The sequence below is a fragment of the Seriola lalandi genome, unplaced genomic scaffold (genome assembly GCF_002814215.2).
Source record: "Seriola lalandi dorsalis isolate HSWRI2012SDOR001 ecotype SW California unplaced genomic scaffold, Sedor1 jcf7180002052929, whole genome shotgun sequence".
In the NCBI taxonomy this organism is placed as follows: domain Eukaryota; kingdom Metazoa; phylum Chordata; class Actinopteri; order Carangiformes; family Carangidae; genus Seriola; species Seriola lalandi.
Window position 1 is genome coordinate 442,830 of NW_019523482.1, and position 70,393 is coordinate 513,222.

The 70,393-nt window shown below is 39.2% G+C and overlaps 4 protein-coding genes and 1 long non-coding RNA gene across 6 annotated transcripts in view; 4 read left to right on the forward strand and 1 right to left on the reverse strand.

Moving 5' to 3' along the window:
- Window positions 1-6,361: 6,361 nt before the first annotated feature.
- LOC147819482 (uncharacterized) lies at window positions 6,362-28,304 on the forward strand. The gene is made up of 2 exons (XR_015436887.1): window positions 6,362-7,031; window positions 27,536-28,304. It is a non-coding gene; the product is annotated as an uncharacterized LOC147819482 (long non-coding RNA).
- A 2,971-nt stretch (window positions 28,305-31,275) lies between these two features.
- On the reverse strand, window positions 31,276-33,660 carry trim13 (tripartite motif containing 13). 2 transcript variants are annotated; one of them, XM_023400710.2, is made up of 2 exons: window positions 33,457-33,660; window positions 31,276-32,806 (listed from the first exon to the last, which is right to left on the reverse strand). In XM_023400710.2, exons 1-2 carry the CDS (start codon window positions 33,487-33,489, stop codon window positions 31,604-31,606), a joined length of 1,236 nt encoding a protein of 411 aa, XP_023256478.1. In that variant the 5' UTR covers window positions 33,490-33,660; the 3' UTR covers window positions 31,276-31,603. The 2 variants fall into 2 exon arrangements, with proteins under 2 accessions (XP_023256478.1, XP_023256479.1); XM_023400711.2 differs by lacking the exon at window positions 33,457-33,660 and adding an exon at window positions 32,905-33,435.
- A 507-nt stretch (window positions 33,661-34,167) lies between these two features.
- Window positions 34,168-41,797, forward strand: spryd7b (SPRY domain containing 7b). Its single transcript, XM_023400712.2, has 5 exons — window positions 34,168-34,539; window positions 35,728-35,844; window positions 36,283-36,449; window positions 38,252-38,354; window positions 40,557-41,797. Exons 1-5 carry the CDS (start codon window positions 34,434-34,436, stop codon window positions 40,652-40,654), a joined length of 591 nt encoding a protein of 196 aa, XP_023256480.1. The 5' UTR covers window positions 34,168-34,433; the 3' UTR covers window positions 40,655-41,797.
- Window positions 41,798-42,059: 262 nt separating this feature from the next.
- kpna3 (karyopherin alpha 3 (importin alpha 4)) lies at window positions 42,060-60,385 on the forward strand. The gene is made up of 17 exons (XM_023400709.2): window positions 42,060-42,208; window positions 44,916-44,960; window positions 49,047-49,136; window positions 51,389-51,418; window positions 52,028-52,080; window positions 52,170-52,265; window positions 53,699-53,784; window positions 54,498-54,584; window positions 54,685-54,854; window positions 55,174-55,218; window positions 55,373-55,504; window positions 55,632-55,760; window positions 56,143-56,247; window positions 56,544-56,615; window positions 56,905-57,067; window positions 57,358-57,452; window positions 57,541-60,385. The coding sequence occupies exons 1-17, from the start codon at window positions 42,140-42,142 to the stop codon at window positions 57,637-57,639; spliced, it is 1,566 nt and encodes a 521-aa protein (XP_023256477.1). The 5' UTR covers window positions 42,060-42,139; the 3' UTR covers window positions 57,640-60,385.
- A 2,173-nt stretch (window positions 60,386-62,558) lies between these two features.
- The window catches only part of LOC111650800 (RCC1 and BTB domain-containing protein 1-like), a 12,090-nt gene continuing 4,255 nt past the window's right edge, over window positions 62,559-70,393 (forward strand). Inside the window, exons 1-11 of the mRNA XM_023400715.2 lie at window positions 62,559-62,697; window positions 64,262-64,507; window positions 66,028-66,178; window positions 66,261-66,427; window positions 66,829-66,987; window positions 67,085-67,192; window positions 68,095-68,237; window positions 68,327-68,517; window positions 69,553-69,679; window positions 69,783-69,934; window positions 70,042-70,172. Coding sequence (XP_023256483.1) covers window positions 64,382-64,507; window positions 66,028-66,178; window positions 66,261-66,427; window positions 66,829-66,987; window positions 67,085-67,192; window positions 68,095-68,237; window positions 68,327-68,517; window positions 69,553-69,679; window positions 69,783-69,934; window positions 70,042-70,172 — 1,455 coding nt within the window. The 5' untranslated portion in view covers window positions 62,559-62,697; window positions 64,262-64,381. The remainder of the gene's footprint in view (window positions 62,698-64,261; window positions 64,508-66,027; window positions 66,179-66,260; window positions 66,428-66,828; window positions 66,988-67,084; window positions 67,193-68,094; window positions 68,238-68,326; window positions 68,518-69,552; window positions 69,680-69,782; window positions 69,935-70,041; window positions 70,173-70,393) is intronic.

A 70,393-nucleotide genomic window follows, 5' to 3' on the forward strand; every position in this document is an offset into this window, starting at 1 on the left:
ATTTGATAGCATGGTTATGATTATGACCACTTTTCTTTGTAGCAGGGTCATATCTTTTTAACACTTTGATTAACTGCCAGTAACACTCTGTTTGCTTTTAAGACAGTGAATTGATATATGAAAGCTGGTGTTTCTAATGCATGATGATTCAATCTTCCTTATCGCTCACTGCTGTCAGTGGCAAACTGACTCAACTGTATAAATAGAGAGGCATGTAGTGTGGGACAGAGAGGAGCAGGGATGAGCGATAGGAAGGGAATGAGGGAGGGCTCGTCGTGATGTGAGGGTGTGAGTCCACAAAATGGAGGAAAAATTTGGTCAGGGATAATCAAACAAAATAACCAGAAAAGAAGAAGCAGACAAATGTTCTTTTTGCCCTGACCAGCATCTATTCTTGGCAGGGTTATTACTCACAGCCATCAGATTTAGTGGCCCTGCACTTCTTCAGAGCCTCATCAGATTCGCTCCTTATAACTTAAAACGCTGGCTTCAGTGCAGTTACTCGTGTTCAGCAAAGTTAGCAAGAAAGATACACTTTAAACAGAAAAGAGGAAGCAGACCATTTTAGTGATTATTTCCCCTTTAAGTTCCTTCTGTTCGTGTAGTGTTTTGTTGAAATGTCTGCTTGCATGCTGTCCCATCCTTGACTTTAAAAAGCACAGCACATGTCAGGCAGACATGATTAACACAATAAATTGATCATTCACAACCACAGACCTGCATTTACTCACATACTGTACGTGCTGTGAGAACAACATTCTGATTGTGGGGTCAAAGAGGTCATCAAAATGTAAATGTTTACTTAAATCACGGGGAATTTCACTACCTACCGCTCCCCACACTCTGCCTATTTTTGGTCTTATTTGGCGTATCTGTACCCAGTCCAATCACCATCCACTGTTTCTTACCTTCTGTCTTTTCGCTGGAGTATCGGTATGGCAACATTGGCACAGGCACACTCCTACTCTCTTCCGATCTTAGTCATAGGCCTCACTCATGAGGCACCAGCTGAAGCCCTCCAACAGTTGATATGTTTGGTCACTTCCGTGTGTTCTCTCTCTGCGCCTTTATCACTCTTATACACACACACACACACACACACACACACGCCAATGGCACCTGTGTCCAGCTCTCAAATGAGAATAAAAAATGAAACAGGATTCAATTTAAAGCAGTCTCCTTGTTTTATCCGGTTTAGGTAAGTTAGTTTTTGCATGTGTCCATATAATGCTGAGCCTTTGTAGGTCAACAGAAAGGGAACATATATACCGTTGCAATTAGCCATTGTATTCAGGTTTTCAGGTTTGGCTAAGGCCTCTAAGTTACCTGTTGATTCCCATTGTGCTGACAGGCTGAGCAGAGTAGGAGAAGGAACTTATCATGGGAACACTTGTTGTCTCTATGGACACCAGCCCATAAGCACTGTGAATATAGGCCACCTTTTGTGCTTGCAATAGTTTGCATTGAGTGTCGACCTGCAGTGTGTGACTTCCTGTTAGCTTGTTTCAGGTTATGCTATCTTCATTACATAACCATAGACCATACAAAAGATAAGAGACAGATGTTGGTAATTTTGCAATGTATGTTACAGTAATTGATTCTTAACACTTCATCTGTGCTTGGATTAAAGCTCGGTCTGTGTTGCAGTTATACATTTCTGAATCATACTGTACATCGTCATCAGGAGAACTGAGCTTTGTTTTCGCAGCTCTACATAGGTTGCATGTAAGCTTTGCTATTAATATTTTACTGGTGCTTTTAAGGTACAGTGACATCCAAGCCTCAGGGAAGGGAAAGGAATAATGTGGTGACTAATAACGGCTTCAATGGGCATATGGGTACATGAGTATTGTTTTAAGACAAACTTTAAAAGCGGTGCCCTTACTGTAAGAGTGCAGATTCTGCAAAGCCTCAGGAGAGTGACCGCTTTCAAATCACTTCTCTTTCACCATAAAGTATCTTAAAGTCTTGTTTTATGGCCTGTCATGTCACTGTTTGTGTTCATGACTGTCCTGTTCTTTTCTTCATGTAATGCACTTTCCTTGTTCAGCAAAACACTTCAGAAAAATACTAATTCAGTCCAGTTTGTCATACTATCTTTACTGAAGCTGTGCCGTTAAATACACCCTACAGCTTTATATTGTGGCAAACACTGTAATTGACTGAGTGCTTTTGCACACTGAATATCTCCGAGTGTATGTTGTGACAGAGACATAGATGGAAAAAAGAATAAAGAGACCTTTGAACCTAGGCAGGCAACTTGCCATTAAAAAGTATAATTGGAGGGGTCCAGGGAAGGGCTCAACATGCTCTCAACCCACTCCCCACTAAATGGCCAACGGTTTATTTAAGGGGACAAATAGGTCAAACAGTCTCCAATTATCCCTCAATCGAAGGCAAGGATTTTCTTCTCCTGCTTTTTTTTTTTCTCCTTTTCTTTCCTGTGTGTGAGAGAGCAGCATCGTTCCAACTCACCAACCAGCGGTCTCTGTTGACCTAGTTCTGCTCTGGACACAGGGTGCTTTAGTAGGGACAGGCCTCACCCACTGTCTCCTCTGGGCCTGTAGACAGACAGTCCAGGACGTAAACATATTCACTCAGAGTAAAGCTTTACGCTCTCACATCCATAACCCCTCTGACATTTTATCCATCAGGTTAATTGAGTGAACATCATTGATCTTGGATGGCGTCCCCAGTTGACAAGGATGCCATTGTCAGAGTGACAGTGATTATGTTTGCATGCTGGCAGTGCATTTTCAGTCTATATAGCATGAGTGAAAAGTGAGACTGTCCTGTGCAACTGTCAAGATCTTACTGTAGATGTCTAATTTAGTTTAGAAGGAATTCACAGTGACTGAAGCCACCAGATGCAGGTTTACTTTGACTCAGCTGCTGACTACATTTGAGCCCAGGCTAATATTGAACACGTGTTCAATAGCAGATTGTTTAAGAGAAATGTTTTTACTCATGACATTTCCACCGGGTACCATACTAATAACCTAAAAACCTCTTTACAGTCTGACAGGGGAGATGATTTGTTACCAGTATGTCATGTGCGGCTAGAGACACACACACACACACACACACACACACACACACACACACACACACACAGAGAGAGAGAGAGAGAGAGAGACAGTTGCTGAGTTTCTCGTTTTGAGTAATATAGATTCCTCCCACTCAATATGACCTTTCAGTTGCTTCTCATATTCTAAATATCTTAGTTAAACATTTGCGCAAACGCTCTCCTTTTTACGCTCTTGGGTCATGTTTGCGTTTTGAAAATGTTTCTGATACATAATCAATTAAAAAGTTAAAAGAGGAACATTTTGTAATCGGCTGTGACAAAGCGCAGAGGAGGGACGATCTAAATCTTGTAGCTTTATCTTCGGTTGCTTTTCCTCTTTTTTGTAAGACTCTCCAAACTGTGCGTAAAACATTTGACATCTGAGTTGTCTCTTTTATTAATCCTTTCAAATTCAAACTTCAATTCACATAATTTGCATGAAAGGGTATTAACTATTGGTTGCAATATGATATGTCATAACTTTGGCTTGAAAGCCCCGTGAGAAGGGAGAGGTCAGCGCTGGTCAACTAGAGAAAGTTTAACGATGTCCTTTATGCGCATCGCTCTTAATTTTTCAAAAAAGTCAGCATTTAGGTGTTAAACCAGAACAAAGGAAAGACGGGGAACCTACATAAACTCTCTGAAACAATATGTGAGTTTGTTTTAAGGTAAAAAAAAAAGGACCTGGTTGATTGACATATTTTAAAGTGGAAATTATAAAACCTCTCCACGACTATTTTAGACGACTCTCGTCGCAGTCTTGTTCTTCATCGATGACCTTTAAGGGGAACCGCAGCCCATCAGATGATTTTACTACTGTTTCTTCTTTGCATTCTGACTGTGCATCAGCCCACACATCGGGCAAATATTCAAATACTGCTGCATAACTGTGAGGCTGACACTCCCAAAAAACACGCTCACACGCAGTTAGGCATCTTAACAGTTCCTTTTCTTCAGCCCTGTCAGTTGGTCACTGTCATTTACACACACAACAGTACACACAACTGAAGGTGTGTTATCAGTCAATACGTGTCAGTAATAAGGAAATTGTATTATGTGCGTATTTAGAGCTTTATTCTGTTTTTTTCAGCTCTCAAAGCCTCAAGTTTTAACCTCATTTCGTTTTTTTTTTTTGTTTAAAAAAAAGTCCTGTCGAACTCAACAAATAGAAGATGTTAAAAATCTGCTCATGACAATTAAATATTTGCAGTTTTACCAGAGTTTAGCGAAATCGAATGGTGACTATTTAACTGGCTATAATCAAGCCCCATTTTCAGTAAAAGGTTTTGTTTTCCCCAAAGAGAAAAAGACTCACACCATGTTTTTCCTGTAATTTAGTCAAACCGGACACAATTTCACTACTTCATCCAGTAACTTCAGTATTTAAATGTCCTCATGCACATGAAGCTGCATATATTTCAATGCAATTTTCGAATACAATTCTCATCAGAGTGCAAATGAGCTCTGTCAACACTCGTGAAGTCCAAAAACCATTTTATTTTTCATCGTATGTTTTGTTTTATTGTTTTATCCCTTTACAGCACAAACAGTGAAGACGTTTGTATCCCACTCCTTATAACAGATGACCTGTGGCACACAGCCGTACAGTGGCTGCTGTGCACCTGCTGTTGTGGGGACAAAGTGTGAAACCAGCATAAATCAAAGCTTTTTTCTCAACGTTTTAAAGTTGGTGTTAAAAAAAATAAGCTCACCTGGTCATTTAAGACGTGGTGGCGCAGCGCTGGTTGGACAGTAAGGACCGTGTCAGTGGACTGGCTCCTCAGTAGGCTACTGGGGAAAGAGTAACCTTTTGTCTGCTTATGATAACAAGCAGCATTCTTCTGGTCTTGTCCTATCAAACATACAGGCTCATGCAGCGTTGACGGCTGCTTTAATCCTCCCCTTCGTACACTTTAAAAAAAAAAAAAAAAAAAAAAAAAGTGAGTGCACAGTTGGTGGGCAAAAGTGCAGACTCTGCAAAGGTAGCTTAATATTTCTATGCCTCAAACAGGATATTTATTAAAATCAAACTCCTATATGCTTCCAGAACTCTACAAAAGTCTCTTACACGGTGACAAATCAGAACTTCTCAGGCTTGTACATCGCCCTTTTACGCATATTCTGTTTTATAATGCTTGTCTGTATATGCCACACTTATTATACACTCTCAGACTTCGAGGTTGTTGGCTTATTGTGGAGTTCCTAATGCAAAAAATCCTTCACAGGCCTTGTTTTTTTTAAGTCAGTAAATTTAACATAGCTTGAAAGGAGTTTGTAAAGCCAGGATGCAGCCTACAGTAGGCCTGAAACTGCAGGCCTGCATGCACAAGGAATCTTTGTTATGAGCTGTAAACGCTCACAGTTAATTTGTTGTGATTAAGCTGCCACACACATCATATGTGGATTTTTCTCTTCCCTTATTCGTCTACAACCTTTGAAATTGGCATCCTTGTCAATGAAATGTGCAGCCTTTTATTTCCATCGCACCAAACATTTTTGTCACAACCTCTCGCGCTGTCAGGTCAAAATATTTTCAAGGACATTTAGGAGCTGAAGGCACTGGCTGCTTTTCATTTGATATAGGACTGATCTGAGCGGGCTCTGTTAAGCGTATACGCTGCTAGCCGTCAGGCTGGATGGAGAGAAGAAGAAGGGCGTCTTGATGGTGACTTCACTGACACCAACAACTTCCTGACGCAACGCTGCTGTAACAGCGGCGGGGAAACAGGGAGCTCACCTTTTTATCCGATGAACCTACATGATCCTATTTCTGCATAGTAAGCCGCCTCAGCTCCCCCTCCCCTCGGTTCCAAGAACAGCGACGGGCTCGTTATATTAAAGGGTCTGTTCGTGTCTCAATTTTTACAAGATGAGGGAAAAAGCCTCTTTTGTTACACTATACTTGTTGCATTGCTCTGTGGTCCTCGTTTTTGTCGTTAGAAAGCAGGAAATCAAATTACCTGTCCTGTAAGTTGTGTCCAAATTGTCTCTCCATCTTTGTGTTTGATAAAAACCTGCTTCCGCTCTCAGAAAGTGAACTTTTCTGCCTCATATAATCTGTGACAGAGAGCGAGTAACCTGTCGAGAGAAGGAATGGGTAAATGGGATAATTACTCAACTTCAGTCCGGCACTCAGGCTGAGGGAAAGGTGAATTCATGTGAGAGCAAGAGTTTTTTTGAGTGGAAGGAAATCTGAAGTCTCTATAGGCCTACTCCCTGCTGGGGAAGCGGCAGTAACGCGTTACTGAGCGTGTCGTTACCGCCCTGTTACTGTCCGGGAACTAGCAGAGGTTGAAGTGGAGAGGCGTATAGGCTGCATGCGTTCTCGTTTTGAAGACTCCAGCTCGGTGAAGTAACAGAGTGAAAGCCTGTGAGCGCCATTGAAAGCAAGAGAGGAAGCGTGTCTGCGGTTCGGAATCTGTAGTTCTGTATAGAAATCCAAGTTACCGAGCCGGGCTATGCAAATGTCCCCGCTCCTCTACGCGCGCACGGGGCGCACCGATGTGTAGTAGCCTGATCTTGGATAGCCTATCGGACCCGGGCACCGTGTGCTGTGCTAGTGTATTTCACTTTGAAGGGATGCTGGTCGTCCCAGACACGTGAGCTGAGCTGATGAGACGACTTTATCGCGGATTTAGATGAGGGGTTCTCTGTGCGTTAATGGCCAGGCGTGCGAACTAGGCTATGGTGCGCTCAGATGTTTTTTTCTTCTTCTTTCTCTCTCTCGGTCGCTCTCTGTATCCACCGCTCCGCCTCCCCCTTTTCGCAACATTGACGCAACCAAAAATACTGGAACAAAAGAAACAACTTCCTTGAAGCTTTGCTGAAACTGCACTTAGTCGGAGAATGGAAGCTTGTTGTCAACTTGCCTTGGATGGAAATGTCGAGGTGAGGGTGTCACCAGTGGCCGGCTGGCAGCGAGGGAGATGCAGTCGATCACTCCGAAACGCATCCAGGCGATCGAGTAAGTGCCATTAAACATTCAGTGGAGTAATTTCAACTTTTGGTGTGTGACCTCTCGACTACTTGAGTTTGCCGTACGGTGTCAGTCACTGGAAAAATAAAGTCGTTTTGGTCGATTCTCTGCGACACTGAGCACAAAGTAAAGCCCCTTTAAGGTAATGCTGTCGAATTGACGAGGTAGAATATAAGTTATAGACCTATATATCATAATCACAGTGGGAGATGTCGATGTGCATGTTGTTGTCAATTTGACAAGTTTGTACTCTTTTTTGACAATTTGACATTTAGGGGCCATTGACAACGAGGCTTTAACTATTCTTCTGTCAACCTAAAAGACTGGGGCTGTAGGTTTAGTCCTAATCTATTGTGAACAAGAAACCAGTTTGTATGAGGTGGATGTGAACAATCACTATTCGAGTGAACGTAAATGTGTTGTGCATTGACAGGACTTCAACACAGGCTCCCAGTTTATTATTGTTATTCATGCAGCAGCCTTGAGCAGTCGCCGGTTGCATGAAGATCCTTGTGATCAACAAACATGTCCACAACAGAGCAGCAGTGCGATCATTTTATTCCACAGATATGGTGTCATCATTTCTAGGTGCTGTGTCTAACTTTGCTTCGAGGTTCGGTCCGCAGTTTGGGCGGACGATCACTCCGCTTTGTCGCGTCGGTGTTTTTACTGCATGAACAAAGAACTGGATGGAGTAGTCGGCTCGGCACAGAGCGTCGGTGGAGAGCAGGCGGGCTGTTTACAATAATAACACGATCGCGATGACGTCACGCGACTGACAGCGGCCTCGGCCAATGAGAAGGCAGCGTAGCCATCAGCAACACGCTATATTTGGAAAGTGGTTACATCATCGAGGTACAACAGCAGCCTGTGTAGGGAGGGACTTCCGCAGGAATTCTCAGTTTGTAGTCCAGAAACAGGACAATGAATAGACCAGTTTTGTTTTTGGAGCTTGAACTCTGATATGTTTTAGGGCTCACATCCACTTACAGAGCCTGTTTATGCTTTCATACAGCCAAGATGCTGCTAGGTGTGCCTTAAACAGTGTTTATGACTGTGTCATTACAATGCAGTCATGCTCAGGTAACACACATTATAACTGAGTAACCTTTCAATCTGTCAGCATGCTTCTAGTTTCAATGCTAAAGATACTTGACTGGTGAAGATTTATGAGCCTGCTGTTTAACTCACATATATACATAAAATTTCTCAGCAAAAGCACACTCCTTAATGTCTACTGATCCCCCAAGATGTCCAGTAACTAATGATTGGCGGTTCTGTACCAGAATCATTGAGTGCAATGGCTGCATCTTTTTGTAAAGTGTCAGTTTTAGCAGGATAGGCGTATTGATACTAGCTTTAAAGATTGCAACCACACAACATGCAACTGTAGCCACCAAGTGTCAAAGAATAGATTTGCCACAGTCCTCAGCTCCTACAAGGACTGAGTGACAAAACAGCTAAATTGGTCAATCACCTTGCTTATTAATAAAAATTATATCAACTTGGTGGACACTTGACTTCAGTGCTACAAATTTGTTCAGACACATCAGAGCCAATCACCAGAAAGAGCCAAACGAGCTGCAACAAAAGAAAAGCAACTGTGTCCAAAATTATTTTCAAGTTCAGTTCACAGTTTTGAGATGGACTGAAGTTATTGCAATGAAATCCTATGTGCCCCGTGACAAACTGCATTACTGCTTGATTATTATAATCACTATTTGTAGTAGCAGCGGTAATTGTATGTTGTATGTATATGTTGTAATATAATAATACATGTAAGACTGTAGACGGTTATGTCCTTAATTGTCTAAATGTAATGTTATGTGAAATATATTCTTCAGTTTAGATGTGAACACTGTGAGCAAGTACATGCGGCCAGGAGTGCGCAGGATCTGTTTTTTTTTTTGTTTTTTTTTGCCATTTTGTTTATGTGCAAATCCTCTCATCTCCATGAAATTACATTCAAAGTTTCTATCAATGCAAAGTATCAATATTAGTATCAGTGGCACCTGCTCTGATATTATTTGGTGAAATTCAACCTTAAATTTAAGGTATTGTCCATCACTACTATACTATAAGAGCGGAGTCACTTCTCACTCTGATTTTCATGAGAGCATAAAATCATTAAATATAAGCAGTGTACCTGAGACAAGGATCCAGGAGCTATGGTTGTTTGTCGATCTTTTTAATGTACATTGGCCTAATGTTTAATGAATATTGGACTTTGATTACCTCAGTGCAGTTGTAGAAAATGTAAACGGTCATCACCCTAGAAAACTATGTTTTTTCTAGCATTAGAAAACATTAAAGTACCCAGTGCGGTGACATTAGCGTGATATCAACTGTAGAACTACCAGCCAGTGTAAACACACTTTGCAATTTTCATCATCATAAACTAACATAAATCTAACATATTCAATGTAACATGATTTTAGAGGAAACTAATGTCTGATTTATGAAAAACAAGAATACTGGTTGTGACAATCGAGTCTCATTTAGCTGATAAAATGAGTTGACTCCTGAGTATATTAAAAATGGGGGGAAAAAAAGCCTTAACATTTTGTACACTATATGTGCTTTGTTTTCAACATCATCTTGTCATTCCAGCAATCACTGTCCATACTGTCTGATAACTTGAGTTTTATCCACAGTGATGCCTAAAATAATTGCACTCGGATTGAACTCTTCTGATAGTTACAAATGTGTGTTGGAATGTATTAAGTATCGCTTACAGTGGAAATCGGTGTGTAATGGTGGCTCGTAAATTGTTTGTGAACACAGACTTTGGGCAAGAATGAGGACATAATCTAAACGTTATCTAAATACTGATATTTATACAATATGGACATAGGAATGTTGTTGCACACTCATGAATGCAATGTATGAAATCAGTCGGAAGATGCTGTGGTTTGTAACTGCACTGTGGTTAAAGTTACATGTAAGAGATAGCAACTGAAAGACAAAATAGAGCTTGGACAATCTTGTAAGAAAATAAATTGTCTTGTAGGACAGTCCAATGAGTCTCCTTCAGCCTTTTAAATGTCATTAGAGCTAGTGACCAATGTTATATACAGTATAATCCAGTATATTAGTTTGCAAATAGTCTATCGGCTATGCAGATATTGCTTATTCCTCTGTGACTTACTGATGTCGCTTATAGGTACACCTGTCTATAACCTGACTTTTAAAATTCAGTATTAAGATTCAAATGCACACAAATGTGCATATAAATATTATTGATATCATTTATTTATATTATTTCCATCCAGGTCTCAGTGGAGTGTTAAGTCTTATGGTGAAGCTGCTGTTCATACCATACTTGGCTTTATTTTTTTTGGCACCGTCATCCTCAAATTTAAAGATAAAGAATGTCAGCACAAAACATCCTCAATCACCAGCTTCAGGCAAAAAATAGCGCTGTTAACATCGGCCTTCAAAAAACTTATTCTTCAAGGGCCTTCTGTAACTCTGCTGGCCTAGGATTAGATCTTGCTTGTGTTTAGCCTTCTCTGTAATCCCTCTCAGCAGTCTGCCTCAATAAAGAAAAAAATACGAAGGGGTGTGGACAATCCAGTCAAGATAAAAAAATAAAAAAAATACTACTAGAGCAGGAAGCAACATGAATAATGTTTTGTTGGGTGATTTAAACCTGTCCCAAAAATAACGATAACATTTGTTTGGAACGGAAAATGTCTCTCACCAGATTGAAACAGCCCCAACCAGTGCACTGGGTGTTTGATTCTCGATGTAACACATGTCTCTGAGGTTAAACATGTTATATTTTTTTAGCACATGACTCTACAATTAGTCTGCAAAATAGTATTTAATACATCCAGTAGACAACTGGTGTTAACAGATGTAACAGCAGTCAAAAGCACAGTTTTGGGGTGAAATTAAGCTTCTCTTGAGAATCTTGTCAGTGACTGTACGCTGTTAGCAGACTACACATCGCTTGCAGTGTCTACGTTCATGTTTTTGCTGAGCCTTTTGCTATTTAACAAGTCTCAAACCAGTGACTTTCTTAGTGGAACATAACTTTACTCTCGTCACTTTGCCTTCCTTTCCTTTTACCAAACACTTTTACCCTCCTGTGTTCATGTTACCATTGCAGCTGGCTGAGTTTTTCCCCTTAATTGTGTCCAGTTTGTAATGTAATTTTAGCCTGTTCTATGAATTATGCCCACTTAATTTGATCGCTATGTGTGAGAATGTCTGTAAGATTATAGAGAGACTAAATATAAAGGGCTTCTTGTGCTGTAACATATGAAATTGCTGGCCAAGCATGTGATAGTGTTTAGCCGAACCCTGGCTATCTGTTCTTTTGCTTTTACTTTAAGTTAAACAATTAATTTGTCATGAGATTAGGTTAGGAGAAAGTTTGTCAGAAAGTAAAACAAGAAACAATATTTCATCATGTTTTCTCACAGCAAATGCTGATATAAACATGTTGAGTGTGTGTACACTTTTTTATAGCGCCTGGGGGCTAATGTGACCACCTTACAGCCTTTGTGCTAAAAAGAGGTCAGAGGTCTCTGTTGTGTTTTCAGGGTGACCTGCTAGTGACTATTAGCCATTGATAAATGTGATGTCCCACAAGTGTGCAGGCCGGACCCCTCCAAAGGGGGAGGTTTCATAACACGCCCCACACTAACCTCCCCGCCAACCCCACCTCAACTAGTGCATACACACACACGCAAACACGCACACTCTGCCCTGCTGACAGGAGCACAAGGGGGCAGCTGCTACAGATGTCTCATAGAGAGAGGGGGAGGGGAACCAAGGAGACATCAATGGAGAGTCTCTCTCTAGTATGGAGTTCTCAGTGGGGCTCATTGTGTTCTCTAAAGACCAAGACGAGGGAATAGGCCACATTAATATAGTAAGCCTATAGTCTCTTATACTTTCTTCTAGGGTGTTGCTCACTTTGAATGTTGTGTTGCTTCATGCATGTACTGTGTTCACAAGAAATTGTCTCTTGGTGTGCACTGCCAAGTGTCAGTTTACACAGGTTGATATTTACTATGAAGAATGAAGTTTTTTTTTTTCGTCACTCTTCTTTGTGAATTGAATGATAAAAGGAAATAATTTAGTTTCAGGTTTTACTTGAAATGATGGGGTGTCTGATATTTTTGGAGAATGGAAAAAAATAAATTAAAAAGATGATCATCCTAAATTCACCTTTACAGTGAGAAAAGTAAGATTGATTTAGTGTTACTGCGTACTCTCATTTCAGCCAACACCCATGACGAAAGGTGATTTCACTGTATTGCACATTCAACAAGACTGAAGGGAATTCACCTACTGGTGCCTCAAGTTGACATGAAAGCTGCAAACTGTTTATTTGCTTTTATTCTTTTGTGATAGGGATGTTTTCAAGGTATCATTTAGTATTTTCTTCATTTCAGTTATATAGAGGGATCTTCTGAAAGGTTTTGCTTTTGAAACTCTTGAAGCTTGTTGTGGTTTGAGCTGTCTATTTCCCCATCATTTGATGTGATGCAGTCCAATGTCTGGTGGTGTGCTATGGCTATCTTTTGATTTGCGTGAGGGAAGAGAGAAAGAGAAAAAAATTCATAAAACTCCTCTTTGAATGAGAAGCAGCTGAGTGTAACAGCCAACTATGCACGCAATTTATCTGACATGAAATCAAATTACATTGAACTAAAACTGCCCCAGCATGGCAACTTTGCAGCCAGGTTAGCCTGCTGTGCTGAACCCCACGATACATGACACTGTGGCTCTTGTTCAGCTCGTCTACCAGAAGACAAGGGAGAGCCCCACTCAGTCTCAACCCTCCTAATGAAGAGATGCATTATGATGTGATTTCATTTGGGCCTGCAAAAAAAGCTGCTGTGGGTAACAGAGCAGTCTGAGTAGCATGGTTCATTTGTGTAGTGACATGTGACTTGTGTTTTCGTGAGTCATAAGGATCTCCTGCCTAATGGAAGGCAGTGTGTGCTCATGTGACGGTGACACAATGCAGGATGAACTGTATAGTATTCACCAGCGCTCAGCTTGGCTACTGTTTGGCACCGCTAATAGGGACCCATGAGTATCTTTTTATCTTGTTAATTTTTGTCGTAGTGAAACTAAGGAAACCACAATTTCTGTTCATGTTACTGACAGGATTTGGCTGAACTGGTTACTAATCTTTTGGAAACATACAGTACTAATCTGCAAATCTGCAAGTACTGCATATGTGTTTCTGTAGATATTAATGCATGTACATCCATTTGTGTGCGTGTGTGTGTGTATGTGTATGTGTGTATGTGTGTGCGTGTGCGTGCACGCGCGCAGTGTCTTTGAGTACTGCATCATGATCTTCCCTATGGTCACAGTGGTGTTTTTGCTGGCTCATCTCTGCTTCTCCACATGCCTGTTTAACAACACAGAGCTCCTCCTTACTGGCTTCCTGTCCAAACCAGTTTATCTGTAAACAAGTGTGTTTTTTTCCTCTCCGCCCCATTGTCCACACTACACCAGAATGCATACACAATGGGCGCCCTCTCTCTCCCAGTCTGCTTTTGTACTCCAAAGTAGGAAACATTATGTTTTACTACAACACACAGCAATGCAAAGAAATTATATGTTTCTTCATGAGGGCTGAAGAAATATAAAGTTTAAAATGTCATTAGTATGAAATGGCATCTGTAATTGTGTAAAAGTTTTTCAAAGGGAAGTAGAATTAACTTGCTTAAAGTTGCGTTCAGGAGATTGGTCTCTATTCACTTAAGCAAACCCCACAACTAATGGCAGGTTGCAATTAATTCTTTTTCCAGTGCACCCTGTTGGAGCCAACTACTGGCATAGCAGGTGAATGTTGTGCATTGTTATTATGTGTGCATTGGGATGAAATGGCTGTCTCTGTTTATCTTGCCCGAGGTACACTATGCTACAGTAGATATGATAACAGCAGGGTTATTGTGGCAGAGCCCAACCCGTCCGTGCTTTGGCCATTGCATATACACCACAATGTTGTGTGTGCTCATGTGGTAGCGAAGCTTAAATTGAGTAGTTACACCACAGAATTTACTTATGGAATTTGTTTCTTATAAGCTTGATACCCCAGTCCCTTTGAAAGGTGTGGAAAACAAATCAGTCAAGAGTAAAAAAAAAAAAAATGGGGCAACTGAAAAGGAAACTTAATTAAAATTAGAGAGGGCACTATGATGTCACAGCAATTTAAGATAAGAAAGCAATGTCCTCATTCAGACTGTGGAAAATAAACTAAGACAGAGCGTCTTTCAAACCAAACTCCACAATATGATCAAGAACAGGCTCAAAGGAGAATATAACAGCTGATGTCTATGATTACCAACCTCTTTACCTCACTGAATCAGAGTTAAACCTTTGCTGCCTTTTGTTCCCTGACATGATTTTTTTCACATCTTCTTGGCCTTGGGACTTAACTTGTTGACCTAATAATACACATATACCAGATGTTATGTTAAATGTTCTGTCATCTATAGCTGCAATAAGGTGTTTTATTTGGCTATTCTTTGATTGTTTTTGATAGGCCCGTCACTCCAAGACACACACTATTGTTCTAACTGCAGATAACCACCCATTCCATAAATAAGGGACACACTTTGAATAGACATCCATACTGCTTGTATCAAGGATGGTTATAAAAGTATTGCAGTGTAGCATTCTTATACACTCACAGGACCATGCCTTTATATGTACTTTATATGAAAAACTCTCCTTTTATTTTGCCCATACAATGTGCTGTAACATGTAACATGTGAACTAGAAAGTGTGTGTTTATGCATGTACATTTTAAAAAGTGTCCTTAGCTATTGACAAAATACATGTACATTTTTATTTAGGATCCCTCTGGTAAGGAATAATTGGTGAGTGAAAGTGCAATAGCAGAAAGCTAACACATTTTAATCCAGGTCATCTGGGTGAATAACAGTGTATTTAAACCATGAGGCCAATAGCAGCTCTCAATCATTGCTGTTTTGTTTTGGATCACTATGGAGTGAGCCAATGAATTTGCTAAGTTCAGTTGGTACCATGGATATTTATCATGCTAAAAGGGACAGCCTGTGGAGCTTTAATTAAAGTTTTTGTCATTTTTATTCACGGGTGGTAAGAAACTTGACAAATGATCATGTTTGGTATAACTTTTAGTCAAGGAATTAGATGCAACTATGATATTTCTAAACTGCATACAATATTTATTTTGGTCTATGAGTATAGTTTGTCTATAGTACCTAATAATGTCATTAGTATTTACTTTATTCAACTTTTTTCTCTCAATCTCCTGTTGTATCACCATGGAGTTTTGTGGACATTCATTTTGTGACTTATAAATGCCGATTTGTATTACTAATAGTGCATATAGTCGTTACTAATGATAACATTAATTTAATATCAAAAATCCTGTTATGAACAAGTTTGAAGGTAAAGGCTTTCGAGTGATTGCTGTAAAAGTCGTTGAGGGACGTAAAGAGTTAATTTGTCGCTCTCTGTTGAACGCTGTGATGGGCTGCGAGATCATTCGAGAGTGCATTTTCAGCGTCCAATCAGCTGCGCGGAGTCCACTCCGCATTCAGCCAATAGGGAGAATGGGAGGCTCTATCGAATTTGAATGAGGAGTGTATCTTTCGGCGCCATTTTCGAGTGAGCAGCGATTGCCTCAGCAGCTGCGGAGAGAGGATGCTGCGAATATATGAAGCTGTCGCTGAGACGGGGAGAAACCAAGCGCTCAAAATTAAACTGCGCTTTTAGAGAGGGAAATCACGTAATTTCAACGGAAACACAGGTAACTGCAGCCACAAACGATTGAAATAGATTTTAATCGGACAAAATAAACGGAGTGAAGGAGAGGAATACGTGGAAAAGAGAAGAGACCGACCGTGGCGGGGAGACGTTAGCCATTTGGCCAGCTTTGTCAGCTTGTACTACTCCTAGCAGCTAGCCTGCTAGCTTAGCGTGCTAGCACATAGAGAGGGATTTCTGACTTTGCTGCGCTGTAACGGTAAAAAAAAAAATGCGCTCATACAGCGGTCCGTTTTATCCAGGAGGTGAGGGGGGCATATTAGAAAAATACACGAATAGATGGAATATTATTTTGTATGGACGAGACACTTAACTTAGGGGTTATTAATCAGAGTTGAAGTAAAATGGACTATATTTTTTTCGCATTGGAGCCCAGTTTTGAGCGGGAGGTGCAAAAGCAGCCAGGCTCGAGCAGAGGAGAAGCACGGTCGGCAGTGTCAACAAATGCACACGGCACCTACACTGGCTTGGGAGGGAAAAAATCAAAACGAGAGACCGAGACAGACACAGTGCCTTTTGTGGTAACATAATTTTTGCCAAGCTTGTTAGCTAAGGTAGACTTTTTTGTCCGAGCTGGTAAATTGCATGACGTTGTGTTTTGTTTCAAACGTATTTTTGGATTGTAAGAGAGAGAGAACACCTGGTAAGTTTGTAATATTATAGGTTTGACTTTACAGTCAGTGATGCCTTTAGTAGTAATGACGGAGTTTGTTTTATTTTCCCATCTGTGTCGCATAGTGGATGTTAAGCTGTATTTGCAAGCTTAACCTTACTGCTGACAGCTCTTGTATTAATATAACTACGATTAATAATTAACTTGATCTCATCCAATGTTAAGTACTTGTTTCATGTTTGTATCTGTGAAAACGTTTCAGTATCTTAAATTAACGTTAGGTGATCAACGTGGCTCTCAGCCAAGTGACAACAGTCATAGGTCGCAACTTCTGATGGTTCAACTTTAATAGCTGTGTTAAACGTTAGACGAATGGCTGTCATAACCACTAACGATGCAGTAAAGTTGAATTAATGTTAGTTAATAAAAAATAAGAATTATATTGTTGGTTGTGGTGCTGCTCGTGGCTCGCTGTAATGTTGAGGTTTTTTTTTTTTTTTTTTTTTTTTTTTTGGTTTAACGTAGTTTGATGCTGAAGGCTTTTCAGCCATTGCCTTCTGTCTCATTTTGCCTTTTTTTGCCCTTACTAGCCTCGCTCCACTTTCTGTGTGCCCTAGACCCTGATTAAATTCAACTACATTGAAGAAAAAAACTCTCTTGTGGTCTAATCGGTTTAGCAAGGAATGACAAAATTGAGCTAATCATTCATTTCTGGAGAGGTTAGATGTGTGATATTTTATACTGCCTTATGCTTCTCATCATGAACATGACTACTTGACTGTTACAGCATAAGAGAGGAAAAGAGAGGCTGCATATAATTGTGAGTCTAAACCCGCCCCTTCTAAGTAGAGATCGGTTTAATGTGTTACATAATGTGAGGCCTTCCTATCTTTTACAGTGTTACATTTATTTAAACAAATAAGTGTCTACATTGTCAAGTATCATGTTCAAAATTCTAAAAATTCCTTATTTAAATTAACCACGTTGAGAACATGAGACAGAGTGAAGGTACTTATGTCCATTTTCCCTTGAATCTGTTTCTTTGGCCAGTCACATCTGACAGTGTGCTTACTAATAGCATTTTTCCAGGATTTTTATTTTGTTATACATATACTGCAGAGTAAGGATAGGACTCGAGTTTCTATTTCGATTAGATATACATGACCCGAATGAAAATGTAACTAAATACCATAGTTTTAAGTATAGCTGTCTTAACTGAAATCGCAGATTGTACCCTCAGTGTAACAATTGTTGCAGAAATGGGACAGCATTTTCTCAATGAAACCACCCCCACCCCCCTTTTTAGAATGATTTTTATTTTTGAGGGTATTTAGTTGGAGGGAAATTAGCCAATGTGATAGGAGGGAAAGATCTTTCACAGCCACATACCAGAGTAAAGAGGTGGAGGAGGAAATTATTGTACTATGAGATCTGATGTGTCACTGACAAGAAAACTTTAATTTGGGGGTGTATGAAACACAATGAATATGATGACATAAAATGTGACTGGCATATGATTATCTTCCTTAGGAATAAATAAATTTGTTATTTAATGTACACCACATGGTGTATTTAAAATTGATGGGCAAATTATATTTATCTCAGGTTCCCATCTTACTCTAGAAGGGCATGTATGTTAACTGTCATCGCCAATATGAAATACACACATAATGATAAAAAAAAGTCCCCAACTGTTTATTGAATATATAAATAAGCTTCTTGATAAATTGATCTACAGAGGGGAGGGGGAATTCCGATCACAACATAAGGTGGGGTGTGTTTTGAAATATTATTTTTCACATTACCTGATCTAATGGATGAAAATTGGTGCTTGAAAAATGTAATTATTCAAAGCTCAATATCTAATATTTTTTACAGTATGGATTCACAACATTTTGTAAATTACTATTCTGGTATATATCTTTGAGTACATTCACATACAAAGTTCATCTGGTGGCTTATTTCTTGCTAAAAGTTGAAATTTGGCTGTCTCTGTCTTTCATCATGTGATTTCACCCAAATAGCTGATTGCAGTCTTAAAGTTAGGAAATCAAGAAGCTCTTGTAATGTAAATGGATAAAAATAATACTGATGGATGGCTATTAAAAGTGGCGATATGAAAAAAATTCTATTAAAAGTGTTAATGATTCACAGTGTCAGTCTAATTGTTAAAATGGGGGGGGAAAGCTAAAATATATATTATGACACTTAATATTTCAGTTGATGCAGCATTGATGAGTATTAAAATCAAGTTTCATCAAATTTAGTTGATGGAAGCAATGCAGTGTGGGCTTATTGCTAATATTGTTGTTTCATAAAAACTACGGATTTGAATTTGTAGATCTAATCTCTAGAAGGGAGGCAGTAGCAGTTTGTCAAAGTGGAATTTTAAGATCAAGAGTCTTAGTAATATATAAACGTTTACTCACTGGTTGGCTCATTTCAGAATGTGTATCTGTTGTGCTCATACAGGTGAAATAGGTGTAAATATTTTGCTCATTCTTTTGAAGAGGGATTACAGCATTGTTGACTCTGTCTCTGTATGCAATTGTCAGATTAGTACTGGTGTATTTTAACAGTTTTTATTTCTGTGGTGCCTACAGTTAATCTCCTTTAAATGCTACAGGTCTATGTCTCCCCTCCGTTCTCTGGTATTTGCCTTTTCACTCTCTTTGTAGAGCACCGTTGTGCTGTTTCAGACTGTTAGCATGACATTCTGTGACTCATCATTCTGTCTTCTCAGACCCCTCCGGCAAAATGGGCTCCCACCCCCATTTCCTGGTGAAACTGTGCCTCTCTTCTTGTACTTGCTCACATGTGTTGTAGCCAGGCTACAGAGAACCCCCACCCTTCTCTTCCTTCTTTCTGCACCACTCAGCACAAACTTTATAGTATTCAAATTTGCTGTGATGGGAACAGGTTTTCACAGGTCTTGTTGGTTATTTTCCAGAAGTTGGCCTTGGTTTCAGTTCTATGTCTCAGCAGCATTAAATAGAAGCTGTCAAATGGTTTTATATGCATCACTCAGTTCTCTCACAGACATAACTTTAGTGCTGGAATAATCTAAATAATGGTAATTCTAGGTAGACCTTAAATTAAGATGTAGTTTGTATTAAGAGGATGACTCCTGAAAATGAATGTGTGTTTACTTTTTTTTCTCATGTATTCAACCATGAAGTTAAGGCTGATAACACTAGTGGCAGCAGTGCACCATATGAGGGTGCCAGGCCCTCGCATGCTTCTTACAAGCATATGTTTTGCATTGGCTTTGATTTTTTGCATACAGTATGTGCTGCATCACTGTAGTGCATAGGGCTTTACACCTGTTTTCATTAAATGGTGAAAAGATTAAAAAACAGTTTATAGGGATTGCAGTAACATTTTTAAATAATTGTCAGCTATGTGCTTAACTGCTGTTATGGTTTGTGTGTATTTCACCACATTTTCAGTAAATCCGGTAAGTTGAAAAAGTAAGTGGGATTTTGTGGCATACTAAAGCAAGATCTGTTGTGTACACACTGTTGTGTTAAGGCTGGCCAATTAGCTGCTTCAAAAATGTTACTTAATTTTCAAAAGGTCAAACAATCTTTTCTTAAAAATCAGGTCTTTTGTGGCTGTTTCACTCAAAAAGTTGTAGATTCCCTTTTATTTTATTTATTATTTATTTTATTTCATTTCTTCCTGTAGTGACAAAAGCACTTATGAACTTGGACAACGTGTTTAGAAAGGGTACGTCAGCTGTTACAGTGCTGGTGAATTCTCTGCTTGATAATTAAATTTTAGGTAGTAATATGATAACCTGCAACATCACTGGCAGTAAGATCTGACATGGCAAGAGTATGCCTCCTCTGACTAGACACACATGGTGTTTTCATTTCTGCTGCACCAGCCTTTTTTCACCTGAGGGTGCTAGATTAGCCTACAGTATTAACATGTAAGCAATTAGATTGGAAAGATTTATAATGATCCTAAAATATTGGTGGTTGGCTTGTGTGTGTCTGTTTTATTAGCCCTAACTTGGTAAGCAGGTAACACCTCACCCACTGCTCCACAGTCAGGCAGTGTGCTTGGGTGCACAGAGACCAGATACTTTGACACACACTGTGACTAACAGTGTCTTGTTTAGTCCGTTTTAAAAGTTTGATTCAGACAACTAATTTGGTGTATTTACAACCGTAATATTAGCAGTCATAATTTTGGATTTACTGCTGTAACTAATGTTGATCTGCTGGTGTGTAATTGCCACTGTCTGTGCAGTTGTAAGTAGATAGGTCATGTCTAGCAAGGAATGTGGTGAAATCTATAGAAATATCAAAGCCTGCATTTACATGTGATTCTCTTTTTTTAATTTTAATTTTATTTTAATTTTTTAAATATAAATATGCAACAGCCATTATACAGTTTTATTTATTCTTTTTTTTTTATTTATTTGTGTCAATATCTATACTCAATCGTCAATAGTGTAACAACAAAACTTTGAAGTCCTTGGAAAGCCTTATTATTTTTGGTTTTGGTTGTGGTATGTGTTTACCAAACATTTTTACACCGTGGACCAGAGTAATGTCAGTATCTGAATTTGACCAAGGCATTTGAATTGGAATATACAAAAAACCGAGTATAGTCTGTGTGTTTGTGTAGTCGGTGTATGGGTGTGCCATTCAACTCTCGCACTTAAGCTTTGCTTCCTCTTTTGCCTCTCTTGCTTATGTGTGCATGCACATACAACATACAGTGCACTCTTTATTGTATATTAATTTCTGCCTTACTGATGATTGTTTAAATAGTGATTCCCTGTAAAGAAAAAAATATGGTAGTCATATTAAAGGTAGTGGAAGTTATCAAGACTTAATTTGTTGAGGTGGTTGTAGCCATGCTTTTTTTATAGTTTAATGCTATTGGTCAAGTGTAAATCAGGTCCTCATGTCGTAGTTTTGAAATTGCATCACAGTGTACTGCTTTGTCTGCATCCTGTTTATTGCTGCTCTGTCTTTCGTGGCAGTAGGAGAAAGCTTGAGACAGTTCAAATGAAGTAGTAAATAGCTGGAGAGATTAGAAATGAATTTGCTGAAGAATAGTAATATTGAGTTGAAATGCATTGTTTATACAGTAGGAGCAGGAATAGGAATTGTGTGTTCACTTTAAATATTTCACCAGACACATTGTGGACACACTGGTGTGTTTAGAGAGATGACAGATACTGCTGTTGGTCTTGGTGGAATCTTATAATGTGGTCCACACTGGTAAAAAAATAAAATAAAATAATAATAATAAATGGCTTCAACTATTAGTAAATCTTTGAGGACATGCACTGCCCTTTTGTAAGACATGCTTTCAATAACTAATTCAAAACAGCACATTGAATCATATTAATCATTACTTTATATGTTAGAGGGTTTTTGTGTTTTCACTAGCCAGTTTCAGACATTGGTTAATTATACTTTTCATTTATTTATTACATTTAAAACTTAGTTTCTAATCCTTTGTTCCAAATAATTTTACTTATTAGAATAGATGTGTACCTCAAGTGTAAACAGTCCTTCTGTCACAGTCATACCTGAGAGTAAATCGAGGGGGTGGTTTATACCTGTGGAGTGCAATAATGAATCAGAGGTCACTCTAATATCTGCTAGTGTTGTCCTGTGAAATAGGGTTATTCAGTTTCCGATCCCAGGTATGTGTTTTAACGAGTCTCTAGAGTTTTCTCTTATTCATTTGACATGATATGGCTGTAGTTTCCAGGGAATCCCAGTCACTCTTCCTGTGCTCTGCTGGACATGTTTTGCTGGGTGTGCAAATGTAACAGGTTTTTCTAGGATTCACACATACCATTATAGTAGTGTGTATGCAACAGAGCAGCGCTTCATAGGTAGCATTTCTGTTCTACAATGAACAATAAAACTAATCACCGCCTCCTGGGTTGCTTTTAGATTTGCAAACTCCTCTCTAAGTATTGCTGAACACTGAAATATTAAATTTTTTTTTCTCCATTATTTACTTGTCATCACAGTAAATTGCTTTGTTACTATGGAAGAACTGGTTTAGGTTTTACTACTGTATAGATCTCATGCTGTGCACATGCTACCCCAGTAGCTGATGAAACAATTTGTCACATCTTTTAAAGTGGTGACATGGTGAACATAGAATATTTGTAGTGTGTGTGTTGCCAAACACAGGACAACAACGATGTGGCTAGCTTAATACCTGGTGTTTATCTGGCTTAAAATTTGACAAGTAATGACTGTGTAATTGTGTAGGTAAATATTTTTGCACATTGCATCTACCTTAACATTCACTGTATCCTGGACTGATGGCTAAACATACTCTGAGACTAGTATTAATCAGTAATGTTTGTTAATTGTTATGGCTGTTAAACTAGGCTGTTGTGTCTGCAGATATTTAACCTGGAGTTGTTTCCTCCCGTGCCCCAATGACTAAAGATAGAAAGTATTATGGACATGAGAAACTCATATTTGCATGGATCTTTTCAAGTGGATAGATGCGATTGCCATTCAGGTTTTTTTTTTCCCACAGCTTAGGATGTCATTGCAGATCTCTCTTTGGTTTGTGCTTGTACAGACAGGGGACTGTGTAACACAGACTAGAAGAGGCCAGCCCAGACCACTTGATCCAGGGAGGTGATGGGCTGTCATGTCCATGTCCCTGTACCCGATGGGGTGTAGGAGGTTACTTGACCCTCAACCTCAGGGTCAGGTGACTCTTTGAGGCCATTGTATGGGGAGCAAATGTTGTAGGAATGGGTTAAAAAGGCTGAGCAGTGAAGGTGACATGTCCGGGCATGCTTCCTTAAAGGAAAGCAAGAAAAATAGGGAGAGGTTAGAGTCATTGATGTGAACAATTCCACTTAGACTTGTAAAGAAATGATCAGTTAAAGGGAAATTATACATCTTACCTGGTTAGTTCCTTTGGGCATGCATGTTTTGTAATTTATTAGAATGAACAAGGTAAAATTGTTATGTCATGACAGCTTCAGTTTAATTCAGTACTGCCTGAGCCTCTAGGTAAATGAGCTAAAAGAGGGACACATTCTACAAATGAAACACAAGATTAGGAAATGATATGCTGTATTTTCTGTATGCAAGTCCAAGTTAGTGTACATTGTGTGTTTCGTGTGTTTTTCTTCTTTGTGTCATAAATAAACAGTCGGGGGGGTCTATAATTGTAACTGACAATAATTTTTATTATCAGTTTTGTCTTTTTTTCTTATATTAATTACTAATTAATTGGTCAAATGTTGGAAATGATGTAAGGTGCCCCTTTCCACCCCAATTTTCCAGAGCCCATTTGTGTCTTCAAATTTCTTATCGTGTGAACATCTAAAACAGGTGATTGAGTTTACACAGATGAAAGCTGAAAACCCTAATGTTTCCAAAGCTGAAACCAGCCAATGTTTGGCATTTTATCTTTTTTTTTTTTTAAAAAAAAGAAGAACAAAAAAAAACAATTTATTGATTTAGGTTTTCTTTTCTTTTTTCCTTTTCTTTTTTTTGCACACAAACTTTTTTTTTTTTTTTTTTTTTTTTTGGCACTGCTTCCAATAGCTGTCTCTGTTCCCCCTTTTTTGCCAGGAGATCTGGACCTTGACAGGAGATGTGGACCCTATTAGCCCAGGGCTAATGCAAGGAGATCACAGGAGTCATACCCTCAGAGATCTAACAATAATACCCCCTTGATGTGAAGTTGTGAACTAACCACAATATAACATAACATGGTATCAAATGTCTTGCATATAATTAGTTGACTTTTTGATACCTTGTATTTTAAACTGTTCCCCCATTAAGTGCTCTGCACCAATTTAACAGCATTGGTTATCAATTAACGTCTTTTTTTTTCTTTTTTTAAAAAAAATTATTATTATACATTTTTTAAAAGATAGTAATTTGTAATTTAGACGTTATACCAAATTTTGCGATGGTCCTGCAGGATTTGTGCAAAAGATGCATTTTTGAGATGCTAGGTATAATTTGTAAAATTGGTTCTAAGTGTAAACTATACATTTTCTTGGGAGTGCTTCATTTTCATACTAAATTAGCTTGTATCATGTTTTTCCATGCTATGGTTGTAAGACATTTTTTATGTTGTGGCATAAATGTCATTTGTAATTAAAGGTCTGGGCTCCAACTCTCCAATTTAAAAAAGCACTGCACTCACTGGTCCTCGCTGTCTTCCCACCCTCCTGCTACTGTTAAGTGTGTCTGACTTTAGATAGCATTGTTGCACCTGTGTTTTCAGTCTTTTGTTTACTTAACAAATTCCAGCTGCAGTGATTAATGTACTTCACTAAGAATTGCACGTATTATGCTTTGAGATTGAACGATGAGACAAATGCATATCAGTATTACTAACATACAATGTGCATCTTAAAACTCTGAAACCCTCCCATTTTATTATTATTTCTTCCCTGCTTGCACTAAGATTGATTTGACATTACAAACCAATATCTGTGGTTTAAGCCTCTGTGCAGAGATGCACATGCAGTATGTAATGATGGCACTGGGGGTGAAGTTGATGAAACGTCTAGGCCTCTGTCAATTTTACTTCAGCAGTTGCACAGTTTATGTGGTAACTGCTTAACATTTTCTAAACTATACCACGGGGTTTTAGATTGACTGCTGGCCTTTGCACATCTTATCTGTTGTTTGTGCAATCAGTGAACAGTTTTTTTTTTTTTTGGGACAAATTTTGTTGTTGCATGGTAATGTAATTTAGAGCAGGGACCAATTTGAAAACTGCCTTTTGGTGGTTGTGGGACACTGACATCCTTAGTAAACAGGAAAACAACCCAATTCATATAATCCCCTCCCAGTGTTTACCTTCTGACTTTGTCAGACAGTATACAATGAGAGCAGTGCCAGTAAATGATGAGAGCTGTGCCTTTGTGTGGCTGACCCTGGCATCTTAAAAAGGGCTTTTTTAAAATATAAGTTATCCCCGCTTTGCATCTTCATTACTATGACAAATATAGATAGAATAAAAGCTACAAGTTGTTAATGTTACCTTTCCCCAAACAAATGAATGAAGTAGCTCTTTTAAAATAAGTCTTCTCTGAGCTGTACTGGAGTTCGTGTGAGAGAAAGAGAAAGACTGCACATCTTGTCTTTTTTTTCTCTTTGAGAAGGACGTATGTAAGAGATATCATTAGGTTCAGGCTATCCGGTCCATTTCAAACCAAGGTCACAATAATTACAGGTCCATTGAGACCTCTAGTGGCAACACAATCATTGGACCCCATCACCTACAGGATTATTATCAGGATACAGTTTCTTAACATATTTTCATAAAAACAAGGTTTTGTTAAAGAAGATTTGGTTTTTAGATTCTCAAAATTTGGTCGATGTTTCCCAGGATAACCTAAAGCATCTTACTATAAAAGTTGACACATTCTTGTATTTGGAAGTGGTACCTTTTATGGCAGTTTGATTCCTCCAGTTGACTAATTCTATTTTTCAGTTGCTGTTTTCCATGTGTGGGGTAATTTTTTCACTTTTGTTTTCTATTTTATACGTATATATGTTTTGGCTTATATACAGTGGTTTCTGTTGGGTGAGCACTTAGCTGAGTGCAATGGAGTAATAATTATCTTTGAACCTAAAAGTGCTCATCCACTGAATGAGATACTGCACTATCCCTCTGACCAGTAACCATATTTGTAAATCTGGTCACATCTGTTAATAGTTCTAATGTGTGCTACTAAACATGAAAATGCCACGGTATTATAGAAGTACACTCTTTAGAAAACGTGATTTAATTCTGAGTCATGCAAAGTATAGATTGGCTTTTTTTTCTCCATCAACCACTTGTTTTCATAGTTCTTAGCTGACACAGACCAGTATGATTAGTTAATTTATTTATTTTTTGCCTTAGTCTTGTAACGTCACCTATGCTACTAAACCATTTTCAAATTGGCGAATGCAGTCTTTCCTTCTAAGAGTTATAGTTTTGCAGCTTTTGCTTTTGGCAAAAATGTGATTATTTTAAACGTCACATAGTTTTACTGTTTGTACTAAAATGCAATCACATGTAATGTTCAACTGTATTGGAAAAGGAGTCTGCACAAATTCTTGGACTTAAAATATGAAATTGCTTCAGTGCACTAAGGCCCTGCTCAGACCTGGCATTAACATGTGTCGTGGATGATCACAAGTGGACAGCTTTAAGTACATCAGTTCACATCTGGCATTAAGATGCCTGTTCAGTGTCCACTTGTGCTCAGATCTCACCTCCCTTTACATCATTTCTGTGTAAGTAAAAACCAAACGCATTGTTGTTAGTCAGTCCAACTATGACAGACAGGGCGAGCCACCACAAATCTATATGATGTACTGGGACGTGTAAAAGTGTTTTTCAGTTCATTATGAAACTGTAGTTGGACAAATTGTGACAGTGACTCAAGTCACGTGACTGTGACAGAGGACTGCAGTTGAGTAGGTGGTCCTTCAATGTGGCCCAGGACACATTTGCGTTCACACTCAAGACCACCACCAAATGTGGTCTGAGTGATTGGATCTCAGTTGAATCCTCAATGCATCTTGGGTGTGTTAACACCTGTACTTAGAGCTGTCCACTTGTGATGGGATCACTCAAGAAGCATGTTAATGCCAGGTCTGAACAGGGTCTTAATGGCCAGAATGTGGACAACCCTACCCATATTCTGCTTGATTTTCAGTCAAGAGAAGTCCTATTGTTACAGCAAACAATGTCATTGTAGATAACTATGTGCTTCAAGTGTTGTGGGAAAGCCCATTACTGTTTACATTTGACAATGCCACAGTGCATTAAGCAAGATCTATAAAGAAATGGTTTTCTGATCTTGGAAGAACTGTCCAGCAGAGAGCCCTGACCTATCACCCAACATCAGTGTCCAACCTCACATTGTTTCTAAATAGGTGTAAATCTCTGCAGCCAGATTCCAAAATGTTGTGAAAAGTTTTCTCAGAAGAGTGGAGGCTGATACAGCATATACGTTTGGTTATATGGTGCACTTGGATTATTGTTAATAATCAATTTTGACAGGCTGACCTCAGAATTAAATTAACATCTACTGTATTTTGTGTGTGTGTGTGTGTTTCAGTTGGAGAGCCTCGCCTGCTTTCGGAGTGGACAGGAGACTTCGATCTGCAAAAGATGCTGATGATCATCTGAACGTCCTTTAGGTAGATAAACGATAGGTGATAAGTCTGTACCCATCTGTGAACATATGGTAAGGACTTGAAGCCTGGAAGATGAAGAGAGTGCAAACAACAAAGTAGATGAGAAGAGCTGGAAGCGGAGGGACCATGACTGCAGTTCTGGCAATGCTGTAGCAGCACGGAATGGTTTGTGGGTTACACAGAGATGCAGGCCATACTGTGCTGCAGCAGTAAAGCCTGAATGTACAACCTGGCTGCCACCTATCAGTTCTTTAACATGCTGCCTTTGTTCAGTGATTGAAGTTTGTTGTTTAGTATCACTCTTGCATACACAGTAGTCTTCACTGTCTGAATTAATGTCACATAGTCAGCTGTTTTCCTGATAGTAAATTTATCCTTCTCATTTACTGGTCGCTTTACTGTAGCAGCACGTAAATATTGGAGTTAAGACTAGCTGAAACCTCCAGTATTGATCGTGCTGCTGAAGCAAAGCTGACCACTCACAATCAGTGCAACTGACCACCCAGTGTACTCAGTCAACCCTGGTGGTGTTAAACAGTGGATTTGCTTAAGAGATGCTCACAGGTACATTATTTACTCACACATTCTGAGTTAATACGATATTGTTTTGATAGTTAAAATGTGAATACAGCATATTTTTACATTTCATTTTATGTCTGCACACTTGCAAAAATAAAATTTTAAATGGGGTTTTGTCTGTAATGTGTTTTGAACATGACTAAACTTTTTTTTACTGAATGCCATGCATTTAGTATTGATTTTCTTTTAAAGTAATACTTAAAAGTGTTAGTTTTGCTGACACTGAAAATAATTAACATGGCTTTAAGTAGCACTGCCATCTACAAAGAAGAAATCATGCACACTGGCCTGCGTGGCCTTGATGCAGCGCTACTGGAATGGCGGCCTGTTCAACATGTTCACAGACAGATTTGCTGCGGATTAAAATCATTACAGTTTTATTGTCGACTATACGCCAGAATTCTTTCTGAAATATCAAAATATAAATATATACAAATATTCAAGTCAATATATTTTTCTGTTGAAGATATTTTATAAGACCGATTTCTTCTCTTAAAGGCCCGATTGCCCTGATCATCTTTGGTATCTATTTTGTCGCTCATAACGACGCAGTCGCTTTACATTGTATATTGTGTCGGCCTTATGCCAACAACCCTATGATGATATATTCTTTGCAGGGCTGAGACACATTATATGGTGTCCTGTGACTGCTGTAAGCCTCCATTTTAAGCGCGTGTGAACGCCATGTAGGCATCTCTGTACCAGGACATCCGACGACAACGATAATCCCAAATCAGACGTACCTAATAAAAATCACAACATTCATGTTTTACGGGCATTTGGAATAAATCGCTGGCTTTTGTAAAAAATTTGGACTGCAAGCTGCAGGTGAACTCGCAGGGTAAAATAAAGCACTTCAAAATCAGATAGGTGGAGAGAAGAAGCTGAGAAGTGGTTACACCTGTTTACTAAATCGTATAGAGCCGACCTTGGTTTTTGATGAAAATATTTGAAATAAATAAACGTGTTGCAGAATATTACTTAAGTGATTACATTTTACACGGTGGCCATGCTTTTTTTTTCTGACAAGTTTAAGGCCCAGTGATATTTTGCTGTATACTGAACAAACCTACGTTGCATCGGTTTTCTTCCATTTGGCCTTGTGGGCCTTTTTATTGATTCTGAATTCTTAGATTTGTTTGAGCAACTATAATTATAAATAAACTAATTATAACTAAATTACGGGATTTGGCAAAAAAAGTTTTTTTTCTAAGTAGGAAGGCTGCTTGGAAATGGAAAATAAATTTATATCAAATATATATATTTTAACATCCGGGCGTTTTGTTATAGGAGGATAAGCCTGAATACAATAATATGCCTTATTTTATAACGCAATGGGTACAAGGTGGACTTTGAAATTACATTTTCTGTGTGTGTGTGTGTGTGTGTGTATGTGTGTGTGAGAGTGTGTGTGTGTGTGTGTGTGTGTGAGAGAGAGAGAATTAATAGCATCAAAGTAATCCATCAATAATTTTGTAAATTCTTAAATCATTTCCTAAATACTGTGATTTAAATCTGAAGTATGTTGGATTATTTCGCGAATTTAGGAAAGCTGCTGACTCCGCACACCGAACATCAAAATGTGGAAGCAGTCTTGATAATGATGTCCGAATGTCCACATTTTGTCTTACACTTGTTAACTTTCACATTTTTTGCCATTTTTACCAACCTACATGTAGGTCGTGAATATTTTAATAATCTGTACAATTGTACAATTATTCACTCAATAGCATAGTCACCCACAGGATTTGATTGCGCTTGTATTCTTTGCAACCATACTTTCCAGAAAATGTGAAAAATGCTTTCTATGTAAAAAATAATATTATAACAATAGTAGATTATATTGAATAAGCTGTTTAATCATTAAACAGGTCTTTACTTAAATTACCATCACACGCTAAGACCCACAGTGTATAAGGGTGTGGGACCTGATCCAGGGATGTGATCAGACGGATAAATATTATTCGCTTATTTGTTCATTTAGTCACGTGCACTGATTGTGTACATGGTGACTTGAAATTTATTTTGATTAACACTCACCATAGGCCCGGATCTGATTTAAGTGTCTGACCGTGCGCCTTGGCTTAATGATCATTTTTCAGAAAAGTCTTAGTTATACACCGTTATTCACAATAGTTTCTTTTGATTTGGCTTGAGTTAACGTTTGTAAGGCTATATTTAAATTTGCGTGCAGTCACAATTAAAATATTAATGTGGTGTGGTACTTTTATTTTCATCCTATATTTGCCTGGCAACAGAAGGCTATATATGTACCAGCGTGTCATGACGTACATCCTGAATTATGGTCAGTGCTGACATCACGGATTCACTTTGTGGTCTGATCTTAGGATTTTTAAAAATGCATTTATTTATTTATTTATTTCAAAATGCATATGCTCAGGGGAACAAATGAATAAAAGGTTACATGATCAATGTACAATTCATTGTTTGTCCGTTTGCTCCGACCTACTTTAAAGAAGACCACAGTTGGTGAGAAGCCAAAGATTTCACTGAGCAAACCCTAATTTAAAAGAACTTCAATTTGCCTGCATAATTGCACTTTGATTTTAGGCTTAAAATCACGTTTTCTTCATATTAAGATGGTAGAAAATATACTTTTAATTTAACATCCTGTAGATGTTTGACTTTATAGACCGGAACAAGTCTGGCTACGAATGACTCGCATGAACCTTCGCAAGTAAATTTTGTGCAGAAACGAAATGACTGCCGAGTACGCGTGTCAATCATGTAGTCTTAGGTAAAGGTGTATTATCATTGGGTAGAAGAAATGCAGTTGCAGATTTCATGAAAACAACATAACACCACGGGGCCGTGTTCTTTTTTACCTCTCGCACCGTGTCTGCAGCCTGCTGAATATTTCACACGGGCCCTGTTATGCAACGTTTGTAACCTTGAAGAGGTTGCAGCATCACTGGTGCAGACGCGCTCTGCGGGGAAGAGGCCATAGATTACACTGTATACTTGTTTAATTACTCACTTGCGTAGTTCACTGACTCGCCACGGTTCCTAAATAGATGTCTGATTTGGCCTGTTACACTAAATAAAAAATCAAACATGGATGTGTCTTACATTTCTCAGTTTTATTTATCAAGATCATCTTGGAGAAGTATAAAAGTGTCATCGTATTAAGAATAGATCGCACATTTGTGGAAAGAGGTGTGATTTAGTGTCTGTCCTATGTAAATGAAGGCTTGAATCTCTGAATGAATGATTGATTCTGTGGCTTCAGAGAGGTTGAGCAAAAAAAGAGCAAAAGACATAATAAACAATTAGATAAACAAATGTTTACATATGCTCAGGTGCATATTTGTCACTACTTTTGTGCATCACACGGGTCACTTGGGAAACAATTTGTAGCTGTGAGTGCGTGAGATGCCACAGGCTAGTAATTAAAACAACTTACAACTGCCAATAAAACTGACAGTAGAGTCAATTAAGTGCACGACACATTCCTGGCCTGCGCTCATTAAACTTGTGCACATGTCAGTCATTTCCCGCAGGTACACAGCAGTGTGGCTGAGGTGCGAGGAAACTGTAGTAAGAAATGGTTCAATCTGAGAGGTTACGTAGGCTGTAAGGTTGTGCGGCTGCAGCAGGAGCAGAGTTAACAGCAACAAACTCATAAATAAGGTGATCCACCGAGGCGCTGCCATCCGTGAGCCCCCCACTCTGTACGAGCCATTCTCATGGGGGACTGAGATCTTGTCCACGTCTCTGAGCCTTAGTGAATCCCACTTTTTTACATCGAAATTGCGCACAAGGGGGCCGACGTCCATCTCTTTCCGGGAGGGCAGGGGAATCTCCTTAAGGACCTGTAATCTCTCCCGAAACTCCTGCATCTGCTGCAGAAAGCACAAGGGGTCGGAGACGCTCCTGAAAGACTCCGCGATGCTGAGCGCCAGTCTCTGCTCTTCCAGTGCTGCGCTCAGCTTGGTGATCTCCGGGTCATATGCTTGCATCACCACCAGCTTCAGTGTTTCAAAATCGGAGAGGATCTCATTCTTTTTGCATTCAAGTGCACTGATGAGCTTGTCGAAATAGTCTGTTACCTTTTCTGCGTCCTTGGTCACGGACTGAAGAGCCTTTTTCTTACTGGTTTGTAGTGTCTCCAGGCAGGACAGGATATCTGCACTCTGCCAGCTCTCCACCCCGTGAAGCAGCTCTTCAAACGCCTCCTTCTCATGGTCATATGCCTCCTCCAAGGAGCAGAATTTATGCCCTTTGTGGTCATCTGTAGTTGCGCAAAACCCACAAATTAGTTTTAAGTCCGTGGCGCAAAATATGTTAAGAGGCTGGTCGCAGTGTTGTTTACAAGCAGACATCTTAGGCAGAACCCTTATTTTGCTGTACTTCTCCACTATTCCGCGCAGAGAGTAGTTGATCTGCAGGCTGTTTGCGCCGTTGTGAGGGGTCTCTTTGCGGCATGTGGGGCATTTGAAAGGTGTTCTGAAAGCTGGACCTCGGTTTCCTTCCAAGAGTCCCTCCAAGCATTTCTTGCAAAAGCTGTGTGAGCACAGCAAGACCCGTGGGTCCTCGAAGAGACCGCAGCAGATTGGGCAGGTAAGTTCCTCTTCTAGCTGCTCCATGGCATCCTGTAAACACATTACCCAGGCGTCAAATCGTTGCCTAATTTAAATAAAAGAGCAATAAATCAACACTTCATAAAATAGACTACATAATACGCACTCACACTCAGAGATGCTGCTACGTAAGGGAGCAGCAGCAATATATTACACACGAAAATGCTGTAGCATCACAAAGGATACAGATTTTGCAGTCATGTTCCAGCTGTGTCTGGTGTATTCCCATCCTCAAAATGAAACTGACTTGCATTGCTGTAGCCGCGCAAAAGGCTGACAGGCGCTCTGCCAAAGGCTCCGTTTGCCAATCTAATGTTAAGTAACATCCTGTGTTTGGTGTCTCTCTGTAACCAGCTGGCGTTGTAAAAAAAAAAAAAAAAAAAAACTTAAAAACGCGTCGCAAAAGCAAGTTGAATATAAGTCAAAATCAATGATAACTTTACAGACGATTTTCTCCTAGCTTTGTATTACAGAGTAGCAGGACGGTGGTTAGCTGTGATGAATCCTAAATTATCGCCGCCTAACCAATCCAATGCGACAAATTAGCGACAAACAGGGTTCACGTTTGCGTTGCTCCTGTTGGCAAGGTACTGAAGGAGGGCTGTGACAGATTTTGCAAGCGCATAGTAACATGCAACTACTGGACCAAAAGAATCACTCACCAGCTGCTGAGACGCACAGTGCAACGCAATCATGGCGCTTGTTGCTGTGCAGACTTCGCCCTTTCCGGGTATGGAGTTAACTGTTTCAGTGGCGCACAGAAAATTAAGATACGCTGCTTCCTCGGTATTTGCCCACACGTACACCCACGGGCGTGATACGATGCCATTAATATGAAAGCTACTGGTATTTCGATTTATTCGACAGTTTAATTTTGAACATGACGGATGTTTACGTTTTTGTCCCTGCAGGGTAACTTGCAGAGGATCCCTGCCAGTTGGATGGGGGAGGGGCTGTTGCTATGCAAAACATTACAGCGTGAAAAACTGTCAACTAGGTTTTAGTCCGAGCTTGGCACCACAGGCTTTTTATACTGCCCCACTTCAGTCACTCGTGTGGGCACTTGTCAATATATGCATGTGTAAACAGTTAACACGATAAAGGCGCCCAAGTGCATCAACTGGTATGAAGAGTAAACTTCAATTCTGTGTCGCACTGAACAAAACAAGTGGCAGATTATCTGCGCACAGTGAGCGAACAGAAACGGAAATAAGCTAGAAACATCAACACCATTGGCTTCATGTTTCAGCCAGTTCAAATCAGCCTCTTAGAGTGCTATTCACTTATCAATTTATATTAGCATTTCAGCACTTGTGCACTACTAAACATTTGATGTTTTCCTCCCGAAACTCACTTTTTGTTCACTTGTGATTATGTAACTTCGATATCCAATAGTTACTTAGTCACGTGTAGAAATTTTGACCTTGATTTTCTTCCCTTGTTTCCATGCCATCAGGAGCAACTGCCTATCTTAGCCACTGTGATTGGATACAGTGGGGTAGCGGGGGCTTATGTAGCTCCGACCTCTGCCGCGGTGTGTCGCTGTTGTTTGAGGGGAGTCTGACGTTTGAACGGCGAGCGCTCTTTGGTTTGATGGTATGAGTTTGTTTCCGGATGTTTAGCTTAGTATCGGACAAGAATGGCTGCGATGTTTACGTGTTGTCTAGGCTGCTGCGGAGATGGCGGATCCGGGCATATTCCCCTCAAAGAAATGCCCACGGTTCAGTTAGATACCCACCACATGGGTAAGTGAGTTTGTCTTTAATTTTCACAACTGATGTACAGATAGTTTATGTCTTCACACGTCGACATGGTTGTGTTGTGACTTGATGGTTTGCTACTTCCGTTACCATTAGCTAGCTAGCTAACTGTGCTATTGAATGTTTTGTGGCAGAGTGGTTGCAGACAGTTGTGTCTATTAAACAAACCGTCATTATACCGCCCATGAGGTTATCGCGTTGTTTTATACGACACGACTTGGCGCAGCGACACGAACAAATAGAAAAACTGGGAAATCTGACCGCTTCTCTCTTGCAAAGACATGACAGATAGTTTTCAGAATAGACATTTCTCAGTTTTTCACCAATTAAACTTTAAAGATCCCCTCAGTTTTACGGTAAACACAGAAACTTTGATTCTACACTGCGAAGATCAAACATACAATGGAAGTAACAATAAGAAAAATACATTTTTGAGTTGAGGGACATGAGGTATTATTTGTCTGAGTTGTATTTCATTAATCTTAGCTAACCTAACCTCAGATAAGCAAGGATTCACAGGGGAAATGCAACTGAAGCTTTAACTTATTATATTATAGTGTCGAGTGTTGATTTTGAAATACAACAACTGGTTATTGAACATAAACCTAAAATACTCCTCTTGAATAACTGACCCACCTTTTTACCCTGAGGAATATCTGGATTTTCAAATGGCACCTGCAGAGAATTCATACTGTCCAACAATAATAATAATAGTAATGCTGACACGATCAGCAGATAAACCAACCACCAAAAAATGAATCAACAATTTTGATCTAAAAAGTCATGTATTTATTGTTTATTTGTTTTCACTTAAAAAAGGTTCAATTATTAAAAAAATATAGAGATGTTCACAAAGACCCTCACACATATGGAAACACATTTTACCTACATATAGTCAGATATAGATAGATATAGATAGATAGATAGATAGATAGATAGATACTTAATTCATCCCCTTCGTTGGACAAAGCAAACCGTTAGAAGCTGAGCACTTGGAAAATATGATAAGGATTTTATAAATTTACAGAAATTTTATAGACTAAATAATTCCTTGATAATTCAAGAAATAGTTGACAGAGTAGCTAACAATGAATATCAGTTCTTGTCAAAATTACTTATATGAATTTTATGTGTTTGAACTGAAAAATGTATTCTTTTTTTTTTTTCTTCCAGGCACAGATGTGGTCATTGTAAAGAGTGGTAGGAGGATATGTGGCACTGGAGGCTGTCTGGCCAATGCTCCTCTGCACCAGAACAAAAGTTACTTTGAGTTTAAGATCCAGTCCACCGGTAGGCATTTGGTTTTTAGTTGATCACCCTACTCTCATACCTCTCATGCCTTCTTTCCCTTCCAGATTGCCATTTTCTAGTGCATTCCAAGTGGTGGTTATTGATTCTGACACACTGTACTTTTTAGTAGCTACACTATCTTGTGACTGCATGAAAACTGATGGAATTCTGTTTACTCACAAGGACAGCATCTGAAACCACGAGATATTTTCTTTCTTCCACATAAGATTTTAAGCAAGGCCACCCTCATGCAGCTTCACGCTAGTCACAGACTGGTTTTGCTATGTAACATTTATTTTTCAATATGCTATGTATGTGAATCACACCTACCAACTTTTTATTGCAGCTGGTCTTTGTTATAAATATTAATGCGTTATAAGCTTTGTGTTTTAAGTGTTTGAAAATAGCAGGTACTTTAGTGTTGTGCTTTGTGTTTAGGTGTGTGGGGAATAGGTGTGGCCACGCAGAAAGTGAATCTTAATCAAGTGCCTTTGGGCAGAGACACAAACAGCCTAGTCCTGAGGCATGATGGGTCTGTGTACCACAATAATGAAGAAAAGAATCGTCTACCTGCAAACAGCCTTCCCCAGGAAGGTGACATTGTTGTAAGTTCAAAATGTATTTTATTTGATCCTGAATTGAAGTTTGAGACCAAATCTTTGAATATTTTAAGTGTTACCAGTTGCTTGTCAAGCTGAAACTTTTTCTTATCTGAATCTTCATCTTGTCAAATAAATCAGAACTGGCAAGTGTAAACACATACAGACACCAAATTTATTAATGAACTGGACTCATGAGCAGGGAAACCGGTTCCAATCCAAAGATACCTGTTGCCTGACATGGGGAGTGACATGATTTCGTGCAGAGTAAAGGTGCACTAATGCTTGCTGGAATTCCTTTTATCAGTCTAGTCTGTACACATATTGAGCTATCTCATGGTCTACCAACAAGCATGTGACTTTAGATTGTGTGTATTTACAAAGTTAATCAACCTCTAAAGACTAATCATCTATTAGGAGTACTGCGGGTAAGCCTGTTCCAGCAGGCCTCTGAGAGGCACAGTAGTAATAGATATTTTGGGTTTTTCCTATCAGAACTCAATGGACAAATGGACTGTGGAGCAGTTTGTGTCCTACGGGTGCAGGTGGTTGCAGCACAAAGCACAGCAGGGGCATGCGAGAGCTGTTTTAAGACACATGCCGACCTCTGCCTGTCAGTGTCAACAAGTGTGTCATTATCTGTATGGTGGAGTTTGCCACATTTTACCTGTTTATTATAACACAAATCACATTTCTTTCTTTTTCCCAGAGCTAAAAGCTTTCTTGATTTATACTTACTCATGCTCATTTTATGACACTATATGGCTCGGCTAAAGAATAGACCAAAACAGCTTAGAGCTACCACAACTGGAACTTAACACTGGCTAACTTTGGAGACCCTCTAAGTCCTTTAGTGGCAGTACTGTATTTTTGTGAGATGTATCAGACCCCCACAACCACCACCACTATATACATGTGCAAGTGTACATAAGACATGTATGCCGGCGAATGTCGATGAACTTGTCATACTGCAAACTAACTAATTGTGCAAAATAATGGGAAGGAATTCAGGTTAGCTAGTGAAACTGTTATCACACCCTGAATTCAAATATACAATGCTACCACCACTGAGATCCATGCATGCAAATATGCAGTGCAATAAGTGTGTGTTTATGACTAATAGGCTGCAGGTTCATGGAGCAGTGTGTAAAACTCACATGCATTGTCATCAGTTCACTTTATCATTTATTCCTGGACAATGACTCGAAGCTCTGACTTTGTTCAACACATATTTTCAATACAAAGGTCTTTTTTTGATGGTTTTAACTGATTTAGGCCACACACACACACACACACACACACACGCACACACACACACACACACACACTTCAGAGGCAAAAGAGGCCACCATAAAGACATGTAATACACAAATTTTGTGCAGATACTAAAATCATGCATTTATAAAGTCTATGATATATTAATAAAATGTTGTCAGGTAGTGAAATCCTTAATCTACCAGAAAATGTGTAATCATGTCATGTATTTATATCCCAATTTGTGTCAGACACATTTTCTTCTTTGATAGAGTCTCATTGTAACTGCAGGAAGGAGAGGAAGGCAAAGAATACTGCAGGACAAAACGTATACATACTTGGGTTTTGATTTTATTTGGCTAAACCAAGCCTTTCCTGCTCCTCTTGAATTAGACTGAAAATAGGAAAGAGTCTCAATCTTCCACTAGTTTTCATCAGAAACTTTGGATAGCCAGGCTATAAATATGAAAGTTTCTTTTTGACAATTAAACCAGGTTTAAATGTGTAATCATATTCACATTGATTAGTTTTAAATTTTTGTCTATATTCCTCAGGGCATCACATATGACCATGTGGAGCTGAATTTATACCTGAATGGAAAGAACATGCATTGTCCTGCCTCAGGAATCCGAGGCACTGTATACCCGGTTGTTTATGGTAAGTTTATTTGTTGGCTTGTTGACTTGTTAACCAAGGTTTGTACTAATTTCTTTAAAATTGAAGCTAATTTATGTGAATATTATTGACTGTGGAACTGCTTTCTCAGAAATGCCATTATAGCGGTTACAATTTTATTCCACTAGAGGGCTGCATTTGTACATTTTTACATAACATTGGCCAGCTCGGGTCATTACCATGGTCATTAGTTGTACTTTAGAAAAAAAAACTTTTATTTGAGCACAAACAGATTTTACTTTCCCAAGAGTGAGTTACGTGAATGAAACCAAATAAGGTCTTTAGAAGAAAGGGGCAGTCTTACCACATAGAAACAAGACATGCAGGTTTTATTCTAGTCAAAAGCTATAGCAGATGATTTCACTGACTGTCTTGCTTTTTGTTGCATGTTGAGCTAGTCAGTGAAATCAACTGGTGAGTTTATGTTGGAAAGAAAACATGTAAACTGTTGATATTTAGTGGTAGCTTTGTATGTTACTGGCCTACAGCAACAATAATGACTAATTTGTTTGAGCTTTCTTGTGCAAATACCCTAAAGCACTGCTGCTTTTTTTTTTTTTTTTTAGAAAATATTATCCATGTGATCAGAGCATGACCCTGGGTGCTTTCATAAATCTCATGTCAAACTATTAACTTTATTTTCTGTTGTGTATGAACAATAATATTATCCATATCCAAAGGGCAAGAGAAACTTTTTTGGCAATCAGGATCATGACTTCACTATTCACCATATTCATATTCATGTCATTTACAGCAATGTCAGCTATCTACAACTCTTGACTCAATTTTGTAATAATTGCTCCTGAGTTTTCATGGGAGAACAACTGTTTTTCTGTTTTAAACTACACTTTTGAAATGTGGGGCATAGACAGTATCTTATGAAACCAGTGAATGACACTTATCTCAAGTGATAACTAAGTTCCTCAAACATCGCCTCTGCTGTTGCCACACCTCCAGTTGATAACTAGTGAACAGTACTGTAAGTTGGTGTGGCTTAGAAGTGGTGCTGCTTCTCTAGCTGAGAACCAATTTGCATAACAAGTCAATTACAAGTCTGACCAGGTATTTTAAGCTGAATTTGAGTTGATATCATTCTAGCACCCTAAGATTTCAGTATTATGAAACTTGAACAGTTTTAATGTTGACATCTGTTCAAATGAAAGGCCTTTCTCAGGGCTGATAGCTTGTCAGAGCAGGAAAAACACAAGTGTCAGTGCTAACATCAGAAACTACAACATCTTGTAATGGGATCACACCGCAAAGCCTGTCAACATTTTGACGTTCCAACCTATAAGTACTCATAGTCATTACTACATTATTACATGACTACTCAGTACTCATGGATCAGACCACACTCATCTTCATTTGAAAAAATCTGTCCACAGACAGACATATAAACACCTACCAAAGTAGTCAGAACTGCTACTAGGTGTCTTCAGGACAACAGTTTGCCATGATTACACACACACACACACACACACACACACACACACACACACACACACACACTCTCACACTCACACACTCGCAAGATGAAAACAATACTAGCAATGCAGTTGCGACGGGTACAACTGCTTTCTGTTTACATGAGCTGGTTCCAGGGTCCTGGTGTTGTGCATGTCTCTCTGTCATGGCTTAGTGGGGCACTTGATGAAACTGCCATCATTAACTAAATTTGTTTAATCTGAGCTTCTCCTTCCATGACAATTTTCCAACTTGAAGGCAGTTTTCTCAATCAACTTCTTACTTTGAGTGATGTGAGCATACACACAATTGTCTGCACAAGTTAGAATAGTTTTGGTTATTTCATATGAAGAAGTTTTGCATTTGTGTTTTTCTCTGTTCTTGTCTCACTGGGGTGAATTAGAAAAAGGTAATAACATGAAGCAACATTTCAATTAAAACATGAACAGTCTTTTGGTTGTTTGGTAATGTTGCCAGGCCACTGTCAATCAAACTTGATCAATCCACACCCAGAGTCCCAGTGAAGCAGCTGAGCCAAAGTTTTGTTAGTTATCTCTTAATGATAATATGTAAGCATGGTTTTTCTGATGTTATAGAGAAATGTTACAATTTTAAACTAAGTTTCTAGTGGCTTAAAGGTAAATATAAATGTTGTTGTTTAGGTAATAGGTTAACATTTACACAATGTCTAAGCTTGTGCTTTCTCTTCTGTTGTTGCAGTGGATGACAGTGCCATCTTAGACTGCCAGTTTAGTGACTTCTATCACACACCTCCACAAGGATTTGAGAAGATCCTCTTTGAACAACAAATCTTCTAAAGGAGCACTTCAGCCTTAGCCCCTCTTTACATTGTTGTCCTCCTCTATATCTCATAGCAACCTCTGTGGCACTACAGTTTGACCTTGATTGAATGTTATCTCAATGTGTGGCTTGAATGCCTGTTTTGTTTCCCTTGATTACTCTGTCTTGCTACTGCTGCTCTGGATTGATGTTGGAGTATCCTTCAAGAAGTGGGGATTTCTGATCATTGTTCGGCCGTGATGGGCTGCTACAGTCTATGCTGATGGGAAACTCAAATCATTACCTTGTGTCAGTAGTAATCACCCTGTATTAACTGAAACACTTTAAGTTGCTGTCAACATCCTCAGTCTGTGAGTAGATGCCAGGATCAGAAGCCATGTCTGATTGACAGTGCTTTATAGTCATGTTTTTTCATATGTAATCTACTAAATGCTAAACTGGTATCTGGCTCTATATTTATTTGTATTTATTTGAATCACAGATCACAGTGATATGTTAATTTAGTTTGACAAAAGATGCAATTTCTGGGCCATCAAGAGTTTGTGGACTAATTAAGGATCAGCTTTCAGGACTGACATATCATTCAACAATATCCCAATTATGTTTATGTTGCCTTCTTTATGTAAAAATATAATTAAAAGTGGGGATATCGCAGCATTTCATGTCACTGCTTCAATTTGAGTTTAGACAGAGATGGTTTAATATACAAACTCCAGTACACCAGTGCACATTCCAAGGAACAGACAGTGGCTGAAGTTGACTTTTCACTGAGGTATGCTGAGGTGATGGTGCTGGAAAATGTTTCATGAAGTGAAATGTTTCTTAAATTCTGTGAGACTAATATGTATTAAGCCTGATTCCTATCAACTCACTTCTATGAATAGCCATTTAGTTTTCCCACACTTTTCTTGTCATGAAATCTTTTTATGGAGTATTTATTCTAAATATCAGAATATTACCAGAGCTGGTGCTGGTTGTCTCTGATTAGAGATATATGGCTAAAAATGTCAATCTGTTGTGTTGTATTGGCATTGCATATCTGCTGCTGAAGTGTGACCGCTAAATATTTCAGATGCTTGTCTTCGTTTGCACTAATGATGTTATTGTACAAGCAAATCCAAATATTGTTGATTCATTAAACTTTTGTGTCTGGAGGCATCCTTTTTGAGTCCTGAGTAGTTAAGTTGCGTATCATCATTGTAATAATCAGTGTTATTATCCGCAAAAATGAAGACAGGTTGCACAGCTCTCACGTTTCAGGATGGTTGCTGCGGCCGATAAATTGTGGGTGAATTTATTATTACTGCGTCGAGGAAGCCGTGGAAACCAGGACAGCCCGTGAAGGAGTTATGCGTTAACTCCTCCCCTCACTCTGCGATTTGTTACGTCGTCCTCCCCCTCCTCCCCTTCTCCGGATCCAGCATCAGCATAGGAGCTGCCGTGCCTCGTCTTTCACTGAGGAGATCCAGAAAGCCGGAGTAACAGCTAAACCCCTTACAGCCATGGCAGAAAACGCCGGCTTGGAAAACCACCGCATCAAGAGTTTTAAAAATAAGGGACGTGATGTCGAGGTGAGCTGACATTGAAATGCGCATGTAAATACCACGAATCGAATTAGTTTTACGTAGAAAGCGACAGTCTTTGGGCCTCGTTGGGGAGCCTGGCCCCGGCTGCAGCTGCCTGCCAGCTAGCTAGCTAGCTAGCTAACTAACTAACATAAGCTATCGTTAGGAGTTCGCCATCAGAAGTGCTTATTTGCCTATATCCGGTTGTCGGTAAATCCCCCCCTAATAGATTTGTGATGATAGTTGTCGCATTGACACAAGTGGATGTTGGTTAACAGTAAGCAATATCATAGTTGGACCGTAGGAAATGGGAGAATTAATGGATAGCGATGTAGCTGTCACTGCCAGCTAACGTTAACTAGCTACTTGGATGGACACCGGTCGCTAGCGAGGCTGGGCCTGGCCGGCACCCTAATCTTGACATTTGCTATGTTGTACATCCAACTGACCTTAAGTCACACTAATGCTAACTAGGAAACGTTACATATTTTTGTCATTATTAGTAAGACGTCGGATTATGTTGAATTAACGTCACACGGTTAGTCCACATCAACCTTAACCAAACATTGCCCCTCCTTGTTAGCTTGCTAACGTTGTCAAGCAAACAGCTAGCATGTAATACCAGGTGAGCTAGCTAAACTGAGCTGCTAGCTAAGTCACTAAACTGTTAGCTGAACGGTAATGGTGCCATGACCTGGGTTTTGCGGTCCATTTTGATGTTAAAAAACAGCAAATATATTGCTTACTAAAACCGATGAATGTCATGAAGTTACAGTTTGGTTAGAATTCTTCAGTGAGAAATGGTAATGTTAGACTTGATTACAATTAGCTTGCAGTTCTTTTAAATATAACGTTGCCTGGCGTTGTAAGGCTAGCTCTCAAATTTCATTACGGTTATGCTTAGTCATTTTTTCAAACACACATTGCTATAATAACGAAATATGAAAGATAATTGTAGGTGCCTTACTGACATGTCACATGTTCTAGAAAACACCACTGGTGTACTTTGTGTCTTACTGGTAAAGCCTGAAACGCTGGGCACTGCAGCATCATCCAATTAACAAGTGTAATTTTAAAATTCAGTGACAGCATTTATCTGTAATGCTCATTGACATGAAGACCAAACCATTTGGCAAAGGCTGTGTTCAGACAAGCCAAGGTAAGGGAAGCTAAAAGTGTTGGACCAAAGGAAGACGTCACAGGAAATAACAAATATCTAGACTTGTTTAGTCTGTATATTTTATGCATGTAATTAATTGATATGCCACTCTTAGCCTCATAGTTAACCAGCAAAGAGAGATGCTTGTGCTGGGTTATTCTGATCTATTGGTAATCCTGAGATAATCCTCAAACAAAGGTATGTCTGAAAATGGCCCCTCAAAATCCATCAGGGTGCTGATTGGAGTTTCACCATCAACTGCCTCAAAGCTCAGATCGATGACCCATAGGTGGTTGTTTTGAAACTCAGTCAGTGTGACAAGCACATGGCTACTATAACAGGCAGACTTTGCTAAGTACATTCCTGATGCTATTTCAGGCATAGATGTCTGACATGGGTCCTCTTAAGAGCCACTGTATGAATTTGAGTTTTCCTAAAGGGATGACTCAGGCTAAAACAGGAAAAAAATGCCAGTTTGGGTTTTATTTATTTAGGTCAGGCATAACAGATTGCTCGTCATTTCTGTCATCATTAGAAACAGCTTTGAATTGCAAAGCAGTAAAGTCTCACATGCTCCAGATCATACTAAGAGCCACCTTTGTTTTGCTGTATATCATAAAATGTAGTTATGGTTGTCATTGTCAAGTGTTAATCCCAAAATATCACATCTTTCTTGCCTTGCGAACATGCAGATATTATTTAATTTTCTGTAGGTTGTATCTACTGTGGTGCCTCTATGATCTCCAGCAGTTTTGTAATTGTAAGCATATATTTATTCTAACTTTGTATTTAGGTCCATATTTCGGGTATATCAACCAACAGACTTAGGCAAATTAAGCCAATATAAGTGTATTGGCCTGCATTCATTTCTCTTGACTGTCAGGCAGGACTATGGTATTTTAATGTTCTGCTGTCTGTAAAGGGACATTTTTTGTTTGGGGCAGTATAGTGGCATTGTTATTATTATGCATTGGGTGGGAGACACCAATCTGCTCTACAGCCTCCTGAGTTATGACTGTCCCAGATTGCGTAAGAGGCTATTTAGGAAGGCAACATGAACCTCTTCAAACAGTCACAAGATGTTAGACCATCTCAAACTGTTCAGGATGAACTGGAAACTCAACAGACACTCAAATACAGCAATTAGTTAAAGTGTCTTCCCTCACTTTTTAAGTTGTTTTATAGTTGCCTAGATGTTTTACATAATGTGTTGGTGATGGTTTTTTTCTTTGAGTCACAGATTTATGCATAAATCGAAAAAAGTCACGTACTTGAGTAATGCTGTTAAAGTTATGTCATTTCAAATGATTATGAGATTAAATGGATGAAATTAAGTTGTTTATTAATGAAATGGAAATCGAATGGAATACAAACAACTTGATAACTTTTTTTGATCATGTTGGTTTTTGTGATTTTCCCATTGGGTCATTTTGTTATGCATTTAAAAGGCTCAATGTATATTTATCCACAGCTGTATATGGTTGAATTTCTCAAAAATGTCAAAAAACAGCAGTTTTCTCATTTACTGTCTTTCTTTTTGTTTCTTTGTTACAGACTATGAGAAGACATCGAAATGAGGTGACAGTTGAGTTGAGAAAGGTGAGAAAAGATGCACCATCTGTCTACACACACATAAACCAAGCCTCAGTCAGAGTATTATAAACCTGCCACAGATTCCAGACAAGTGGAGTTTAACATACTGAGAATATTGAAAATGCAGACTGAGCCATTTTATGTTGAGAACCACTGGGAGGTAACTATACAGTCTGTATGCAAAAAAGTTTGCTAAAAGGTGCAGAGTTGAGCATTTAAGTTCATTACATCTGGAAGCAGTAGCCGCCCATTCCATTACAGGAAGACATTTAATTCATCATTAAAATCAAAAACCTTGCTCAAACCTCTAGTGCATAGGCTGAAATTTTCACAAAGCCTCATTCACCACCCACTATTACACTTGTCTTTGAAACTGATAAAGCTTTTTTTCATGAGAACTGTTGCAAGTCATGTATTTTTGGTTTCCATTTTGTCAATACTGCTCAGAGGAACACCACTCCTCCCATAGTTATTAATTACAGCACCAAATATCAACAATCTAACATTCACACCTACTTCACACTATGATTGATCAGCTGAGAGGTGAGAAAGGAGCCAAGGGTTGAACTTCTCTCTTTTGCTCTCCTTTTTCATTTGTTACACAACTATTAGTGGCACTGGTCATGTGAACAACCAAGTGCAACGCTATGATTGACTTCCTGGAGGGACTGTCCGAATGTCGAACATTTCGTCTTACTAACTAGTTCTATAAACTAGTTCAGACAGACCATGAACCAACCTGACATGGATATATTGATAATTTATGGATTTCTGTTGTTGATATGTAATGGTGAGAGTGAAGCCTTTTTTTGCTAAACTTCGTAATTGGGTCGCAATGGGAGATCCAGAGATGAGTGTTCACTACCTCCCAGTTGTCATTTACACTTGACAGCTATCTAACTACAAAAGACCTGCTTATAAATGATGTGATGTTTGTTAACAGACTCTGTTTGGTCTTATTTAACAGCAAAACATGTCACAGCCACACTTGACTTGTTATCGTTTCAAGTAGAATATCCAGTTGATACTGTAGGATGTTTCTTTCCTGAGGAAATAATTTTTGGCTGAGCATTAATAGAACAGACATTGGCTTGCAGAGGCAACAATAACAGTCAAGTTTAATTTTGTCCTTTGGTTTACTGAAATAATTAAACTTAATTAGCTACAGCAAATTAAATTTGTTATATTGTAGCCTGAATAAATTCATAGGCACTATTCTTACATTTGTTACAGAACAAACAAATCTTATGCTGTTTTAACCAAATGGTTTATATGTTTCTTTGCAATTCCACCTAGATCTCATAGATTTTCAGACCCAAAAAGGACTAAATTAGCTTCAGCTTTTTCCTAAAAATTGTAATGTGATTGTGATTTTACACTGGACTATTGTTTGTTGTTGATTTGCTGCACTCCCACTGTTCCAACATGGTGATAGTATTGAAAAGAGAGATGAATCTCCATTATTTTGACAGAGCATTATTGTGTGTTTTGATTTTTTTTGTTCTGAAATATGAGCAAGGGGCCATATTTTAAGAGCCATTTTACAATATGCAATTTGTGCATATAACATGTTTTCCCCTTTACCCTGCACCATGCACTAATAAATGAAACCATTTTTATACATATATATATATATATTATTGCAACTTTCAGCTGTTTTTTGAGGATGTTATCATGTACATCAGCTGAACGGTGTTGGAATTTCTATGATATTTGGTTTTGAGTGCATACTGCTTGTTTCAGGGGATATTTGCCTTGATTCTGATCTTCACTTAGTAAAACCCATTCTCAGTTGAATTTCCTGTTAGTTCAGTAGGTTGCCTTGGATAGATGTTGAGGATCATGCTGCAGCTTTAGGATGGCATTGTCCAAAGAGATTTGAAGCATTCACTGTGATCTGAACAGTATGCATTCATGTTGCTGCCAACAGCCGTGACTTCATTAGCGAGCTGGTTCCACTGTCAGCCATACAGGCCGCCGTCACATTTCACAGATGAGGTTTTACACTTTGAATCACATTTTTCTCCACACAGTTCTCTCCATTACTATGATATGGCTGACTTTTGCCGCATCATCCAGTAACACTTTGTAAATTACTTAAGTAAAAACCCATCAGAGTTCCACAACCAACTGTGACCTGGTTTTTCTATATGTGAGGTCCACAGGAGGTTTTTTATCTTGTGATGAATCCCCGGAGGTTAAGTTGGTGTCATTTTCTCTTGATGGTACTCTGATAGAACCATGTTATACATCCTACAGATGCCTCTTAATCTGTTGGTGGTTGTTCTTTCACCTTTACAAGTATACATCTGTCAGATCATTTGCAGTCGCTGAGCTGTAACCTGTTATAGCAGGGGATGTTTGATGATATAATGATGATGATATATTTAAAACAAAACCTCACTCTGTTATATCAATATAATTTGGCGAGTATAATATTGATTTGTGTACGCAAACTCTGTCCAGAGTCAGAAGAAACTAAGGCTAGACTTCGATTTTACACTTCATAGCTGCTTCATTGACACTCAATAGGAGACAGCCTTTGTGGACACTGCATGGTAGGATATTTCTTTCCGACACTAATGCAAACTCACTAGACAAGGTGTGCATAAAAATCATAGATACAGTAAAGTTAAACTTGAAGCAGATCTTCAAGAAGCTGCTTGTTAAACTCAGACTCAGCACCTGGATTCCAGTTGCAGAGTTCAAGTACTGAGATCATTGGCTCTTGAAGGTTTGAATACAGTGTAATGGGAGTTGAATTTTAACTGTTGCCTTGTCTGTTTGCTGTTTTTTTTTTTTTTTTTTTTTTTTTTACTAAGAAATAAGTTCTGTCATGCAGCTTTTAAACTTGCTCATGGATCTGAAGTTGTTTTCATTTTCACACACAGTTGCAGGCTGATTTGGGTTTGTAACAGATGCATAGATTGCTCACATCTTAGCTGGGTTCATAGATCGTTGTGTCTGTTTAAATGTAATTATCTGACAACAGGAAGACCAATCTTGATTGTCACATTTTTCTCTACTGAATAATAGTATCTATCTAGTATCTATCTAAATGTATATCCACAACACATTTAATGATCATTTTAGTAGGGTCCATCCTTATTGATAAAATATTCCCACAGGAATCTCATCATGTGATATTAGAGTTGTTCCTTCTTCCTTTCCGGGAATAGGAAAGGCGTATGTAGGTAATGGGAGATGAAGGTGCCCTCTGGTTCTGGGAACTGGGTGTCAGACAAAATGGTAGAAATTGAAATGAGTCATTGCCAAGTGATTGCTCAGTACAGTTTAGTTTTCACAGCTCAGCATGGCATAGAATTGACTCCATGAAGAAAATCACAGCATCTAAACACCATACTTATTAAAATGAACATTTAGGTGACAGATTCACATGTAGACACATGGCTTTGTATAGAGCCACCTGAATGGTATTGGTAATACTAATATGTAAAACTCAAGCACACTTAAGCACTGTGCTTTCAGAGTAAGCCTGAGAATGCTGGTAAACAAGCATCTAGAGCAGCACAGTCATTTGGAGAGCACCGTCACAGCCAGGAGTATTAAAATATAGAGCGTCACTGTTGTGGAGTGCTGAGGTGGTCTCAAGTCTAGCACATTCCATTTAGCTGGATCAGAGCAGCAAGAAGCACTGCACTAGCTGATTAGTCATCAGTGACGCACATCAGTATGATGCACAGGAATGTAGGGCAAGGGAATCTCCTCCTACCACTGACTCACATACCCTGTAAATTGATGGGAGGTGTGGGTCCTCCTGCTTGTCTCCGTGTACATGTCTGTCTCTGTTTTTCCATCTTGAATGCGGGGGGGGGGGTTGCACAGTGTGTTAAGGTTCAGTGTCCTTCAAAGATGAATGTGTGTTTGCTTTGTGGATTAGCCTGCAGACAGATTTCTCAGACTTACCAACTTAGAATGGGATTTCAAACTTATGGGCTCTAGAAAGTTCAAGTTTGGAAAAGAGAAAAATAGTTTTCAAGGTAAACCTGTTACTTTAAGAATTCATGAATGCATTAATGAACACGTTCATCTCCCCTCATTGGTCTTCTGTCTTTTTTTCCCTCTTGTCAGAACAAACGAGACGAACATCTACTGAAGAAGAGAAATGTCCCCCTGGAGGAGAGTCTGGAGGACTCTGATGTCGACTCAGACTTCAAAGGAGTAAGTGTGGGTGTCTGGGTATGTGCTTGAGCGAGAGAGATGTAGTGAGACCGGACTGTCTGGATAACAGGTCAGAAGTGTTAAAATCAAGTGGGCAGTGTACTTAATGTGCACTGTGTGTGATACTGACTAGAAGCAGAACGTTAAGTAGGAATAAAATGTTTCTTTGAGGATAGCTCTGTTACTGGGATTTCCTCCTATATAGAAGCATTTACAGTGCAAATTAAATGTAAGTTTTCATGTTATGATTTATTATTTCAAAATTAAAAGGGCCAGTTCACCCAAAAATATTTTCTCCTTAGTTGCGATTGAAAGTTCATTCCTGATCTTGGGAAGAGCAGATGACCAAAGTTAATTTAGTGGCTGTTCTGGAGCTTTCAGTCACACATGATCTTCCCCAGATGGAGGTTTCCCTATTGTCATGAAATTGTAAAAGGTCAAATTTCTAAGAAGTATAGCAGGGTCCAAAAGTCTGAGACTGCTTGAGCAAAAGTGGCCTCAGACTTATGGACCCCCCTGTAGTTCCATTTGATGGCTTAAAAAGTAAAGAGCTCAGAGAGTTTGGGTCGGGGTCAGGGTTAGAGAACATTTACAATTCCATGGCAACTGGGTAAACTCCCAACTGCTGAGGAACGTTGTTTAGCATGTACATCCACTCGTATATTTGGGGATCCTTAATAGCTACTAGGTGGCCAGTTTGGTGAGTTTATTTTGTTTTTTCCTAGTTGTCGGTCAATGCCGATTTCAGTTTTGTAATATCTGCTGCTGAAACTTCCAACACCCCAAAACAATGAAGGTGACTGGAATTTTGTTTGTGCGCCCCACAGCAATAAAAAAATGTTTGATGTTTGCACACTCAACAGCAATGTGTCTTTCCAGTAATAATGTTCTGGTTTTTCAGGATCCACATACCTGGGTCACAGTTTTTCTATTGAAAAATTTATTATAAAACTGATGATAGCATGTACTGTGTATTATCCTGAGAAACCAGGAGAATGTTTCTAGGAAGATGATTTGCTATTAAGGTTTTTTTTTGTTATATATAAATGTTTCTTTGCTTTGAGTACCACAGATGAAATATCATCCGAATTGGCTTTGCGCCAGAAATCTAAGGCAAATCTTCAAACTAGTGCAGATAACATGAACCCTTTAATTATCCCTCACTCAACTAGAGAATTTACAAATATACCATGATTAATAAAGTCTGTGGTTTGTAGGTCCAGAACTTTGCTCCTAAGACAAAATCATCCTGTTATGCTACTAGTTCTTCTACAAAATGTAATGTATATTTGGGCAGAGACATGTTTTTTCTCCAAAGCCAGTGATTTCTGATGGCATTGTTGCTAGATAAATGATGAGGAACTGGCTGCAGAGGAAGCCAATCTGTGCATCTTAATTACAAACTGAAATTACACTCTCAACTTGTGGCTCACAGAAACATTAGTGAGAAGGGATAAAGGAAATGCAAAGTGCTAATCAAAAACTGGATTAAATAAGTTTGTTACACCACATGTCCAAGCCTTTTCATCCAACATTACTGTTACCTCTGTTGTGTTAGTTCTGTGTATTAGGCACAGAAGTTCTGTGAAAGTCACATGGGAGCTGTGATTGAAAGCTAATGCCATCATTGTTTCATTGTTTGTTAATGTGATGAGGTTTTCCCATTTTTGAGCCAGTACAGTATTACAGAAACTTTAACATAACATTAAATATTTAACAAAATATCACTTTATGTTGATACTGAAACAAGCTAGCCTGAAGGTGGGTACTTATTTCTTTGAGCCCTGTCACACTGAAAACAGAGAGGGTGCAGTTCACAGTGACTTCCTTCTTATGTTTCAGTTGAAAGCAAAAAAGCCAGCAAGAATTTAGCATATTCTGCATTTATAATTTACATGTCAGACACCAAGGTGCAGTGGTCAAGCTCAATATAGGCACAGAAACCATTTTTGCCTATTTATATAACTTAGTATTTATATAATTCAGTTTGGTATGGGTACTTACACTTGTTTAGTTTGTTATGCTGCAAAGGTATTTAAAATATAATTACGTCAACCTCACATCAAAATAGTATCCTCCACATTTTATCTACTGAGATTCTGTCATCAATTTTTATTTGCTGGTTAATACAATAATGTTCAAAAGGAGTAACTACAACCCTGACATTGAATGGAGTACACTTTTCAAATTATGACAATGCTAATGAATTACAAATAATTAATAATATTCCTCTTTATTTCTTTTTTGTGCAGCAAAATGTTACACTTGATGCCATCTTACAGGTAAGAGTTAACATCATTCAAGCGGTCCCTTATGCAGTACTGTGCAAAAGTAAATTAAGTAACTTCATACAAAGTGTAATAAACTGAAAAAAGTTGAATCAACCAGTATTTGGTCACCTTTTGTCTTTCTAAACAGCACCAGTTCCCTTATGTGCACTTTCACGCAATTTTTCAATGTACTCAGCAGACAGGCTGTTCCAAGCATCTTGGAGAATTTGCCACAGTTCTTCTGTGGATTTAGTCTCTGTCTTCTGTCTCCTCATGTAATCCCAGACTGACTCTGTGATGTTGAGATTAGGGCTCTGTAGAAGACAAACCATCTGCTGCAGGACTGATTGTTCTTCTTGCTGAAGATAGTTCTTTATGACTCTTGCTGTATGTTTTTGGTGTATATCATGCTGCAGAATGAGTTTGGGACCAATCGGATGCCTCCCTGATGCTGTTGATAGCTAAGAATCTAAACATCAATTTAAACAAATGCCTAAAATGTTTGCACAGTACTGTGCATTGGCCTTTTACAAATGTAACAGCTGTGGCCTCTTAGTTGTTTGCCCATAATGTTGTTCTAACATTTGTTATGGCCATCGCTCTTGCTTCTTGCATCTACAGAATGCTACCAGCGATAATGCAGTGATACAGCTCAGTGCTGTACAAGCAGCCAGGTGAGTTACTGACAGAATACACACATACACACACCAGCTGTTTTTATATATGAAGTTCTTGAGATTTCTTTTTTCCTGCTTTTTGTTAGAAAACTGCTCTCAAGTGACAGAAACCCTCCCATCGACGACTTGATAAAGTCTGGGATCCTGCCCATTTTAGTTAAATGCCTGGAAAGGGACGACAAGTAAGTCTGCTTCCAAAACAGTTTGTGTTTGTCGTTAGTCTTACTTATGTCTCATGCTGGGTGTTCGAGTTGATACGACTGGAGACTGGTGTGCAGTTTGTGATGGATTACTGATGCCTGCCCCATCAAGTCTTTGCCCCAACAGAGACTGTGTGTCTGTGTGTGTGTGTGTGTCTGTCCTACTGTGTCCACACGTGAGAGTGTGTGGAGGAACGCAGGGCAGTTGGCTGGTCCTCTCAGTCCAGGCCAAGCCAAATATAACAGCATTCCTGTCTCTTGGAGTTCCCCAATTCCCAGGACCTTGTGTTCACTGAGGGGGCAGACTGAATAGTTGGGGTTGAAAAAAGCATTTAAGGAAGAAGTTGTAAGGATTTTGCTATGACAACCTGAAACATAAGGCATCACGTTAACAAGGTACACAAGCCCATGTTGGACAATTGTGTCATTTTTAGTTTGTACAGAATCCAGAAATGCAGTACAACCCATGTTCATCCATCAAGAAAAATAATTATCTACCATGTTGGCCCTAGCATTATGGCAGAAAGACAAGCCAGCTCAGCTTGAAATAATGATGTACAGAATTACAATGAAATGGACAGAATTAAAACCAGAACTACTTGACATGAACAACAAAAATATATTTTCTGAGGTCTTCAAATTAAATCTGTGAATTCACAGTAGGGGAGAAAATAAAACCAACTTGTCCACAGGCAACCACAGTGGCAGGTTAAATCACAAAGAGTACCACACACTGTTTACTGTTTTACATCCCACCTAAAACTTAAAAAACCAGTAGGAACTCCAGGTTACAGTTGGTTGTATGATGATATATTTAGTGGGGTAGACAGACTTACCACCTTTTGCCATGATTTACTAGTATTTGGCTGGTAGCTGGTGTGAGGATCAAATGCCACTGTTTGATGTCTAATATTTAGTGATCTTTTTTTTTTTTTTTTTTTTTTTTTTTTTTTACAATCAATTTATGACTGTCCTCCCTTTGAGCACAGCCCCAGTTTACCAAACAGCATGTGTAGGCCACTGATCCATCCAGCGTTATCCACCACACAAACTCTGTTTTTACCAGGATTTCATGGAGAGTGTGAAACTGGTTATTAATCTCTCTTTATAGAAACCAATAATAGGAAACTCCTCTGTGTCCTCATGAGCAAACATTTTTTAATTAAAATAAGGTTGAGGTACATTGCTCTAAAAAGTCCTTCTAGTACTGGCAGCCCAAAAACAGATAAGTGTGTTAGGTGCTTGGGGGATGAATCACTCTTGGAAAAAGATGTAAAGGCAGCTGGAAAATCAGGAAATGTGCAATTCAGTGTTTATCACTATTATTTGATTTCCCCCGTTATGTCCCAGTCTGCTGTGAAACTTTTAAACTAAACAAGCTTTCTTTACCTGGTTTTGTTTTCTTTGTCCTCCAGCCCCTCTCTTCAGTTTGAGGCAGCTTGGGCTCTGACCAACATTGCGTCTGGGACTTCAGCACAGACTCAGGCTGTGGTTAAATCCAGTAAGTTGACCCCACATTCTGTCTTCCCTGATGTTACCCCTTCAGTCTGTGTTTGTGTACTGTCTGCAATCTGCCAAGCAAACACATTTATTTGTTTTTTCACTCAATGAGGCAGTCATTTTTTGGAAGATGGCTTTGTTTCAAAATACGAGTGGTGTGTTATCTAATAAAAACAACATGACTGGAGAGTAGGAACCATGATCAGTATTCATATGATTACCGGGCTGTCACAGAGAGAGGATATGTTTACTTAAATCCAAGTATATATAAAATACAGTTTTCATATGTTTTTGTGTAAAGATTACAAATTTCCATCAAACCTTTCTGAATAAAAGCTGTGTGTTCAGCTTCAATTGGTCTAACTTTCAAGAATTAAGGGCTAGCCTTAGTTAAACTTTTTTTTTTTTTTTTTAATTTGTTTATGTGTTACTTTAAAACATTAAGATTTGATGATTTACCTGAGCGTGGGCATTGGTTGTGTGGCTTTAAATGGGCATTTGCATATACATACATATACAAATTAACTGGGTCATTACGTGTTTTTATTTTATTTAGATTAACTGGACGTCCTGTCCAGTTGTCCTGTGACAGTGTCATGGATTCATATTTATTTTATTTGACTTTGAATGTGTCCAGGCAACAGAGCTTATCACTGAAGTTGCACAATCTGTTACGTTGGGCAAATGTTTTGATATATTGATGTTTGTGTCCAGATGCAGTGCCCCTCTTCCTGCGACTGCTACACTCCCCCCACCAAAACGTTTGTGAACAGGCTGTATGGGCTTTAGGAAACATTATAGGTAAGTATAGACAGATAGAAGTTTGTGTGTGTGTGTGTGTGTTGATGGTGTGGAAGCAGCTCTTCAGAGTTATGTTGACCTCTGCCCTTTGCTTGCCCAGGTGATGGTCCACAGTGCAGGGATTATGTCATCTCCCTGGGTGTGGTCAAGCCCCTGCTTTCATTCATCAACCCATCAATCCCCATTACCTTCCTCCGCAATGTTACCTGGGTCATTGTTAACCTCTGCCGCAACAAGGATCCACCACCACCAATGGAGACTGTGCAGGAGGTGGGTGGGTGTGCGTGTGTGCAGGCTTTCATGTGCCAGACAGATGGATGTTGCTTTGCAGTTGACTGTCGCTGCAGGTTGAGTCACAGAGAGCGTTTCAGTAGCCAAATCAGCATCAACACCCAGTGGAGTTTGTAACTATAAAGCTCTTCTGGCGCCATTTGAAGACCATTCGATGTCTGGTTTTGACAGCTATTCATTTGTGATTTTTTTTTTTTTCTTTTGTCTTTTCACTGCACCCTGTTTTTGCCTTCATCTGATCCATCTATTCCTCTGCCTACATCCAACCCACTCACAACCTACTTTTCTTTCCCCACAGATTTTGCCCGCCCTCTGTGTGCTAATATATCACACCGATATAAATGTAAGTATAAGAGTGAAGAGTGATTATCAGTCATTTACTGTTTACTGATTCCAACAGTTTTCAGAGAAAAATCCCAAATCCTTTCTTTGTTTTGCCAACTTGCCATAGATCTTAACTGCATACATTTTTTTGTGTTTTGTGTGTCTTTGTTTAGATCCTAGTAGACACAGTGTGGGCTCTGTCCTATCTGACGGACGGTGGCAACGAGCAGATCCAGATGGTCATTGATTCTGGAGTTGTTCCATTTCTTGTGCCTCTCCTCAGCCATCAGGAGGTGAAAGTTCAGGTGAGGCTCTGTTTTATAGGGCCAATTCACTAGTTTTTGCCCGTCTGTAGAGAGATGACCATTTTCATTTTCATCATCCATGAATTAATAAGATTTTCATTCCTTCTCTTTGTCCTAAAAACTACAGACGGCAGCGCTGAGGGCAGTGGGAAATATTGTAACAGGGACAGATGAGCAGACACAGGTTGTGCTCAACTGTGATGTCCTCTCACATTTCCCCAACCTGCTCACACACCCTAAAGAAAAGATCAACAAGGTATCTTTTAATTGCTATGGACCCTCTTGTAAGTCTAAAATAAGGTTTGAATAGAATATCATAGCCACAATTTATTTATTTTTGATTTTGTATGTCTGGTGGTTTTTTATGGCCTAGTATGGAAACAGGAATAAGGTTTCTGCTGAAATCATTCTTAATGAAGGTTTCACTTTAGCCTTTATTGTTACAAACATGTTCAATGGATTTCCATGTTAAGGTGATACAGCCAGATACGATATGTGGAACGATGTGTAAGAGACTTATGAGTTGGAGCCAGCACCAGAGTCTTGGCCAAACCCAAAAATGACGAATGTCACTGAACAAGTATTTGTGTGTGGAAGCTTTAGTGCTGGTTTTAAATTTGTGATGGCTCTGTTTGCAGGAAGCAGTCTGGTTCCTGTCCAACATTACAGCTGGGAACCAGCAGCAGGTCCAAGCTGTGATCGATGCTGGCCTGATTCCTATGATCATTCACCAACTGGCTAAGGTTTGTTCACAGTGGAAGAGCAGAAAAGAAATTCTTTAAGCTTTATATCCTATACTCTTTCTATTCAGTTTTCTCAACAGATGGTACCAGACTCGATGCACAATGCTGGCATTGATTTTATGTCAGTTGCATCGACACATTCCACATTTTGTAGCCGGTGAAGCAACACAACTTTTGATAAATGAAAAACACACTTAATGCAAACGTAGCCTAGATTTTCTGTGAACCTTGGCATCGTGCTTTTGTAGAAAAGACCCGCTATGTGTACATCTTAGTGACAGCCTGTCTCTCTACAGGGTGACTTTGGCACTCAGAAGGAGGCAGCATGGGCCATCAGCAACCTCACCATCAGTGGGAGGAAAGACCAGGTGAGCTGGGCTTTGGGACCATTGATGTAGAAATGTGGTGCATGTGTTTAAAAATGTTTGCTGATATTTTTTATTCAACATAAATATCTTTATTTAAACTGCAGAAATCACGCTTAATATGTGAGTCAGTCATTTAATATTCTATCATTTCGATAGAAAATGTTTACCCCACAATTTCAGTTTATGTAGGTCATTGTGAGTGAATTATAAGGACATGTTCCACACTTGTAACCATGTACCTATGTTGTAATCAAGTATGGATGTGGTGTGTATGTGTGGGTTTGTGTAGGTGGAGTTTCTGGTGGAGCAGAATGTCATCCCTCCATTCTGTAGCCTGCTGTCAGTGAAGGACTCCCAGGTGGTGCAGGTAGTCCTGGATGGCCTCAAGAATATCCTCATCATGGCAGGAGATGAAGCCAGCACCATTGCTGAGATCATTGAGGAGTGTGGAGGTCTGTTTCTTGCATTACTCCTCAGTCTGATCTCTTTATTTGTCTGAATTATCTTATAATTTTAAACGGTTGTGTTTTTTGTTGGGGAAGTTGTTGCATTTTCTCAATCAGGGACTAGCATTGTAAGATTTTTTTATAAATAATTTTTTTTCAATATTTGGCGAATAAGTGCATGTTTTTCTCAGTCATTAAAAAGACAAGGAGAAATGTTACGTTTGTCATTGTTTTGTGTTTTTTTTTTTTTTTTTTTTTTTTTTTTTTTTTTTTTTTTTTTTTTTTTTTTTTTACAGGTTTGGAGAAGATAGAAAATCTGCAGCAGCACGAGAATGAGGATATCTACAAACTAGCCTTTGAGATTATTGATCAGTACTTTTCAGGAGATGATGTGAGTTTACCACCAGTGATTTTACACCTTAAGATTTTCATCTGTTTTTCCTGTGCAGTCATCAAATTATCATGCATGTCTTTTTCAGATTGATGAAGATCCCAGCTTGATCCCTGAAACCACTCAAGGAGGAACCTTTAATTTTGATCCAGCTTCCAACATGCAAACAAAGGAGTTTAATTTCTGAAAGCCAGGATGTTTGGTTCAACCAGCTGCACGGGTACTCTGTAATCACCACAGACATTCATCCATCTCTCCTCCAACCTGGCAACCTGGTACCGAAGGATTTACTTAGCATCACTTCAACATGGAAACTCACCACTGAAGGATTTACCCACCTCTGCACTGCGGGGTGTTTTTTCTTTTTAAATGGTCATCCTTCACAGAACACGGCAACCCTTCATAGGAGTCCTGGTCACTCAACAGGCACCATCACCATCTGGCAACCTGCATCAGGAGGATTGTCAGTATTCTCTGCCAGTGCTTCTAAATATCACACAAAAATAAAAACCAGAAGGAAGAAAAAGCCTTCGTGGCAAGATTTAATTGCCAAATGTCAAGTCCTCACAAAGACAAAAACACAAGCACATTTCCAGACATACACACACACACATATACACTCTTTTTGACACCTAGAATTTGTGTGCATACTTCTGTTAGAAGCCATCATATCACTTATGGGGAAGAAATACTGCTGTTTGTTTGTGGTTTATTTTTGTGCTTTCCCTCCCCTGGATTGTCCTCTGGTGTTACTTCACCCTCATGCACGCACACTGACATTCATGTACACACATCAACACACTTAGTCACACTGATACCTGATGGCCGGGCACCCAAATAACCCCCTCTCACCCAGTTTAAAGAGTTAATCCCAGAGCTAAGCCATGATTAACCACGGACCCCCACTGCCCTCCCAGGAGATTCCTGGGGCAGGTGGAGGGGTGACAGGGCTCTAAGGCAAAAAGAGGACTCCGTGGCAAACTGACTGATGGGACTTCTGACTCAATGACGTCACTTTTTTTAATGTGACCTCTGTTGAATTATCAAACTTAATGTTTGTTTAAGAAAATCATCAAAAATGTGAAGAAAATGCCATAATATTTTTTTTTTTCCAATTCATACAACTGTAAGACCTGCTAATTGCCTGCTTCTGATTCAGCAGAGCGACAACATTTTTGTTTTTTCCGGATGTGAATACCTGTCACAGGAGGAAGCAACTTTAGGTGAAGGCGCAGAGACTTAAGAGAAAAGGAACATGTCAGCTGTAGCATTTATCCCCCTGCCCCCCCCCCACAGGACATCCATTTGTGCAACATGAGCTTGGTCACGCCTGTGATCCAGTGAACTGTTTGCTCAGGACTCCCCTGTAATGTGAAACTCAGAAAGGGGGTTTAACAAAAAACTAAGAAAAATCAAACTTAAATCAACCCAAATTGCTTATCTGACTTTAAGCTTATTTTAATTCTTTTAAACCTTCAATCAAATATTTTAGGTTCATGTTTCAGCTTCCTCTGGTTGAGTCTGTGGAGCTTCCATATGTCTGTTTTTGTTTTTTCCTTCTCTTCAGTCTTATGCACACGTCTGAGAGGCATATTGATGTCTGCCTGCAGAAAGGGACCTATACTCACTGAAGACTAAGCTTGTATAAGGAGTACAGGTCCTGAACTTTACTATACTTAACTACTTTCAATGAAGAGGTCACATGTCATCACTCAATTTGAATAATTGTAGAAAAATGTGATGTGTATCTCTCCTTGCCGTCTAATGAATATATGAATATATTTACATAAAGCCTGTACAAAGCTGCTGCAGCTGACAGTCATTGGATGGACGATAACCTTACTGTCAAAGATGGCTGGGGAGGTTTTTTTTTTCTTTTTTTCTTTTCTTTTTTTTTTTTTTCTTTTTGAAGCAATATTTCGTTGTTTCATTGTTTTTATTTTTGACTTGCATATGTATTGTGATGACATGCTGATAAATTGGAACAGGCTGTGTTTTTCTTCTCTTCGTAGTGGTGACGGGCTGTTTAAAATGTACCGTCCCATGTCCCAGTTGGTGTGTTGGTTCGGGTTCGAGTTGTCAAAAGTCTTGAGCCCGACCCTAGCCCTGGTCTCGAAGACTTTATGATCCTCTGGATGGCTGCTAACTACTGAGAGGGGGTCATAGCAGGGGGGGGAGGGGGGTCACACTGGGGTTTTAAATATTGGGTGGGGTTGTTATGAGCAGCCCAGGCTTGTTTTTGGGACTAGCTGTTTATTACTGAACAAAACTATAGAGAGGGTGTACAGTCATGAACTAGCAGACTAGACCGAGCCACTTTAAAGATTTACAATTTCGTTGCCTTGTATCTGAATTTGATACAAGCTTATGTTTGTTGCAAGATTTTTACTTGCTAATGAAAAGTTGTTTTAAATAAAATAATAGGAGAAAAGCAACAGACAGCGTTTTGGCCTCTGATTGTTTATATCTTTTTATAAATTTTAGATTGAATTCTTCTCTTTAAGGTGGCTCATTGATGCTTTCAACTCTTGTGCATATTAAAGACAAGAATGAGTTGAAAATCATTGTGCCTTTTGTTTTTCATTTCAACTAAAACTAGGTTTTATTGAATAGAAAAGATTCTTTGAGCGACTGGAGAATTTTGAAATGGGAGATGTGGCTGCAGTAATATTATGTGGCCTCCCTGTTGTTGGAGTTTGCCATGGGAATGGTCAATGCTGCTCTCTGCTGTTGAGAGTAACTGCTCCCCTCCAATCTTACCCACTGAACATTGTAACACACCATTTCTCCCACTCACCACCCCCCCCTCCCTCCCCACCATATTGCCATATTTCAGTCAGGGGATTTTGATATCATCTCCTCTCATCTCGCCCTCAGGACATGATCTGTGTTTCTGATCCTAACCAAAATAAACTTGCTGTTTAGCCGCTGGATCCTCCATGCCTGCAAGTGTTGTGATTCACACATACAGTAGCTGTTGGTTAAATTTAAGTTGCATGAATGTGAATGTGACTAGCTTTTAACAAAGAGATTCCAAGTGTGTGAGAGACAAACCCATTTTTTTTTTTTTTTTTTGGTTTTTTTCATGCTGTTGAATTTGTTATCAAGATCTGCATCACTTCTTCTCTGTGGGTTGGTCATATCTTGTCAAACAGAGTTTTTAAGTTCTCTTACTCCTCATGGTTTTTCTGTGATGTGCTCTTTACATTACAGGTGAGATCTGTCAGCAACAAAAACAGGATGGGAGTCATGGGGTCATGATGGTGCTGGATTCCTCTCCTCCTCCAGGTGATGTTTGTAAATTCACCTCATCCCAAAGAAACATCTGACTCGTGTAGAGCAGTGGGGACCTCAGTCTGGTTTCTGGCCCACACATTTTCACTGCTGAAAATGAGGTTACACTGAGCACTTGGAACCGCTCATTGTGTATTCAACATGTTTTGTTTTGTAAGTGGCATAGTTTCTGTCTGCTGAATCCATGCACGTGCCTTGGTGAACACACTGACTTGAGGGTAATGATTAACCTCAGGCCTGCAGACTCTGAATTTGGGTTTTGGATGGTGTGTGTATCCAGAAAGTGCATAGTAAGATAACAGGTCTGTAAGTGGAACATCTACGCTGCTCGACCTAGATCCAGATTCCACAGGCCCCAGGTTTACTGTGAGGCAGTTACTTTGGTAATTTCATTGCAATTTTTGGGTACAGTATATGCGCAGACACAGAAAGATGTAAATTGAAATGGTAAGGGCCTTGAGGCAGCTCTGGCTTTTTACCTAATCAAAAGGTCCTGTCTTGTATAACTACATCAGCATCCAATTTTAATGTATGCATAATAACCAGAAACCGACACAGCAAAACCTGAGGCAGGAGAGTTTTCCATCAGAGAAATGATCTGAGCTGAGATCCTGAGTTCACGTTTGACCTCGGAGAAACAGCAGTTGACAAAACAATCGCACCACAATAGCTGTTCTGGAGCTTTCTATCATGTTACACAATCTTCCTCTGCAGATGGAGGTGCCCAAGAAGATTGTCTTTGATAGTTTTTTTTTTTTTTTTTATCAGTTAACTTCTCACAAAGTGAGGTAAAAAGAAAAAAGATTTCCTTTAAAATGGCTCCAGTTCTTCTTGGTACACTTGCACATAGTTTTTGGCAGCTAGGTTGTTCCGAGCATCTTGGAGAAACTTGCCTCAGTTCTTCTGAGGGTTTAGTCTTTCTCGTTGTCTCCTGTCTCTTCATGCAATCCCAGACTGACTCCATGATATTGGGATCAGAGCTCTGTGGGTGCCAGACCATCTGCTGCAGGACTCCTTGTTCTTCTTGTTGCTGAAAATAGATCTTTATTACTGGCTGTATGTTTGGGGTCATTGTCATGCTGCAGACTGAATTTTGGACACCTCCATCTTTTTCGGACACGTCCACCTCCATCTCCTGTGGAAGACCATGAGCTGTGATAGAATAATTTACCAGGGGGTTCCCCAGCAGGTTAATAATTTCATCAGACACAGAAACCCACATGTACAACTGAAAAGATAAATGTATCATTTAGCTCTTAAGAGATAATGTTTGATTTAAGAGAAAATTAGTTGGCAATGCATTTCATAACTGTCTAAAGATTTTTTTTTTTTTAAAGCAAAATGCCCAAAATTCACCAGTTTTCTATTATAGGAAATGCAACATTTTTGAATTTTTAACAGTTGGTTAGAAGAATATGTTAATTACTGCTTCAGGTAATTTTATGTACAGAACAATAAATCATTTATTAAGGAAAGTAATTATTAGCTGCAGCCTTACAGTACTTCTCTGATGGGATAATCCTGCTTAGCCCAAAGTATTCTGTGTTATATGTATACATATATACCAAAATCATGCAAGCCTTAAACCTACGGGCACCGGGGTTTTGGGGGCCCCTGAGCAGGTGCCTGTCTTCCCCGGTTGGTAATCACAGATCGTAGTACTGACTATTAAATCGATCTTTATGTGGAAAAATAGGTGAAACCACACTTTACTAGCACGGCCAGGATTCAGCCCATCCGGTCTGAACTCCGTCTGCAACCGATTATTTTGGTCTATGATGATGTCACGTGACATTACTTTTCCTCCCCATTTCCGCAAATAAACGCGAGCGCAGGAGAGTGTGGCGGCTCCAGTCGAAAGTGAAAACAGACGGCCGCCACCGACTCGTGTGTCATGGTGAAACCGTCAGCCACAGCCGATAACGACGACAGTCACGGGCCTATCTAACAGGTGGGTTGAACTCTTGTGTTTCTTCATTGTTTGTAATTGTCACCGGCTGCTTTCTTCTGGCTAATTTGCTAACCGTAGCCAGGTGGAAAAAAAACAAAACTAGTCAGCTCAGATTAGAGAGACTTTCCAAGCGGATCAGTCTAGCACCAGCTCCGCTCACTTTGCTGTGTTGTGTCAGCTGGATAGTTTGCTGAATAATGCGTTTGTGACAATGGCCAACGTTAGCCAGCCAGCTAACTGTTGTCATTTAACAGTGAAGTGCTCCATGTCTGCTCGGTGTTTCATCTGACTCATTACACAGAGGGAGGGGGTAAGAGTTACTGTTGGTTTAGGACACTACAACCTCCCAGACAAAGCTAATTAGACTTCATGTAATTGGTGAAATAATGTAAGAAATTATTAAAACTCATTACATTATTATGTCATTTCATAAGTAATCTTCATAATAGCATAGTTTTATAGCGGTTCATTTTTATTTCATAATGGAATTTTCCCCAATACTACTTCAATTTCATGCCATTTTTGTTATTTCATAAAGTCACTCTTCGTGACAGTGGTGCTGTCATGGTCCTCTGATGAATTTTAACTTATTTACATGCAGTTGTGTAGTTTAATCAGTAACTATATATCATATTCAATTACCTAAATTCAGATACTGCAGTATATAGTATGCATTAAACTGAACTGTAATATAGGGTGTAAAGGTGTGTGTGGTGTTGTCAAAGCCTCTGCACCATCTATGGAGCAGCTCCAGGATTTGTTTCATCACCACTGCCTGTGTCTCTCCTGTCCAGCTTAAGACAAGGCTGATTCAAATTCACAAACTACTACTAAGTTATGCAGAGCTACAAAAGTAAGACATGATATAATCTTTTAAGATGGATTTTTTTTCCTTGAAAGACCAGATAGGGTTCATTAGAAGTAGGAGAGTCCTGACTGCTTCACTGCTTAGACATTGTCTGAAGAATAGTTCAAAACATTGTACTATCATTTTAAAGAAACCGAAATATATGTTCTTGAAGTGTGTATCCTCTAACTGGGTTAGGACATCTCTAGAGCTCTCTTAAATAATTTTGGAGCTGACACCAATTCCTAACTCTGAATGTTTATCCATAGGCACATATATTAATTATAAGGCTGAAAAATTGTATTACTTAAAAAAATTATAAAGAATTTTAAAGCACATAAAAACCAAAATCTATCTGAGCGGCTTTATACACACTTGCCCTGATCTCTTGGGACTAATGTTTCACCACATGACCCAACTTCCCTTTAATCTTCTCAGGGAGATCATGTGTGGGGTTCACATCATTTCTCGCTAAACTGAACATCAGTGCATGTGTGTGAAGCGTGTTTGTCCCAAAGCATTTAAACATTTAACAGTTTCACAAAGTCACAATGCTTTGACTTTGCTGTAAATTCCTTTTTTTCCCAAGGATTAAAACTTGTGCCAATATGTAATTCTCCTTTTCCCATATTTGTGTGTTTAAGTGCGTTGACTGAATGGTTGTTTATATGGTTTGGAAAATTTCTGACTGTATATTTTCACACCCACTCATAACAGCAACTGCAGCACTGGCATCCTCGCCCGCCCAGACCCTCCCCCCGCCCCTGCCCCCTGCCCTGCCTTTGGACTGAGGTTCTTCCCTCCACCCCGCTGCCCTCGCATCAAACTCACAGCATCATGGTGGATGTAACCAAATGGCCCCTTTTCAATCTGATGGGGCCTCAGGAGCTCTCCACCATACGGAAAGCATGCGTGTTTGGAACGTCAGCTAATGAGGCCATCTACATCACTAATGACGATGAGGTGAGAGGTCGAAGGGAAAACAAGGTGGTGGTTGATATTCAATCATTCAAGGGAAAGCGATTGCTGACCTTTTAAAGGTGATGATGTGAAGCTTCCAGGGTTGCTTTGAGAAGTTAACTGATACACAGCATATAGTTAGAACCATTAGCTATTAAACTACGAATCATGTCTTCGTTACATTGCTGCCATTTTCTTCAGCATACTGTTTAGATTGGTTTCCTACCTTGCAAGCAGCTACTGGTTTCAGTTCATGCCACATTCAACTCTAACAGTAGTAAAACAGGGTAACTTCAGACAATCTATCACAGAGGAAGTTTACTCTGCTTTATTATCTTTCTGTCAGTGCCACAGTTTTGTAGCAACTTCACTATTGGTTCAGTGTCACTGCTCTCATTAACCTAGTTTCCAGCAGTGGCAGTCAGCCATTTTCAACAAAAAAATCTCTGGTGCTGAACCAGTAGTGTACAGTTGGTTTAGCAACCAGCTGGTGAACATAGTGGGGCATTTAGCAGCTAAAGGGGCAGATATTTCTCCATATTTCTTGCTGCAAAAACAAATGTGAATTCAGGAGTTTCTGGCTTTGAAAAGGGTGCTACTCAACAGCCCAACTGTTTCATCCTGGATATTAAACCTTTTTATTTATTTATTAATTTGTCATGTGAAACAGCAACTAGATTTACCAGAATTACTTTGATGTCATTGTTGCTCCGGCTAACAGATGCTAAATGACTTAATGTGGTAGCAGTTGTGGTAGGGCTATGTGATTGTCTAAAAGATAATGTCACTAATGAAAAATGACATTATGTAATAATGGTAAAAAAAAAAAAAGAAGGTAAAAACTACCATTATGAAATCAAAATGAACTCCTATAAAACTCTGTCATTATGAAAATGTCTAATGAAATGACATAATGTTGTACTGAGTTTTAATAATTTCTTAAATCGTATAAAGTCTAGTTAGCTGGGTCTGGGAGGTTTGTGTGTCCGAACAGCGTTGCTAAACCAACAGTAACTCTTAATACCCCCTCCCTCTGAGTAATGAGTCAGATTAAACACAGAGCAGACATGAAGCACTTCACTGTTACATGAAAACAGTTTGCTGGCTGGCTGTTTATATATTTATATATTTTACACAATTTAGTCATATGATTTATGTATTTCATAATTATTTATTCAATATTGAACAACCCGGGGCTCCTTTTAATAACTAATGCTAAAGTAAATATCAAAATAAACTCTAGGCTAGTGCTGCTGTCGTTGCTTGTCAGCTCTCTGTGTCAGTGCTGTTGGTCTGTACCGAGGTGTGTGTGTGTGTGTGTGTGTGTGTGTGTGTGAAGGTATGGATGGTCAATGGCACAGGATCTTCTCGTGCAGCTTTTATCAACGCTACTGCTTATGTTGATGTTTGTGTGTCTGGTATGTGACCTGTTACCTACTCAGCTGACTCCGTCTGTCTCTGCTTAGCCCTGCTTATCACTTATCCACATTACATGTTCTCCTCCCTCCTCCTGCCACTCTCAGGTGTATGTGTTCGGATTGAACTGCAGTAACTGCCTGGGAACAGGGGACAGCCAGAGCACCATTGTACCCAAGAAGCTGGACTTCCTGAGTGGGAGGAAGGTGGTCAGCCTGAGCTACGGCAGCGGACCCCACATCCTGCTGGCCACAGAGGGTAGCTGCACAAAATGTGTAATCCTCCTCTTCAAAGTTGGATTAAAAAGTGCTGTAGGACGACTAATCTCTTTGTATTTCAGACGGAGAGCTATTTGCATGGGGACATAACGGCTACAGCCAACTGGGAAATGGAACAACCAACCAAGGAGTTGCTCCAGTGCTTGTCTCTGTCAACCTGCTCAATAAGAAGGTCACAGAGGTGGCCTGTGGTTCTCACCACTCAATGGCTCTGACTGACTCAGGAGAAGTAAGTGTCAAGGGGAAATTAAATTGTTACTTTTACAGCAAAATTATGCACAGAGCTGAATGGAAGCCTGTTTAAAACCTTTGTAATGACACAGGTGACTCAGCTTTGGTCAATGGCCCAGTGGTTAATCACACAGACCATTATAGGACCCTGAGTCCAGTCACAGCAAGAGTTGATCCCCCTGACCTGAAAACTTAAAAAGCTGTTTAAGCTGCAGTGTATTATCATATAACTATATATAATAATATAACACTATAATTATAGTAAAGATATAATAAAAACATCATTATGAACTAGTGTCATATTGTTATAGATAAGATAGAGATATTTAACTCTGCATCATTCAGAAAAGCCAATAGCTCTCATAATCATCTATCATCATAAGCATCATTGTCTGCCAGGTGTATGCATGGGGCTACAACAACTGTGGTCAGGTGGGCTCAGGCTCCACAGCGAACCAGCCCACACCCCGCAGAGTGTCCAGCTGCCTGCAGAACAAAGTGGTCGTTGGTATCGTCTGTGGTCAGACCTCATCTCTGGCAGTGGTGGACAACGGAGAGGTGATTGCTTAGTTCGTACTGGAGATATAAAAGATGTTGTCTAGTGATATCCGGAAAAAAAAACCAAGCGCTTATATTCTCTTCTTGGCTCTGCAAGGTGTACGGTTGGGGCTATAATGGGAATGGACAACTTGGACTTGGAAATAATGGGAACCAGCTCACTCCCTGCCGACTTGTGGGTCTGCAAGGTTTATGTGTGCAACAGGTTTGAAATAACACTCACACACACAAACATTTTGATGAACTTCTCAGTACACATGGACACTTAAGGGGGAGATCTGACATCATTACGTAATCATATCAATACACAAAGAACGATTCAATCCTTCTGGATGCAGCTAGTAGATCTCTACAGTTAGATTCAGCCCTGTCACCAGTTACAGTTCTACTCATGCAGTGCTATTGAGAATCATGTTTGTTTATCATTTGAGATACTGCCATGAAAGATTTCAGAAGAAGTGCAACTTCTTTAACTTGACTTCTTAGTGACTTCAAAATTCATTGTTAAATGTGTGATGAATATTCTCAACAAACTCAAACATGTAAGTGCTCTAATATTTTGCCACAAAAATGCCTCCGCAGAAAGAGACAGGAAGAGTTTAGTGAGGGGGAAACATCCACAGTGAAAGCACCTGAAGTAGCCGTTATTAGATGCTAAAAATAAATACAGGTGTCATATTGAGGGATGATGATGCGCTGAAGCCTGTATCTGTGTTTTTGTGATTCACCCTTTGCTGAATTGATTTAACCTCATTTTAAACATGAAGTCACGCACAACAGTTTTAATTTGGTGTATCATCATGCCTCTGATGTACACAGTGTGTTTTCCGTTTGCAATGCAAACTCCAAAACATAATTAATCATAGTATGAAACAGAACAAATACTCACATATGATAAATGACTCAAATTATCAAAATTATTATCAGTATGTTTTCTGTTAAAAGATTGGGAACTTAAAATGGACAACTCTGTATTTTTATCTTTATTCAGTGTAAATGAGAATTTTATTCTTTTTTTTTTTTTTTTAAATGAGAAAACCTCTTTTGTGCGTTACGTTGGCATGTTAACATGGTGGACCCCACATGTAAGTTTTATTTCCTCTCCAGATTGTCTCAGGCTATGCCCACTCCTTGGCACTAACAGATGAGGGGTTGCTCTACGCCTGGGGTGCCAACACGTATGGACAACTGGGCACCGGCAACAAGAGCAACCAGCTGAGCCCAGTTCAGATCATGACTGAGAAAGAGAGGTGAGCATCACCACAGATGAAATAGATCCTCCCTCCACTGTCTCGTACACTGACACTGACTGATTTCTCTCCTCTGGCTTCTTTGACAGAATTGTCGAGATCGCCGCCTGTCACTCCACTCATACATCGGCTGCAAAGACTCAGAGTGGTCAGGTGTATATGTGGGGCCAGTGCAGGGGCCAGTCCATTGTGCTGCCTCACCTCACGCACTTTACCTGCACCGACGATGTCTTTGCATGCTTCGCCACCCCCTCAGTCATGTGGAGGCTTCTTTCCATGGGTAAGACAAGAACAGCAGCAGTTTTTCTGACATTTGACTCCATTAAACACAAATCATGTGTCTGTTACTAGAGACTATTTTCCAAAGCAAGTTTTTGATTTATTTCTTACCCTCCAGGAAGTGATTAGGTTTTAGTCCACGCTATCAAAATTGTCACGCACAGACTAAACTTTAGACAGGTAATTCATCACAGAGGAACATTTAATTTAATTTACTTTACATAAATATCATGTGGTAATGTGGCTGCAGATGTTAACAGTTTTGAAAGCCTCTGTGTTTTTCCTGAAAGAGTTTCCTGAAGAGTTGCCCAAACACGTTCATGTTCGTACCTGCATATCTCCCCTTGGGGTACTGCATTAAACATATAACAATGTAACATATTGTTATAGAAAAACAAAACTTTATTTATATGGCGATTTTAAAACCAGGCTTATGATGGTCTTCAGTTATAAATTTGAAGGAATAGAAGTTTTGTCAAGTTTTAAAATGAAGTTTTTGTTCCTTGAAAGAAATACTCCATTTAATTGTCATTTACAGGCCTTTTTTTTACAGCCGACATTTTGACTTGTCACAGCAGGAAAAACATAAGTGTTACCGCTGACTTTGGCACTGTAATGTTCCAGTAATGTTCAGTAAGCCGTGACAGTGAGCCAGCATGAACAATACCAGGACCCTGAATCTGAAGCCAAAATGTCTGCTGCCTACTATTGGAAAATATAAACCGTAGGCATTGACTGAAAGACTTTAGGTTACACTAGCTTACCATTTAATTTGAATTGTTTAAGGGCAGTTTACCAATTTAGCCCTGTGTCAGTCTGACCTATAATTAGAGCCAAGTTACTTGAAACTTGAAAGGAAATTATTAGGACCATGTTAAAAAAAAAAAAAAATTTAAAAAGCCTGGTCAAAACGACATAGGAAGACTGGTCCTTCCTGTATAGCTTATAAAAATACCAGTGGTTGAAAGTTACTGCTACAGCTTTTATCTCTCTAATGCCAGAAGCTGATTTGTGTGGGTGTGTTTTCTCGCCCCAGAGCATGATGACTTCTTGACCGTGGCTCAGTCTCTGAAGAAGGAGTTTGACAACCCAGAGACAGCTGACCTCAAGTTCTGCATCGATGGCAAATATATCTATGTCCACAAAGCCGTTCTCAAAATCAGGTCAGGATTTTCATCTCACAGCTGTCCACTTAAGTCATAAAACTATAAAATAGAAACAATTCAAAAGTAAGTAATATCTGTATTCATCCTCATCATTTTGCAGGTGTGAACACTTCAGATCCATGTTCCAGTCCCACTGGAATGAAGACATGAAGGAGGTGATTGAAATAGACCAGTTCTCCTACCCGGTCTACCGCTCCTTCCTCGAGTTCCTCTACACAGATAACGTGGAGTTACCTCCTGAAGATGCTATTGGTCAGACCCCCTCCCATACACGTGTCACTTCGTAATCTCACATCCTGACATTTATCTGTCAGTTGTTCCTACTCACAGTGTTACTGCCTGTGTCTGTGCTCTATCAGGGCTGCTGGATCTGGCAACTTCGTATTGTGAGAACCGCCTGAAACGACTTTGTCAACACATAATCAAGAGGGGAATCACTGTTGAAAACGCCTTCTCCCTGCTGTCGGCTGCTGTGCGCTATGATGCAGAGGTCAGTCTTCACCATCAGTCAACACACCATCATCTGTTTATTTATTTTTATATATATAAAATATATATTATATATATATATAAAATATATATTATATATATATAAAATATATAAAATATATATTATTTATATATATAATATATATATATGTATATATATATATACATATATATATATATATATATATATATATATGTATGTAGAAAGCAGTACATATCTTT

Coding starts and splice junctions, on each gene's coding strand:
- spryd7b (XM_023400712.2), top strand. CDS start 34,434: ATGGCTGCGATGTTTACGTGTTGTCTAGGCTGCTGCGGAGATGGCGGA. Junction 34,540..35,727: donor GTTAGATACCCACCACATGG/GTAAGTGAGTTT, acceptor TTTTTCTTCCAG/GCACAGATGTGGTCATTGTA. Junction 36,450..38,251: donor CCCAGGAAGGTGACATTGTT/GTAAGTTCAAAA, acceptor TATATTCCTCAG/GGCATCACATATGACCATGT.
- trim13 (XM_023400710.2), bottom strand. CDS start 33,489: ATGATTGCGTTGCACTGTGCGTCTCAGCAGCTG. Junction 32,807..33,456: donor ACTGTGCGTCTCAGCAGCTG/GTGAGTGATTCT, acceptor ATGTGTTTACAG/GATGCCATGGAGCAGCTAGA.
- kpna3 (XM_023400709.2), top strand. CDS start 42,140: ATGGCAGAAAACGCCGGCTTGGAAAACCACCGCATCAAGAGTTTTAAA. Junction 55,219..55,372: donor TATATCACACCGATATAAAT/GTAAGTATAAGA, acceptor GTCTTTGTTTAG/ATCCTAGTAGACACAGTGTG. Junction 56,248..56,543: donor TCATTCACCAACTGGCTAAG/GTTTGTTCACAG, acceptor GTCTCTCTACAG/GGTGACTTTGGCACTCAGAA.